This window comes from Aedes albopictus, chromosome 3 (genome assembly GCF_035046485.1).
Source record: "Aedes albopictus strain Foshan chromosome 3, AalbF5, whole genome shotgun sequence".
Classification (NCBI taxonomy): Eukaryota; Metazoa; Arthropoda; class Insecta; order Diptera; family Culicidae; genus Aedes; species Aedes albopictus.
In genome coordinates, this window is record NC_085138.1 from 326,450,708 (window position 1) to 326,522,796 (window position 72,089).

Genomic DNA, 72,089 nt, shown 5'->3' on the forward strand with positions numbered 1-72,089 from the left:
CAGTCGCTCTAGGTTGTACCGTGGCGGTCGCCGGTACCGTACATTGTTGATGACGGAGGGTTTTGGGCGCAGTTTGACCATCACCAGATAGTGGTCGGAGTCGATGTTGGCACCATGATAGGTCCTGACGTCGATAATGTCGGAGAAATGCCGTCCGTTAATTAGAACGTGGTCGATTTGAGATTCCGTCTGCTGTGGTGATCTCCAGGTGTATCGATAAGGGAGGCTGTGTTGGAAAAAAGTGCAACTTATGGCCATATTTTTGGAGGCGGCGAAATCGATGACTCGTAGGCCGTTTTCGTTCGTCTGCTGGTGGACGCTGAACTTACCAATCGTCGGTCTGAATTCCTCCTCCTGGCCTACCTGAGTGTTTAGATCTCCTATGATGATCTTGACGTCGTGGCCTGGGCAGCGATCGTACTCGCGTTCGAGCTGCGCGTAAAATGCGTCCTTGTCATCATCAATGCTTCACTCCGGGCTGTACACGTTTATTATGCTGAAGTTGAAGAATCGGCCCTTGATTCTCAACCTGCACATTATTTTGTAGATCGTCCATTAATCGACATCACGTCACTATAAAAGCTGTTCCTAGCTCACGTGTGTTGCCGCAACTGTGGTAGATGATATGATTACATCTAAACGTTCGCACCATGGATCCTGCCCAACACACCTCCTGCAGCGCTACGATGCCGAACCCGCGGTGCTTCAGTACGTCGGCGAGTATGCGGGTGCTCCCAATGAAGTTGAGAGATCGGCAGTTCCGCGTATCGAGTTTCCAATCGGAAGTCCTTTTTGTTCGCTGGAGTCGTTGCCGTTGGTCTCGGTTCGTATTATTCTGTTGCTGAATTTCCGTTACAATGGTTTTTTTTACGGCTGGCTCGTTGGACCTGACACCAACCCCCTACTTTCCGGAGGACCATAGTGCACAGTTGAGCTTAGAGTGCTTCCCTGGCACTCAGACGTAGATCAGCCGCCCCTAACATGGGGATCAGACGCTGTTGTGAGTCGCTTCCCTTCACGCTCAGAAAACCGTTCTGATAAACGTGAACAAACAAACGCGAATATGAGAACAAGCAAATATACACCATGAACTGGAACTAGTTCCAGCTGTCAATATGGGTGTTCTAGAAAACGTGAAATCTGGTTCATGGTGTACATTTCTTATTGTTGTTATCGTTGCTATGCATAGTTCCCGTTTGTTCTCGTTACCGTGATTGGGAGTGCACGTATATCGGAACGGATTTTTTTGCGTGTTGGAGAATACACGCTCGGGTTTGCCGAGCGTCTTCCCTGTTAGCCTACGTTTGCCCCTCCCCCTTCCCTGTCAGCCTACGACCAAGTTCCCACCGGGGTTGGTTACCCGATCTTTCCTAAGGTTGCTCATGGTTTCCGGTCGGTACCACGAGGAGGTAGGGATAGGAGTTGCTGGGCAGAGGCTAGTGAATCACAATGGGATCTGAATTGCGCAGCATACCCAGCCTTTACCGTGCCATATACTTTTTGAGAGTTACTCAACAATAATGTTGTATACACCTGATGTCGGTATAATCAAATAAACATGAATTAAAATAACCATGAAGATGGCCCACTTCTTTGGGCTCTCAAGGTATGCAACTCCTTAACCTGTAAGTTTTAGCCAACATGCGGTTTTTTTCCTTAAGGGCGCCTTTGATTCAGTTTCCATAGGCATATTGTCAGAAAAACTGCACAATAGTGGACTTCTAGGAATTTTGAATAATTTCTGGTATGTATAATTTGTTGTCAGAAAAACATATGAGCTTCAATCTCGGACAACTGACAACTTCCAGAATTAGCTACATGGGCCTACCCCAAGGCTCATGTTTAAGTCCCTTTAGAATTTTTACGTGAAAGACATTGATAGTTGCTTGGAAGGCCAATGCACGCTAAGACAACTTGCAGATGATGAGGTGGTTTCTCTAAAAGGCCCACATGCAGAAATGTTGCAAAGACCATTGCAAAATTCTCTAAATAATCTGTCAATCTGGGCAAGAGATTTTGGGATCGAGTTTGATCCGCAAAAAACTCAATTGTTTGTGTTTTCTAAAAAGCGGAACCCAGCCCAAACTCAATCTTTTGGGAATAGAAATCGACCAATCTTTGACTTCGAAATACCTTGGGGTCTGGTTTGATTCAAAAGGCACTTGGGGTACCCAAATCAAGTATTTGGTGCAAAAATGTCAACAAAGGATCAATTTTCTACGCACAATTACCGGAACATGGTGGGGTGCTCACCCGGAAGACCTCATAAAACTTCACAAAACGACTATTCTCTCTGTTCTCGAGTATGGCGCTTTCTGTTTCCTCTCAGCAGCAAACTGCCACCTAATAAAGTTGGAAAGAATTCAATATCATTGTTTGCGTATTGCCCTCGGCTGTATGCACTCAACACATAACGCGAGCCTAGAGGTCCTGGCAGGGGTGAAACCTCCCCAGAACCGCTTCTAGGAGCTCTCGCTAAGGTTACTTATCAGGTGTGTAGTGAGCAACACACTTGTTATTGAAAACTTCGAAGAAATGCTCAATCTGAACACTCAGTCAAAATTCATGAGAATCTATCTGTTCTACATGTCGTCTGACATAAGCGAGTAGTGTGCGGTAGTTCGGCAGCAGCAAAGTTTCGCGCGCTCGCTTTGCTGGATTTTTACGATTTTTTTTTCTCTTCTCTCTGCGGGGCTCCGACGACGGGACGAGTGTGCGCGCGCGCCGTGGTTGAGTCGGTTCTGAATTTTTCGCTTCCCTTCGGTGCTAGTTTCCAATACACTTTTAGTTGATAATAAATATTTTCTTTCATTTTTTGCATTTACACAGAGTGAAAATGTTAGTTCGGGTTCGCCGGTCGAGAAAAAATCCGGGCGCCGACAAGTGAGTCGCGTTCAGTGTATTTCTGTGAGGAATAGACTAAAGGTTTCTGCTCCCTAGTGGAGTGGAGACGCGCGATAGAATTTTCTTTTTGGCTAGTTCTTGCGTCGAAAAGTGGTCGGTTGTTAACGGCGGTTTGTGTATATTGATCCATTGTCAAATCATATCACCAACCATAGGTGACTCCCGGACTGACAATGTACCTTACCTTACTAACAAAAAATTCCTTCCTGAGACAAACGTGGAGATGCAGCGAGTCGCGGTCTTTATAACAACGTTTGTCTTACTAACATTCCCTTCCATCCTCGATGACCGTAAGGACGTGGCCGGCGCCGTTATTGACCTTATTAAAGTTGAGAGCTCTCGACCCAAGCAACACACATGTTATATTAGAGTTACGACAGCGCAAGTTTTGGTTGTATAGAAGTTTATTTTACGTAATTCTAACATTGTGTTGAAATAACGTAGAATAAACTTCTATACAACCAAAACTTGCGTGTCGTAACTTTAATATAACATGTGTGTTGCTTGGGGACCTGTGTACATTGAGAATAGTAAGCTAGTCCCAAGCCCTATTCATTGGTTCCTTGTGCAATTCCGATTGCTCTGGTCAATCACGGAGTAGCAACTACGAATTGTGCGGTCATCTATGCTCATGCTCATGCTCTACATGTCGTCTGACATAAGCCTACCAAGCTATAACCCTCCTCGTGTACACTTCACTAATGACAGTTCCTCTGTTAAATACGATCTGTCCATGAAACAAGCTATTCATGGAATACCAGATCAACTTCGATGTATATCTATTCCTCGCATTTTTAACGAAAAGTACCAAAACGTCAATTCCTGTAAGAGATTCTTCACTGATGGGTCTCGTATTAATGGATCCACTGGTTTCGGTGTCTTCAATGAAAATTTCACCGCCTTCCGCAAACTCCAGGAACTTTGTTCGGTTTATGTTGCTGAGCTGGCAGCAATCAACTTTGCTTTGAGGATGATTTCCAACATGCCCGTAGACCATTTCTTCATCTTCTCGGATAGCCTTAGTTCGATTGAGGCACTCCGGTCGATGAAACCTGTAAAACAAAAATAAGGGAGCAGATGGGTGCACTGGTTGAAAGATCCTACAAGATTACCTTTGTATGGGTCCCCTCATATTGCTCAATTTATGGCAATGAGAGAGTGGACTCTCTCGCAAGGGGCCATAATTACGTAAGGGTTAATGGAGGGAGGGGGGGTTTGAGAAATCTTACGTGCCATACAAAAATATTTGGACTGTCGAAAAATCGTAAAAATTGCATACGTAATAAATGGACAGTCCCCAAAGGTGGGCGCACAGGAAGGTGAGATCTATGATAGAAGAATTTCACATTATGAATTTTTCCATTTTGCTCGCCAGAGTTCTCTTCAAAGTTAGCAAAATGATTGGCGAGATGGCCAGCTGGGACGGTGGTTACCCAAGTAACAATTCCATCGCTGATTGGTTTTGTTTGATTTTTATTAATGTTTTATAACAGCAATAATTAAAACTCACAGTTTTATGACTGATTTTTTGAAAACCATTAATAAAATGTTTTATAGTATACTTGAAGATATCCATAAAGACAGATTTTAAGAGTAAACAAAACTTTCCGATATGTAAACCTTCTGGCAATCATTAATACCGCAATAAAACTGTTAAAACTCTCAACAGATGGCGATCCGTTCGATTAGTAACGACATCTGTTGGTGGAAAAGCAGAAACTTCGACACTGCTAGGTTTATTGCGGTCATCATAAAAGTAAACTTGATTTCGTTTTATTTTCGCTGATTATGGTCGTCGCCTTATTGAAGAATTAGCTTACGTGAATGAAAAATAGTCAATTTTGCTTAAATTAGCAATGAATTGGTAGTTTGCAACCATTTTCATAACATGCTCACATAAATAAACTCTCTCTTCTGAGTTTTCTTGTGATTCGGGATAGTTTTACTAAATTCACAAATTGATTTATTTCATTCCAACATGATAATATTCACTATTTTCGATGCGCATTAATTTTATGATTCTGCAACCCCAATATTCACGGTAAATTCGAATGCGCATAAGCCTACCAGCACAATAACTACTAAAATACTACTTTGAAATAATCGCTTTCTACTTACGAATGATGTATCCTCCTGAACTTTACGTGCCATCGGAGAAGCTTCTCTGCATCTTGAGCTGTCATAGTTTTTGTTAAAAAAAAACAACAACAATCGAGAATGGGAAATATTTCAACTAGGTTTTAAAACGGGTTTATTGCTACTCTTAATGCGGTTTGCAAAACCTCTCCGAGAGTGGTCCACTTAGCCGGAAGACGCTCTTAAAGAGGTTATCAAGAGGTTTTGATGTATGATTCAGTTTTATTGCAAGTTTTATAAAATTGGTCATGCAGATCTCTTGTAGAGCCGAACAAAACTTAAAATGTTACTTGGGTACATTCCATTATTCCTTATGTTTTTTTTTCTTTGCGAGTGTGGTGGTATGATGTGGATGTAAGTCGCAATTTCATTCGCGTGATGTCAAGACTTATGTCCAACCATTACTCGATAGATGCGCATTTACACAGGATTAACCTCGCGTTGAGCAATATTTGTACTAAGTACGGTTCCGGTTATAATGACATCGACCACGTAGTTTGGCAATGCCCGGATAATGACGCCTCCAGAGCGCTACTATTGGATACCCTTGAGGCCCGAGGTAGACAACCCTTTGTTCTTGTGAGAGATGTGTTGGGGACCCGCGATATCACATACATGGGATGTAAGTATTTTCGACTTTCTTCGCTCTGCTGGTATAAAAGTTTAATTCGCTTGTGTTTTCTTCTCAAGTTTTTTTTTCTCTGTGTTGTCCTCTTTGTGTTACCAAGCTGCTCCTGGCCATCCGGAAGACCAAGTCCCACAACAAGTTGGTACCAACACCACAAGGCACTGAATACGCTAGCAAGATTCGATTCACCCCTGGATGAGCTGCAGTGAAACCTTTGGCCCAATCCTTACCCTGTCCATCCCTCAAAATGTGACCTTCTAACCTCGAGTTGCCACGAGTACCCTGGCTTCCACCCATTACTAACAGATATCATTAAAAAGTTATTACTCTGTATAATGTATACTATTAAGTACAAAGAAAGATCCTCGGCTCCGTAAAGCGTTATACGCGATTGAGCCCCAAATAAATGAACTAGATAAAAAAGAGGGGTTTTCCGACCGTTTGGCCCGCCATTCTGCATCGGGATTTTATGTTCGATTTGATTCAGGATAAAAACAGCAGTTACTACCTTGAGGAAAAAATGTCTAGTAGTTCTCAAGTTTTTTATTTTTTTTTTTAAATTTTACTCAGAAAATATGAATTAGCTTCTGTGCCTTTGTTTTTGAAAGGTTGGCATACGTGGCTAGTATTCGTTTTGTTGATATTGCGCGCTTTCTAGGCCAACTGTGACATTTTCATTGATCATATATCTATCCACGTGAGTGAGCAATCATCGCCTTTTGATTGCGATAAAAGCGACGACATAGCCTCGGATGCCATACAATAATGTCTCGGGCCATTTTGTACCAGGCGAATGAGAGAAATGCATAACAACCTGAAGAAAACAAAGACGCATAAGTTCATACCTGTTTGCTTAAACTTGATACGACCTTTTAATTTTTCTTTCACTGCCGTAAATCTCCAACCTACTTAGTGCAACATCCTGTGGAAAACCACACAAGTCCAATTGCAATCGTATTTTTTTTGTCCCACACCCACGCCCCTAACGGATCGATAACTAGCATCGCATATCTGCACTCTATTTGACACGCCAAAGAGGCACTGTCAGGGTCAGTGAAACGATTTTCAATACGATGATAACGATCCACAATCCACACAAACCGTACGCCAATCATCTTTCGCTCTCGCCTCGAACGCTGGCGATAGCGTGGCGCGATTTTCCCACCGGTGTGTCTTGAGATGGCTCCATCGCCGCAACAGCTCACCTGGCCGGCCATCCGTGCTTAATCGGTCGTATCACGCTGCGTGTGCGGCTCCAAACTTTTCCCAAGGTGAAAAGAACAGCGCAGAGCAGCGACTTGGACGGACCACGCACGGATCACCTTCCAAATAAGCTAATGCCGAATTTAATTTCTTTCTGCGGCGGTCAAGCGTTAGGCAAGACACCCACCGAATCGAATGCTTCCGAGATGATGATACATATGTTAATTTTTGAAACATCTCTGTAACGGTGGTTGTGTTTTTATTTTTCACGGTCGCGAACATTTTTTGATGACAACCGGAAAGGTCATGGCATAGGTCGCGGCGTTAAAACGACGTCGAATATGTTGTATACGAGTGGCCGCGGTTGAAGGTCATGAGAGCCTATTTTTTTATTTTTTCTTAAATATTTTAGGTCCAGAAAAAAATGCAATTATAGTTATTTATGGAACAATTTGCAAAATAATGTTTTTTTTTGGAACGAGTCGTGCAGTCTCGTCAGATAATCTTTTCTAGGTGGCATAGTTCTTTAGAACGAACTACAAATGAACATCATGTCTGAAAAATTTAATCCCACATGCAGTTCTGTTATTGTTTATGTACACTTAAGAAAACAATATGTCGGAACAAGTGCCGAAAAGTGCAAAATACGGCAATACGGCTATTCAGGATCTTGGCTAAGCTTAATAAATACATATACTTCCTAATAGCGTAAGAAGCTTGTTCAGCTCCAAAGGAGTGATTCCTTCAAAAAGTTTGGGAAACACTGCTGAAACTATTACACTAGAACATACCAAAGCGAAATACTCCACTGCTGAGGCTTTCCACGAAGCAGCACGAAAAAAATCCACCTTTTTTAATTTTGCATTTTAATTTTGCACAGCTGTTTTAATCAATATAAATAACCATTTTTTCATATTAAAACTTTTTATAGAGTCTCGACTAACTTTCAAATAGTGCCTATGAAAAAATGGAACACATGCGAATGAAAAAACATATCTCTGAAACTGCTTGTTTGATCGGAAAATTGTCTTCGGCAAAGTTGTAGATTAATAAATGGTGGCTCTCTGAAAAATACACATTGAAAAATTTATTTAGTTTTTCTTCCGAAGAAACTGAATTTTGTTTCTAAAAATTAAATATCTAAAAAAGCTATTGTTTTGCCTTCGTGATATTTTGTGAGAATAAAGTTCATTCTGTTAGCTACCATCTGTGGAAATTTCATAATGGTAAAAAATGTACAAAAAAGTTATGGCACTTTGAACATTTTCGGTTGTGTTTTTTAGAGTGTATGACGAATTCACTCAAACTCGCCGTAGGGGTTTGGCAAAACTGTCTCAGAATTCGATGGAATTTGTTAGGTTTAAAGACTATGTATTTTTAAGCAAGATTGCATACGTTGTTTTTTTTTATTTATCTAGACTAATATTTGAAAAGGGCTAAAGTATTTGGCCGTTTTTTACTCAATATAACTTAAAAATGACATTATTTACCTACAATAAAGTTATGTATGGGTGACTTTGAGATATTCATGTGAACTTTTATAACATTGAAAAATGTCAATAAGCTTTAAAAGTAAAAAAAATGCAAATAAGAAAAATTATTTCAATTTGCAAAACATGACATTTTTGTTATTATTGTAAATTTTTGCCATATATCGCAAGATGGGCACTTTTGAAGAAAAGCATTTTTGAGGTACTGTGATTTCGGGTGAAATTGATCGACGTGAGGATCATTTTCATTTGTAAAAAATATTGCTTTAAACTTACAACAATTTGTATAAAATGACCATCATCTGGCTAAAGGATTATTGAATGATGAGTTACATGTTTTACAGTCAATTAGTCACATATTTCTGTATTAAATTAAATATTTTCCGTAATTGCGTGTTTGGCGAATCTCAAATACCCTTTCAAACTTTTGTTATCGTGGCTGTATCGCACATGTAATGAATATTCGAATGGATGCTTTTAGCTGCCAAGTATTTGCTAAACACGATTTCATCATAAAAATTTTTATAAATATTCAAATTTATACATAAAATTGCACTTTTTCGGAAGTAATCACTTTTTCAGTATGAAAAGTGCATACTTTAAGGCGTTTTCATAAAATTTACTAAATTTAAAACTTGAATAATTAAAAATTGAGAAAACTCGTAAAAGTTTTGCGTAGCATTTCGCATACTGGGGTGGTTAATTCAGGTGGAAAACACATATTTGGCACATGCAAAGGTATTTCATTTACTGATCAATTTCATCCCGAAAGCAAAATTATTGATTTTTAATTTTAAATGATATTTACCTATTGCAATAAAATGATTTGTAGTAAAAGTTTCAAACTCGTTGACTGATGAGAATCGTGGTCGTACTTGTTTTATTGCTTTGAGTTTGACTTTCTTTGGGTGATCGACTGTACGTTGGGTGATATCTTTAATTGGCATTTCAGTCTAATTTGGTCAATCAAAAACAACTATGTTTTCTTAACTCGACGTTTCGGTCCTTATTGGACCTTTTTCAAGGATTCTGTAATGTTTGAGTTTGACCATATCGCTGCATTCGAAATCACGGTAGCATAAGTGGAAAATTTTTGACAGCTCCTCTCCTCTTAAAGTATATTCTCCCATACCTAATAGAAGGCTCCTAGCAATATCATAAACTTCCCCTAAAATGCTACATCTTTAATGGACGGTTCCTAACAACAAATACTTCATGTCATCATTTTGCGTGTTTCTCTCCGGTAGAAAAAAAAAATGTTTTTATCCAGGGCGTTTTTTACAGATATTTTCATATATTAAATTAAACATAGCTCCATATGTTTGATTCACAAGTCTATCTAATGCAAAGTATTTATTTTGTTCTCCTATGAATAAGGAAACTTTTAAGTTGAAATTCGACTTCTGGTTGATATTCTGAATTTCTGTGTAACAGATCTGGTGTTCTGGTTCAAAAGAGAATCCTAAATTATATTTTTTGTATTGGATAGATTTATAATTGAAGCAAATAAAGCTATGTTCAATATTAATATGTGAAAATCCACGTATAAAAGTACCCAAAAATTGGTTTGACTCAAAAAAAAAACATTTTGTGTTGGGTTGAATTCATATAATAGCAATTTAATTACTTTGATCCATTTTGAATTCTATTCTTAACGGTTGGTGTGGGGTTTGGTTCTACAAAATAGGATTAATTTAATTTTGTAAATGGGCATGTATTCCAAATTGACTTCAATTTATTTTTAACTTTTTTAGCGTGATCGTTTTTTCAATATTTCAATTTTTTACTTGAAAGTTCACACAAATTCCTTAAAGTCACACATACCACACTTTTTTGTAGGTCATGTTATTTTAAAGTTACATTGGTATGAAAAAATGGTCAAAAACTTAAGCCCTTTTCAAATATTAGTGTTGTCGGAGAGCATCCGACCGCAGTAGTGTTCGACCTCCACACGACCTTCACCAGAACGTACCTTCAATTTCCTTCGTCAATCCAATCATGCAGCCTCCGTATTCCGACTCTTATCCTGGCCCGTATCCTTCCTTAGTTTCTTGTCATCGGTACACCTTCCTCTTCGCATGCAGTAAATTACACCACAGGTTCACACGAAAACACTTTATTACAAAAACTACACCTTTTTTATTCCAACTTAAACTACGAACATTTATTCTTAAACTAAACACATAACAAATTAAAATCGGGCAAGGGTTCGCCCCTTGCGACTGATCGCGACGACGTACTGAGGATCAACTAAACTTCTCTGCTACTCTCTGCTCCCGCTGACCGATGATGACCATCCACTCCGTAGTGGTAGTGGACCGTACCGTTATCCACGTAGATGTGAAGCGGTTCACTACAACGACCGCAACAGCAACAGTAGCGCAATTCGGCCCGTGGAGTACCTGAATGTAGCGAGCATATCCAGCCGTTGGCTGCATCCGTAGCAATATATGATGTTGTTCGCAGACATCCTCACCCACCCTGAAGTTGCCGGGAAACTTCTGAAAATAAAGAAACCTCCTCTCGATGCACTGGACGAAATTTACGAACTCAACCTTATTCATTCTGATCCTGCATTGGTAACAAACAGAGTTTGACCAACGGTCGTTTCAAACTGCCAGTAGATGTTCGCACTGTGACCACTCGAGTGACTCCATCTTCGCCCGGGTGCAACTCCTCAATCCGGCCCATCTTCCACTGTGTAGGTGGCTGATTCGACTCAACTACCACAACCAATCTTCCAACCTGAACATCAACTGCTGGTTGCCAATGTTTTGATCGGGCCTGAAGCTGGGACAAATATTCGCGTCGCCAGCGTCTCCAGAAATCCTGAAGCTGCCGCTGTACAAGTTGGAATCGTGTCAAACGATTAAGCTGGACGTCGCTGAGATCAGGATCAGGCATGGATAACAGAGATCCTCCAACCAGAAAGTGTGCCGGCGTCAACGGCTCCAAGTCTAGAGGATCATCTGAGAGTGACGTCATTGGCCTAGAATTCATACAGGCCTCCACTTGTGTCAGCAAGGTGACGAAATCCTCTTGATGCACAGGATTGCTACCGACCACTCGTAGTAGATGGAACTTCGCTGATCGAACTGCTGCCTCCCACAAACCCCCGAAATGTGGGGCACTTGGAGGGTTGAAGTGCCAGTATATGCCTTCGTTTGCACATTCCTTTGCGACAGTTTCACGATGTGTCTTCTCTTTCAGCAAATCGAACAGCTCTCGGATTTGATTTCTTGCTCCCACAAAATTCGTCCCGTTATCCGAGTAAACATCGGTGCAGCGCCCCCGGCGAGCAAAGAAACGTCTCAACGCCTGTAGAAACCGCTCCGTAGAAAGGTCTGAGACTAGTTCCATATGCACGGCCTTCGTGGCCATGCACACGAAGGTTGCGACGTATGCCTTTGTCGGTGTCCGTCCACGACCAGCTCGCAGATACACAGGCCCGAAGAAATCGACACCAGCTTTCGAGAAAGGACGCGAAACGGTGACTCTAGCTGCCGGTAATTCTCCCATTTGTTGCTGCATTGCGGACGGTTTTGCACGAAAGCATCGCTGACATTGGTGGACGACCTTTCTCGCCAGGTTTCTGCCACCTAGTGGCCAATACCGTTGCCGAACCGTACCTAGAAGCAATTGTGGCCCAGCGTGGAGGTACATTTGATGATGATGCTGGAGGATCAACTCAGTGAGAGCGTGTCTTGCCGGTAAAACAATCGGATGCTTCGTTCTCGGCGACTCTTCGGAATGAGCTAATCGACCCCCGACTCGTAGGATGCCGTTTTCGTCCATTTGTGGATTGTACCATCGCAGAGGAGAATTCCGAGCCACAGGTGTGCCAGCCAACAACTTGCTGATTTCGTCCGGAAACGACTCCTCCTGAACCTTCCGAATGATCACCTGCTCCGCAGCTTGTAGTTCAAAACTAGATAGAAATCCTGTCCGTTTCACATCCGCTGAGCACCGTAAGTTGTTCAGGAAGCGCAACCAGTATGCGGTCATCCGTATTAACCTCGTAAACGATGAAAATTTGGCTAAAAAATCCGAAATGAACCCAGATTCCTTCGACGAAGCACAAGCCACCACATTGCGTCGTTTCTCCAACTCTTCTTCTGGGGTGTTTTTCACGGGTTTGGGCCAACTTTCAGGGTTTTGCAGCAGCCAGGTAGGTCCATGCCACCACATATCGTTCCCAAGGATGTTGTTCGGCGAGATTCCACGCGAGATCAGATCAGCCGGGTTTGTAACTCCAGGAACGTGTCTCCATTGATCTGCTTCCGTCAAACCTTGAATTTTCGCAACTCTGTTCGCGACGAAAGTTGTCCATGTTCCTGGTGGTGACCTTATCCAATGGAGTACGCATGTCGAATCCGTCCAAAATTGAACTCGGCCATCTGTTTTCAGCGAGTCTGCTACCTTTTCCCAAAGCTGTGCTGCCAAAAGTGCGCCGCAGAGTTCCAATCGAGGTAGAGACTGCACCTTGAGCGGTGCCACCTTTGATTTCGAGGTCAAAAGGTGAACTGAAACTGTGCCATCGCCCCTTTGGCTCCGAACGTAGATTGTCGCACCGTAAGCGACAGTTGAGGCGTCCGAGCAACAGTGGTATTCTACGGATAGTGAGCCAGGACCTATGACGCATCGTGGAATCCGAATTTCGTTCAGTGAGTGAAGTTGCTCGTGAAATGTTCGCCATTCCTCACCCACCATTTCGGGTAGTGGGTCATCCCATTGAAGATTCTGACCTTCTTCGTTCTTCAGACACCAAAGCCGCTGCATGAAGATCTTCGCTGAAGTGATGGTCGCTCCAAGCAGACCTAGTGGGTCGAATAGTCTCGCTATGAAACACAGCACCTGTCGTTTCGTGAGGATCTGATGCTCGGTGATTGGAGAAATTTCGAACTTGAAACGGAATTGATCTACGTTGGGAAGCCATGTTAAGCCCAATGCTTTCACCTCTGCATCCTGGTCCCAATCAATGCCGTCCGAATCAGGTAACGCCAGATTTTCCCTTGGAATGCCTTGTAGTACTTCCGGGCGGTTGGAAGCCCACTTTCGCAGTTTGAATCCACCGCTGATCATCATTGCGTCGACTTGCCTTCTCAATTCGATCGCCGATTCGACGTCGTCTGCTCCAGAGATAACGTCGTCCATATACACGTCCTCTTCGATGGTTGGTGCTGCTAGAGGAAACCTGTCCCGCTCATCGGACGCCAGCTGTTTCAAGGTCCGAGTAGCGAGATATGGGGCAGATTTGGTGCCGTACGTCACAGTTAGAAGTTCGTATGTGGAAACCTTCCCATCTGGTGACGTCCACAAAACGCATTGTAGATGAGTGTCTTCCGAATTCGTCCAGATCTGCCGAAACATTTTTTCCACATCAGCTACAACCATCACCTGACGAATCCGACTGCGGAGAACGATCGACCTGAGATCTTGCTGAACGACTGGTCCAGCATACAGTGCATCATTGAGTGATACACCCGTAGACGTTTTACACGAAGCGTCGAAGACCACTCTCACCTTGGTCGTGGTGCTAGACTCCTTGATCACCGGGTGGTGGGGTAGAAAACAACGCTTGACTCTATTCTCCTCGCAGTCATTCACCATTCGCATGTGACCGAGCTCCAGATATTCAGTCATGAAGTCGCTGTACTGCTTCCGAAGCCGCTCATCCTTGGACAACCTTCGTTCTACCGCTCGCAGCCGTCTCAGAGCAATATCCTTCGATTCACCGATTTCCGCCAAAACTTCGGGGTTCTTGGGGAGGGTGACCGTGTATCGTCCGTCCGATTCCCGCTTGACTGTCCGTTCGTAGTTCTCCTCGCAGTGCGCTTCTTCTGGAGAGAATTTGCTGACGGCTCCCACTTCCTCGCAGGACCAAAACCGTGCCATTAGTTCCTCCAGATCGTCCGAGACTGCCATATTGCAAGTGTACTTGGTACCCTGACTTGCTGTAGTGACTTCGCCTGTCACTATCCACCCAAATACGGACTCGGTCAGCACAGGTAAACCTTTTCCAAGTTGGATTTCCCTTCCGGTTGGAAAGAAGCTGAAGAAAGCTTGGATCCCTAACACCAAGTCGACCTTTCTTGACCGGAAAAACTCCGGATCCGCTAATTCGATGTCTACCGGTATATCCCATTCATTTGCCTGAACTGTAGAGGTTGGTAGGCAGGCTGTGACCTTCGGTAGAACGAGAAATTCCATCGATCGGGCGTACGACGAGTTTCGAGACTTGACGACTGCCTTGATCTTGCGAGATGCCTTAGTGCTTGATTGACCGATGCCCATAATCGAAATGTCCGTCCTTTTAACCGCTACCTTCATCGTCTGGTAAAGATTCTCGGTGATGAAGTTGCATTCCGACCCTGAATCCAGTAGCGCTCGTGCTGGATAGCGAGAACCTTGGTCGTCTTCGATCACTACGACTGCTGTAGCTAGGAGAACCTGAGATGAGACGCACTGTGCCGCGTTGGAAGAAGTAGATTCAACCGCTGAGGCATTCGCTGCCATCGAATTCGCACCTGTGCCGTCCTGCTTAGCGCTATCTCCCAGATTCGCCTTCCCTGATGATCCTTGGCTACCGTTGGCGTCTCCTGCCTTGAAGCACAGCAAGGAGTGGTGTCGTGCCTTACAATACCGACAAGAGAACTTCGATGCACACTCTCGAGCAAGATGACCACGTTTGAGGCAATTGCGGCAGAGCGATTGAGCCCGCAGTAGGGACTCTCGACTGGACAACGACATCTTCAGAAAGGCTGGACAAATGTGGAGTCCATGAATCTCCGAACACGACGGACACTTAGCGTTGTTCGACTGTACGGCGTTGTTGTTGACCTTCGCTGAGAACGGTTTCCGTTTCGGTAGTAGGGATTGCTCGATCTTCGTTTCTACCTTCGCTGGTAGAGCTTCGAGAATTTGTATTCTCCGCTGTAGAAATTCCAGCAGATCCTTCACAGTGTCCTGCTGCTTCGTAGACGAATGTTCTTCCCACCCGCGTCGTGTGGTAGGATCGAGACGAGAACTTAGAAGTTCCACCAGCAACAGATCCTTATAATCCGCTGGCTGGATAATCTGGTCGAGCGTTTGAATCACACGGTCGAATCCATCAACCAATTTGTGGAGATCCGTGATTGATTCCTTGCAGAGAGAAGGCAATTTGATGAGCGCTTGTACCTGCTTCTTTTTTAGAAGCTTATTGTTGTTGTACCGTTTTAGCAACGTTTGCCAAGCAACCTGATAATTGTCCCTCGTGATCTTTAGCGGATCGATCAGTGCCCTTGCCTCACCTGCCAGGCAACCTTTCAGATAGTGAAATTTCTCCACTGCTGGTAGATCGGGTTTTTCGTGAATCAGGGAAGTGTAAAGATCCCTGAAACTCAACCAATCGTCGATATTGCCATCAAAACATTGAAGCTTGATTTGAGGCAGCCGAACGTGGTCCATCATGCCATGTAGAGTGGCGTCTCCAGGATGAAGCGTTTGGTGCTGATTGGCATCGCTCTGAAACGCTTGAGCCTTCTCCACTAGAAACGATTTCGCATCGTAGTAGCGGTTCTCCATTTCCACTTGGCTGGTCTGAAGGCTTTCTTGTTCCTCGAAATCTTCGTGCGCTTCGATTTCCCAAACAGTTTCACTAATCTGTACCCATAGCGTATCCAACTTCTCAAGGCGGACATTGATTTGAGCAGCGGTAGTATCATCTTTGAAGTTTTTAACGAATACGCAAATATTACTTAAAGATAATTTGAGTCCCTTCAGTTTTGTAGTCAACGACTTCAGGGAATCCGCACTCCTCGTGACGGGTTTCGACATGGTTGCTTGCCTTACGCAACCGGAGCTCAGACGAAACTCGGTGATCCGGCAGTATCCTCCACTCGCAGTATGGTTGAATCGATTGAGAATCCAAATTCGAGAGAAAACGCAGATGTAGTATGCAAATTTGTTTGCTTCGGCTAGACATATACTGTTCAGCTCACCTATGAGAAGAAACAGCGGCGCTACCGAAGCCAAAGCAGCAAACTCCGATTTGGTTCACCTCAATGTACGGTCAGTTGTCTCAGGTTTCGATTCAAGCCAGCAATGCGTAGGAGTGGAAAACCCAATAATGTAGTATGCAAATTTGAAACTTCGGCTAGACATATACTGTTCGCCTCACCTATGAAACTACAGCGTGCAATTGTAGCCGAGTCCAAATTGCATCCAAATGTCCAAATTCGTCACAAATTTCCAATGTCGTGGGTGGTACAGTGTGAAATCGCCTCAATTTAATTCCATTCCAGTGCAGCGGAGAAGAAACAACCAATGTAGATATACAAAATGCCTGCTTTGGCAGGACATATACTTAGTCTCACCTGGAGAACTAAAGATGGCGCTGAACGAATTAGCTTCAGTCCGAAAACCAACGAAAAACCTCAGGGATTGCGTCCATAAATGAGTTGACTCGCAACAGTCCAATTGGCATCGAAAGGGTTGAAATTTATTCAGGTGTGTAGAATCACAAAACCAGCTTCGGCTGGGCATATACTATAAAGTGTATTTACCTGACCGCAATGGCCGTTCCGCGATGCCCGAGCCTGGAAGCAACCTTGATATCGTGCTTCTCGATGTCACAATTGGTCGTCTGTCCGTGAATCGTCACTTCGGTGTCGTAATCAGTCGTCGTTACAGCATGCACAGATTGAAATCGTCCCGAATCAGTTCTACGCGAACCAATTCACCATCGGCGGTACTCGTTGAACGATGATCCTCACAGCGACCGTTCCATGCACAAGTCGCAGCACATCGACATCTCGTTCACAGTCCGGTTGATTCACGACGAGCCACAGTCACACAAGAGATCGAATGGTTGGCGTTAGTGGGGAATGTGGATCATGCTTCGGCTAAACATATACTAACTAGTGTGTTCTTACATACCTGACCGGTAGTAGAACAACGCTCCGGTTATTCTACAATCCTGCAGACGATCGAATACTGCTAGCCAAATCCAGATTCCCACTCGAGACTTCGTTTGGTGTGGCTGATTCGAGTTGATGGCGAATAGCTTGGCGCGAATCCTTTGGGCAGTGGTCGAGTTGGTTGGATGATCCTATTGGATTGGTGGCCGATGGCGGTTGGATCCTTTCATACGATCTTGAATGGCCGAAGGATCCTTTGAAGACGGCTTGAGATGGCGACTTCTTCCTTTGAAGCCCGTTTGGATGGCGCTTGACCTATTCAGGACAGTGTAGTATGGCGGGTGTCCTTTGTCCAACGAAGGGCCTTTGCTGGACGTTCTTGGCGCGAAGTGGTCGAAGTGTCGAATTTCGACCGATCCTTGGTCTGGCGGTTGTGGAAATCCGGCTCGAAGGACCAGTTTATGTCGGAGAGCATCCGACCGCAGTAGTGTTCGACCTCCACACGACCTTCACCAGAACGTACCTTCAATTTCCTTCGTCAATCCAATCATGCAGCCTCCGTATTCCGACTCTTATCCTGGCCCGTATCCTTCCTTAGTTTCTTGTCATCGGTACACCTTCCTCTTCGCATGCAGTAAATTACACCACAGGTTCACACGAAAACACTTTATTACAAAAACTACACCTTTTTTATTCCAACTTAAACTACGAACATTTATTCTTAAACTAAACACATAACAAATTAAAATCGGGCAAGGGTTCGCCCCTTGCGACTGATCGCGACGACGTACTGAGGATCAACTAAACTTCTCTGCTACTCTCTGCTCCCGCTGACCGATGATGACCATCCACTCCGTAGTGGTAGTGGACCGTACCGTTGTCCACGTAGATGTGAAGCGGTTCACTACAACGACCGCAACAGCAACAGTAGCGCAATTCGGCCCGTGGAGTACCTGAATGTAGCGAGCATATCCAGCCGTTGGCTGCATCCGTAGCAATATATGATGTTGTTCGCAGACAAGTGTAAATTAAAAAAAAAACAACAACAAAGTATGCAACGTTGTTTTAAAGTACATAGTCTTCATACCTACACAATTCCATTGAAATCTGAGAGGGTGCTGCCTACCCCAAAATCTAGTTTGCAGGAAATTCGTCATGCACTCTAAAAAAACACGCAACCAAAAATGATCAAAGTGCCATAACTTTTTTGTACATTTTTTTTACCACTATAAAAATTTTAGAGATGATAGCTAACAGAATGAACTTCATTCTCACAAAAAAACACGAAGGTAAAAAAATAGCTTTTCGAGATATTTGATTTTTAGTAACAAAATTCAGTTTTTTCAGAAGAAAAACTAAATAAATTTTTCAATGTGTATTTTTCTGAGAGCCGCAATATATTATTCTACAACTTTGCTGAAGACACCTTTCCGATCGAACAAGCCGTTTCCGTGTTATAATTTTTTATTTGCTTGTGTTCCATTTTTTCATAGGCCCTAATTGAAAGTGAGTCGACACAAAATATGAACTTTTGATATGAAAAAATGGTTTCTCACATAAAAAGGAATAGTATACAAAAATATCAAGTAGATTAAAAAACATCGATTAAAATGGATTCGTGCTGGTCCGTGGAAAGCCTCTGCTGTTTTCATTCAATCACATCACACATTATCAACTATTTCGCTGCTCCTTCTTCAAACTTCCCACGTCGAGATAAATTTCCAGCAAACTAACGAAAGTGTTTCTCTTCCTCCAGTCTCTGGCTCTAGTCGCACTACTGGCAGCGGTAGAAGCTCTGACGAATGATAACATTGACATCACAGTGGATGTTGATAAAGACTCGAAAACCTATCATCAATTCAAAACGCGGGAAGGCTCGTTCAACTATGGCTACAACGTCGCCAAGCAGAACTTTAACCAGTTCCAGCACAAAGTTCGCGGACCGGACGATGTAACCTACGGGTGCTACGGATTCGTGGATCCCAAAAATGGTACCCATCTGTACCATTACGTTTCCGATCTGAAAGGCTATCGAGTGGTACCGCCGAACAAGCCAACCAAAATCTATCGACAACGCGTGGCGGAGAGTGTGTAAGTGTAGAAATTCTCAAAAGATAAAAGACTTGTCTCGCATCGATAAAATCAATCGACACGTCAATACACGGAAGTTGACTTTGAACCTAAATTGAATTTTCTCTTTTCTCAGAAAGCAACTGCTGGAAGCTGTGGAGGAAAATCTGCCATGGGATCGGTTGTATTTCCCTGAAGTCTGTCGGTACTTGTATCTCAGTCATAAGCAATCGAACAAGTTCGTCCTTCCTCCGGACGTCGTCGTCAACGAGGATGGCAGCGTAACAAAGGAAACCCCAGCACCGACGCAAGCCCCCAGAGAAGTGCCACCACCCCGACCAGCCCCTGCCCGGCCAACAGCTGTTGAAACAGGAGCGAAAATTACACCCGATGCCAGCCAGCAACAGGCGACGACAGCCAGTCGGCCAGCACCCCCAAGGGCACCCATTCAATACAGCCCACCTGCTGCTCCGGTGACTGCTGCTCCCACAGTCAGACAAACAAGACCTACGACAACAACTCCCCGTCCAACCGTCGCCAGCAACAGGGCCCCCGCATTCATTAACCAACAACCGCAGGGTCAAAGTTTTACTCCGGTGCGTGTTGCTCCTGCTCCTGCTCCGGCCACCCCCAGACCGGTCGCTCCACCAACCACCGCGGCACCGAAGCGAATTAGTAACGGTAAGGTGCACAACGTGCCCCATCGCCGTAGACGGACCAAAGCTTGTTGCTAAAGGTAATCGATATATTTTGTTGCTCTCTTTGGAATAGATTTCACCGGAAGCCCATCGAAGATTGTCGCCAAGCCAATCGAAAGCAAACCGATTCAGAAGCCTAGCCTAGAAGTTCGAAGACCTAACGAACCACAAGCCACGACTTACAGAGAAACCGTTCTGCCCTCCGGTAAGTTGGGTATGGGTGATTGGGGGTGGTATTGCAATGTTTCGTATAAAATAACAGAGCGGAAGAAATCTAAAAAAAAATACGCATGGTTGACTTTGGCTAAGGGTGGTTGTTTTCAAAAGTTCTAGCGGCCTCTTTATAGGACAACTATGCTGCTCATGGCAGTAAACAAGTTCAAAGCATTGTCTCCTATCAAAGACTTTATACCAGATGACTCACAAAACTCCATTAGCCCTTCAGGATGCGCGCCGTTGCTTCAGAAGAGGTCTCACAAAAGGAAGTGAGGTGCGAACAGGTAGTCAAAGGAGCCCAATCACAAGAACGCTCGGTAAAGCGGAGCCGGAAAAGGTCACCCGGAAAGAGTTGGACGACGTTTGTGTGCCGTCAGGATGTGCCTTGTTTATTTGCACGGCATCAAGTACCAGAACTAGCGGGACGGCATGATTTTTAACCCTTATGTGGCCGACAGGCAGGGATACCAGATGATTTTTCCAAAAATCTGTATCAGGATTTTAGAAAATCTGTATTTGTCTGTATTTTATCACACCAAGTTTCCGTAGATCCAGTCAGACCCCGTTAGAAATCTGTATGTTGCACATGTAAATTTTTGTGTCCCGAATTTTGCACGAACATTTCTATTTGCAGTAAAATTTCACTGAATGGTGTAAATAGCAGAACTTTATGATTTTGCATGGTAAAGTAAATATGTATATTCTTAATTATTCTGAACTTTTACGTTACCTAATTTTTGTGCAAATTTCTCCAGGGATTCTTCCAGGAATTATCCCTGGGACTTTCCTGGGAGTTTCTCAAAAAATATCCTGAAACTGATTCACGGGTTTCCGCAGACATTCTTTTCGAAAATCTTTATGAGATTCTTTAAAGGATTAAAGCGAAAATTCCTTCTGGAATTGCTACATAAGTTATGCTTGTATCTCTTAATATTTTTTTCCAATATTTTTTGGGGAAATTCCTCCATATTTTTTTCAGGAGTTTTTCTATAGAATTTCTCCGAAAATTTATCAATGATTTCTTCTCACGTATCTTGAAAAGATGCAATTCCAGAAGATAGTTTTCTTTAACAAACATTCGGAGATTCCATCAGAAATTCAGAAACATCCAGTTTGTATGAAGAACTAGCATAATTTAAAATACACAAAAAAAGAAAGATATAAACAATAAACTTCAAGAATCATCCCAGAAATGATTGCCTACATTTCTACCTAAAAGATTACTCCATTTTTTCAGGGATTTTTTTTTTGGAAATTCCTCTAGAAATTCTCAAAAGATTTTTGTGGAAAGTTCCTACAGGAGTTTATCCAATGGTTCCTTGAGGTATTCCTCCAGGCATTGCTTTGGATTTGTTCAGACCTTTCTTCAGGATTTTTTTCTTTTTTTCCAAAAGATTCTCTCAACAATGGGGCACGTTCGATGTAGTACTAGATTTGTAGTAATGAGCTGAATTTTAGTATGGTGAGAAGGTCAATTCTCCGTTTCTGCAATAAAATGGTGCAAAAAGCGTGGGTATTATGATTCCTTGCCTAATTTGACGCTGTTTGAGCAAAACTCTGCAGCAAAAAAATCTGGGAGAACCCTGGGAAGAGTTTCCGAACAAATCCCTTTAGGATTTGTGAAAAATAAACTTTAAGAATTTCAGAATTTTTATTTTTTTCAGGAAAACTCCATGAAGTAACTTCTTAATTTTGAAATTTTGAAGAAACCTCTGGAAATAAATATATCTTCACATACGAATTTCTGAAGAAATCTAAACAGGAAATTCTGAAAGAAAGACTTAGAGGAAGTATAGTTAGTGGTAAGAAAAAAGAAAATCTGGTTAAGTACTGTTCCTTTTAATTCCACTAAGAATTGGCATCCTTTGACAAATACGTATTCCGACCTCAACTGTAAGGTCGTCTTCAGTCTCTCGTACTTGACTTGACTCCAGTCAAGTAAAGTCGAGTCAAGTACGAGGGACTGAAGGCGACCTTACAGTTGAGGTCGAAATACGTATCTGTCAAGGGATGCAAATTCTTAGTGGAATTGAAAGGAACAGTACTTAACCCGAATTTCTTTTTTTTACATCCTAGAAGAAGTTTCCAAAGAACTTCTTGGGGAAACACCTGGAGAAACATTTCGGGAAATTCTTTATGGAACGCATAACAAAACATTTGCAAAAACCCCAGAAATAAATTCTTCAGGTATTTCTTAAGGAATTTCCGTAGAAATTCTTTGGAAATATTTCTGAATGAATTTCTCAAAGAATCTGTGGAGATATTAATAAAGTTATCCGTCGACAAGAAATTTTCGAAATTTTTAAAACAAATCTCAAAAAAGCGTGTGAAAGTTTTTCTTGCTGGAGTTCAAGAAGGAACCCTTCGAAATCTATTCAAAAGAATTCCTGAAGAAATTAATCAAGGAATATCTTAAGAATGCCTTTAGAAATATCTCAAGGAATCTCTGCAACAATTTCTTAAAAAAAAATCTTCCCATTACCGGTTTTCCATATACGAGTAAAAAATACTCACTAACCTTTCTCTTTTGTAAGTAATGCTCACGCTGTGAGTTACTCATTTGTGAGTAAGACCTCGTTTCTCACTTGCGAGTATTACTCACTAGGTTTTTTTTTTCATGTGGCTAGTTTCTATTACTGTGCAAAAAGATAGGACAAGTAATGGCCAAGTAGTGGTTTCGCTTCAAAATCCTTGAGCAGGCCTTCTCTGTGCTTCAACTAGCTAAGATGGCCAAAATTGCTAGGGCGTGATATTCACACCCAAAGCACCTGAGTACAATTCACGTTCGCAATTCTTTTCTTTTCATCTGCAAGGTAACGTTGAGAATGTTCAAAAATTTCCATGACATATGACGTGTTCTTTTTGCTACATTCGATGTATCTTATTTTCGTAAGTTGTTTTCGTACTCTGTAGTTTACAAAAGGTCTATCGATTTTTAATCTTTAATACAATTTTATAGTAAGTAACTCAGTTGTATTAAAGAGTGTGTACTGGCTATTTCTTCTCAGGTTCGATTCGATATTATTATTTAACCCTAAAAGGGATACCTGGGGTCCATTGGACCCCAGGCACCTTTCAGAACTCGTCTTTGATGGAACACACTCAGCGGGGTGACGAAACTGAGGCCATGAAGGTATCCCTTTTAGGGTTAAAAAAATACTATCATTATTTTGAGTTTTCAACGCAAACATTATTCGTATGTTTTCTCATTATTTTTATTTTACATATAAGAATGGAAAGCATAAAGAAAACCAGCTTAGTAAAGTTTCCAACTTTTATTTCATTTTTCATGTTCAGTACTTCAAACTTAAATTTTCCTTACAACTTATTATTTCACTGGAAATTCGCGACTCTTGCAAATTGCCAAGCAAACAGCAATACACATAAAAAAACAGCAAATATATAGTTTATTCGATTTTTTTTTCATATAACAACATTATCTTTATAAACTTGCTGAAAAACTTAAATTTGGGCGAAGGTGTAAATGTTATATTTTACAAGATTAACATTTCAACGTATTGAAAACGTAAAGAAGCCCGTTCTCAACGTATGCTTATTGCATATCTAGGACGTTTTATGTTTCGTAATATTTTTTTTATTGAATCCAATTCGAAAGAAAAATTTTCCTTTAATGGAATGATTGAAAATTGAGTTCAAATGTGAAAAATATGGATAATCAAATGGGTTTGTACTCTCAATAATTTTTATCACTTTATTTTCCACCTTGTGTGAATGTATGAGGAAACAAATATGTGGAGGAAAAATCTGTATCATGATCATAAAATCTGTATTTTTTCTGTACTCTGTATCCTGTCTGTATCAACCTCTAAAAATCTGTATAATACAGAAAAATCTGTATATCTGGCATCTCTGCCGACAGGGTACCCGGGTACCCAGCGCCCATTTAAAAAGCACGGTGTAGAAAAAAGCAAAAAGTTTGAAGGACACATAACGGTTAAACCCGTTGGCTCCAGACATGATGGCAGCATGAGTTAAATTATATTCGGTGACCCCTCCGTAACACTCTATCTCGTGACTAGGAAGATAAGTTCTGTACTCGAGCGAATAAAGCTCAAAGGCAACAACCCTGTTCACTTCGTCGCGATCACTAACAGTGACACGCAATTTATCGCGGCTGGGTGAGTCTATCTCAAGGATACTTCGAAACGATTTTGCCAGATCTTTTTCGATTTATAGTTTATTTAACTTTTTTCCATTCGGTTAGGGCCGGAGGAAAACCAGAAAGGGACCCTTAGATCCGAGTGGGTAAACTTTCGGGCGGGGGCTCGCCGAGTTAGTAGAAGATCCAGGGATAGAGGAGAGTACAGGGGGTTGAGATGAATTGCCAGGCGGACAAAAATTTGTAGTCAAGAGATTTTTCACCATGGGCTGCGACCGTGTTCCATTCACCAAAGAACTAATTGGAACAATTCCGGAAGAAACATCACAACGGAGTACATGAGAAACCCCTGGATCATTTTGATTATCGCCAGTCTCAATGGCATTAGAGTTCTGAGTTTGCAGTATTGAATTAGTGGACAAACAAGATGCTGTCTCGTCATAGGATGAAATAACGAGATCCGACGAACCCTTACCGGTGTCATTCGTTTCCATGCGGGCCTTTTTTATTCAACCGCAGGGAAACAAGTAGTGATATCAACTAAGCTGAGAATGGACTACAACTTATACAATAAGACCAATACAGGAGCCAAATTATCCGAAACCAGATGCACTAATACAATATAAAGTTGACAAGGGAAAAGCGAAAAAAAAGATGGGAAAAGATAGCAACCCGGATAAAAAATACAATAGAAAAACATAGGATTCTTATGTAACAGTACCATTGAAAACCATACTCTCACAATAGAATTCAATGTTAAAATAACAGTAGAAAAACAATAGAATCAAATGTTTCTAACAATAGGATCAAATGTGAATGAGCATTTCACATTGAATTGTATAGGTTGTTAAGTATCGTAACAATACAAAAAAGGACTTTTTGCCATACAAGTTTTTTCGCAAAACAGAAGATTCTAATGTAAATGAAATGTTGTTAATACATATACGGGGAATCAAATATACCGTAGATTTTTATGTATTTGTATTGTTTTGAACTGTTAAATATGCCAAGAACTGTCTATTTTGAACTGTGATCTTACATTAGATTCAATGGTTTGGGGATGGTTTTCTATTGTGAAACAGAAGATTCTTATGTTTTCGAATTGTTCCAAAAAGTGAATTACATGGTAAACGTATTGTTTTGGGTAGTGATTTTATTTATGGTTCCACATTTGATTCAATTGTTTTGGAATTGTTTTCTATTGTGTAACAGAACATACTGTTTGTACTGTATTTACATTGAATTCAATGGTTTGAGTATCGTTTTCTATTGTGATACCTTGTGTGATACAGAAGATTCTTATGTTTTCGAATTGTTTCAAACAGTGAATTCCACGGTAAACGTATTGTTGTGAGTAGTAATTTTATTACTGATTCCACATTTGATTCAATGGTTTGGGAATTGTTTACTATTGTAATACACAAGATTCTTATGTTTTCATATTGTTCTTTGAGCACTGACTTAATTACACATTAGATTCTAATGTTTTGGAATTGCTTTCAATTGTGATTACGGAACACACTGTTTTGCCCTATCCAAAGGTTTGACAATTGTTTTCTATTGTGAAACAGAAAATTCTAATGTTTTGGAATAGTTTTATTTTACAAGCGATTATGAACATTTTGGCATGATTTGATCTATTTCTGCTTTTTACTTTTGTAACTGATTGCTTGGGAAAATTCTGAAAAACAGTGAATCTGAACTATCTTTATGCATTTGGACTAGAAGCTTGTATATTTTATGCTACATTCAGGGCTACATTTTAAGAACACAGATCGAACAATTATCTAATATTTGGATCAATCATGTCGTAAATCGAGTAATGTTTAATTGCATTAATGATTGAAGCTTGGGCTCCCATGCCCCACTGGCCAGATAACTGGGTTTAGCAGACTAAGCATTATATGTGGCAACACTATAAGCGGCATGATGGAACTGTGCCTAAGCGCGCTAAGTGTTATTAGACCACTAATGTAGTTGCATTTAGTGGGTCATGAGGTACAAAAGTAACATTACAGCGTGCTTAACCATTATTGTAGCACTAAAAAAACTCGATATACTACAACTTGAACCTATACTTGAACATCGTTCGAAGCCGTAAAATGCAAAATATTGCATAGATTAAGTTCGTTGAATGTTAACTATACACAAGCTTCTATATAGTTTGAATAGTTCTTCAAATATTCGAATCACTCATGTCTGAAGTAACGTCTAATTGCATTAATGGTCGAAGCTTAGGCTCCCATGCCCCACCAACCAGATAACTGGGTTTAGCAAACTAAACACTATATGTGGCAACACTATAAGCGGCATGATGGAACCGTGCCTAAGCGCGCTAAGTGTTATTAGTCCACTAATGTAGTTGCATTTCGTGGGTGATGAGGTACAAAAGTAACATTACAGCGTGCCTAACCATTATTTTTATAGCAATTAAAAACATCAGTTGAACTAAGTTCTCGAACACAGTACATACGCCTGTTTAATTCATCGAAAGATTTAAACAAGAATGTTATGTGTTCCAGGCTTAAAGAGTGAAACTATATTAGAAGACCTTTTAAACTATATTCTGTTATTCTGTTCTGTTATAATCAACGCACCCCCGGGCCGTGGCCAATCTGCGTTGAATCGCTGGGCGATACGTCTACCAGTAGACTTGTATCTGCCCTATGCTAAACCGATTAGCATAGCAAGTCCTTTCCACTGATGAGTAGGCTCGAATGTCCCGCCCCTCCCTATAACCCTTAGGGGGAAATAAGGAGTTTTCAGTTTCAAGTTTTGCATAGATCATGACACCAACTCTTTCTACCATAATGCTTTGAAAATTCTGAAATATCAGAAAACTAATATGATGGAAATAATTGAGATACGAGTTTTTATACAAAATTTAAAGATCAGTTATTTAAAGGTGAATTGAAGAAATGTAAAGTACGGCAGGAAAATATTCCGCGCCGACACGAAAGTCATGAACAAGCAAACACATGAATATTATATTTGCATAGTAGTAGAAAGAGTTGCGTGCCTGTTTATAAAAGTTTGTACTTAACTTGATTGCTCCGGATAATTCCCGTTTGTATTGGGGAACTTCGATAGGTTGTCTTCAAAACAAAGGCGTTTTCTGGAATAAAGACAAAAATAAAGGAAATGCTGGACCGCACAGCTCCGCGGCCCACATATATTAGTATAGTGTTTTCAACAATGCAATTTGCAGAATGCAATGCTTAATCGGTATAAATAATAATTACTAGGTTCTACTTTATATGCTACAAGATAGATGCATTTTTTTCCTTTCCACCGTTTTTTAGAAATTAAAGTGTACGAACTTAATCAACTGTTGTTAAGTCATGCGGCAGTGCCTAAATTCATGCTGGAGGCATGGCAACATCAAGCGTGTGAATAGACAACAGTGTGATTATTTGGAGACGGATAGGGTCACGTTGAATAGGATGAAGCCAGAGGAGAAAAGGAAATATTTGAGACGAATGAATTGAGGGGCCCAGAATCAAAGGGGTGTAAAGTGACCATTTTGTCGATTTTGAGCTGAACATATCAAAAAATTCTTCAGGTTTCAACCTGTCAGGAACTTTTTTAAGACTATTTTTACGTATATTAGAAGACCTTTTAAACTATAGCGTCCAAATACAAAACATTACTATTCCTATGAAAAGTTTTAAATAAGCTTAATACAATTCAGTTACATGAATTCAGTTACAAAGCAAAAAAATATGTTCATCTGAATATTGTTCGCCGCGCATATTATGATTCTCCATGAAAAAAGATTGTATTTTTGCAAAGAAACGTCTTTTCTACGCTCGTGAGCGGCTATTGGAACACGAGGGGCTACTAACACTAACACTAACACACTCATAATCTATCTCTTTGCATCTCTATAAAAAAAATGGAATAGTGTTTCTATATGACAATTTGGCTCGAGAACAGGTCAAAGAATCTACATAATTCTTTGACTGCTGCATATTCTTAAGCCCGGGTTTGTGTTCAAAAGGAATCGCTCAAGAAAATCCCTGACCGATTCCTGGCCTTGTTCCTGGCAGAAAATTTCTACAGTGTCTGTCATTTGAAATGTCATTTCTTAACAACTGCGTACTGCGATCGAAGGAAAACGACTTCTTGACCGATTCAGATCATCCTCAAGGCCAGCATACATTCGTGCATGAGTCCATTGTAAACATAGTAAAGGGCTATTTACAGTTCAGAAGGAAGTTTTCAACCTATTTTTATGCATTGGAAATTCTATGCCTGTATCGCTCAATAAGACGTTTTTCTTCGATCGCAGTACGCGGTACGAAGAAATAACATTTCAAATGGCAGTGTACTGTACAAAAGTTTCTGCCAGGAATAGGTCGAGAAATTCCTCGAGCGATTCCTTTTTATCACGAAACTGGGCCCATACGCATACAGAAGGAGAATAACATTTAAGGAAGAAACTTACCGGGTCATCATGTTTACCTTATTTTCTATGTTCGCACTGCAAACTAGGATATTGCAACAAAATGCCCTTCAAACTATTCGAATGTTCACTCGTTTACAGCACTGATAAGTTAAAAGTCGCAGATGGCCTAGTGCTAGTACTGTTTGTCCTTCAGCTTGTATAGATTGCACTCCTTGATTATGGTACCGTGGGGTGCCCTAATTTCGCGCGGGTCCAAATTTCGCTCACTGATAATATTTAGAGATCATAATCATCAGTGGGGTGACATGGCTGTCAAACTCGGTACATCGCCGGTCCACCCAACATCATTTTTGGTACGGCGCGTTTTGGTACCCAATTTCTGGTCGGTTTACCCTAACTTGCTCCTGATTTTCCGGTGTGTGGCTCGTGTGTTGCTAGTGCTTATTCCAGAAATTAAACATTTCAAACGAAATCGTTGTTTTTGATGATTGTTTCTCTTTCCTTATCACTTTGCACGACATTATATGTAGCAGCGAAGCAGTGTCGATGTTTTCAGCGCGTTTTTTCATGAATCAAGCAATTAAAACAAAAACATTGGACGCCATGTTGAATTGAATGCTGGGTAGATGATTCTGGCTCTTCGTCATCCCCCTGATAATCATACTAATTGTGCAAATCAGGCCAAACATTTCAATAGGTCCTATCTGCATTTGAGAGACTCTCTTTGTTCGTTTTCTCTTTCAATTATTGCAATGTAATGGTACACTTTTCAATTATTTCTGCAGTACAAATCAAAAGATGATTGTTTTAACCATCGTTCAATGCAAGGAGACAATCATAATACAAATAAACAGCTGAGATATTAACGAAAGAGAGGGAAACCAAAGAGAGCCTCTCTTCTGCAGATAGGACCTTTAGACATGTTTTGCCTGAAATGTCCAAATTACACTTTTGCTACGCTATCTAAAGTGAAATTAGGACAATTCAACAATTACTACTATGATTATTATCTCTAAAAATTATCAGTGGGCGAAATTTGGACCCGCGCGAAATTAGGGCACCCCACGGTACCATCTTTCTTGAGCAACTTGTGTCACACGGCCGAGTGAAAAACGTTCCTATGCTTTTCTTTGCTCCTGGTTTTTTGTTTGTTCTTGTCCGGTTCCGATCGCTTTAAGTTGTCATCCAAACCATTCTTTTTGCGATCGCCCTTCTTGGCTCCATCCTTCCGGTCCTCGTTCGGCTTGTAGGTGGGGGAATGTTGGGCTTCCTTCACTTCTTCCTCGTTGGCGTACTCCCACCGACGAAGTTCTCCACCCATCATCGCGTACCTTCCTGGCAGCGGTTTTCTCTAGATTGGCATGAACACAGCGGTATTTTCCTGCCGGAATTCGTTCTTGGTCGACGCTGCCAGCGTTTTTTTTAACCTGAAAAAAAAAGACGGTGAGAAGTTCAGAAGAAAATTGAACTTCTTTCATACCATTCCGAAAAAAAAACCATCTCACCTTCAAGATTTCGTTTCCGTGAAGCGTGGAACTGCGCTTTTCTGTAGAAAATAGGAATCTCACCAGGAATAATCACCGGTGGAACCCGGTTTATCCTGGTTTACCAACTTGCGATGTGCGGCTGCGATGGTGACTGTTTTGTTTACGCGAGCAAAACTCGCCTAACTTTTAATGAGGGCCTACGTGCAAAATGTACTCGATTTTTTTTTTACTCAAATTCATACACACTAAGATCAGCTCGGTATTTTCCCCATCTTTTTACTGAGTTCTCAACAGCAGATTTAACTCGGTACGCTCGGTTATTTATTTTGCGGATATTCTGTAAATGAGTTACCGAGCTCAGCTCACAAACTGTCAAAAGTTACTGAAGCACGGTAAATATCGTTACTGGTGAACGGTAAATACGATTACCGAGTGTACCGAAATAAATCTGCTGTTGAAAACTCAGTAAAAAGATGGAAAAAATACTGAACTCAGTGAAAAAATTACTGAGCTGGAACATCTGAATCTTAGTGTGTAAGATTTATAAATTATTATTGCGCATTCAATATTATTTATTGCTGCTCGTGCACAAGACTGAAACTAGGCGGTAAAATGTCAATGTTAGGGTTCATTCAAATATTACGTAACGCAAAATTTGGCAATTTTATACCCCCTCCCTCCCCCACGTAACAAATCTTGTATGAGAGATTTCGATATTTTGTATGAAGCGTAACACAGCGCTAGACCCCCTCCCTCCCCCCTTAGCGTTACGTAATATTTGAATGAACCCTTAAGGTAAAATTCCAAAAACAGAAAAAAATATGTTGTCTTGGAATAACAATGAAATCTAATGTTAATCTATTGCACGCCTATTGTAACAATGAAATCAATTGTTAATCTATTTTTTTGCCTATAGAAAATACTGTAACATTTAGATCTAATGTTTATTTATTGTTATCGTTACAACGAATCGAAATACAGTTTACAATACATAAACAATAGAATTCATGGTTAACATAAGAATCTTTTGTTATTCTACTGTTTTTCCCATAGATTCAATGGTTCATTTTTATACGGGAACTACTTAAAAAAACGCCAATTTAAATACGTATACCTACTTACAGGGGATACTCAAAATAACTGGGACAGGTAAAATTTTCATTTTTCAAAAAATGTTAAACTTGCTGTAACTTTTCGAAAAGGACATCAAATATTCTCAAATTTTTACTGTAAGTTCACCAAACTAGTTGTGTATCAGTGGTCAAAATTCGGAAAAGATCAGGCTATAAAACACGAAGTCATAAAGGTTCTAGAAAAAGGTATAATTATTCGCTAGCCAACTTTGAGCTGTTATATCTCCGGATTCAATAAACCGAATGCAATGAAATTTTGATCATTGATGACTTATATAATGAGCTGTTTGGCACAAATTTCCCGAATGGAGGAGAACGTGCCTCTAGAGCCGACCTACTGATATATAATGAGCGTCTAAAAACTTTTGACTAAACTTTAAATTCTTTACACGAAAGAAAATTATAACGACTAGATTATTTTTCAAATATAACATCAATTTATCCAAAACCTCATCATCGTTTAAAATTCGAGATAGTAGTTATAGTTCATTTAAATTCCCTCCAATTGACTTGAATATTTTTATATTTCAAAAGAGGGCAACCAAATAGCCGGCATTAAATTGAAAAAGTAATGGGGTGCATATGAAAAATAGATAAATTTACTAAAAAACATAGAAGAAATGAAATCGCTATAACTTTTTTTTCTTATAAATAATTTTTAATAAAGTCAACTGTTTTTCAAAGCTCATTATATTAGTCATAAATGATCAGAATTTTGTTGCATTCGGTTCATTGAATCCGGAGATATAATAGCTCAAAGTTGGCTATCGGATAATTATACCTTTTTCTAAAATCATCATAACTTTTCAAAAAGTTACAGCGAATTGAACATTTTTTGAAAAGTGAAAATTTTACCTGTCCCAGTTATTTTGAGTATCCCCTGTAACTACTGTAGTACAAGAAAATATAACAAAAAACAAAAATAAAGAAAGAGAAGGATAGCAACTAAAAAAAAACATTAATTCGAAGACGTGATTCTACCTTGAATGCAATCAATAGACCTACGTCGAGTAAAGCAACCAAGCCAAAAAAAAAACGCAAAGCAAGTCAAATAAAAAAAATGCCCATAATAACTGCAGTAATATCGGGGGAAACAGCAAGAAAAAGAAAAAAAACAAAGAAAGGATAGCAACTAAAAACACCAATTCAAATATGTGCACATACTTAAACACTGATATCATATGAAAAATGGGAAAAAAATCAAAGAAAGAGAAGGGTAGCGACTCAAAATAATAATAATAATATTTTTTTATCAATTTGATTTTTTCAAATCAATATTAGCTTTTAATTTTTTTTAGTAACTCACCTCAATTGTTGAAGATTCAACGATATTGTTATAGTTGAAGTTTAAATTTGTTTTGATTTTTCCTCTATTTTTTTCTCTATAGATTAACGGCTACGCAGTCTTAGGCATAAAAAAACGAGTTTTATTATTCACCCGATGTTTTGACACGGGGAAAAAACCGTTAAACTGTTTAAGTGATTCCGAAGTCATGTACCAAAAACGACACAAAACGAGACAGTTTTAGTTAGACAAAACATTTGACCAAAAACGTTAATGTTTATTTTCCCCCTTTAGAAGACACTATCCCCGTGTCGAAACGTCGGGTGAATAATAAAACTCGTTTTTTTAAGTCTATCACAGTCGATCTCCAACAGCTCTATTTTTTAATGTATCTGAATAATCATCAACAAGCTGCACAAGAGATGATTTCTATTTTTTAGTTTTTTTTTTTGTGTTCAAGATGTTGTTAGAGATTAGATACTCAAGATATCTTTCCAAGTATTTCTTTTCAAACTCCATTAATATTTTAACTTCGAAGTCACAAAAGATTCAACTTAGATTTCACTATCAATGTGCTCAAAATCTTAAATACTTAAAACACAGAGAACGGACATCCAAGTCCAATCTGAATTTTGTGTAAGGAATATTTCATCGGCAACACAAGTGGCAATAGCGTGGCGCTGCAGTCGGTTGATTTCCCATACTAATTCAATTCATTACTTGAAATGTTTCAATTCACCACTGACTGTGGTAATACCTTACTCAAGTGAAGATTCATATTTTTACACAACTTTCTGAATGAAATTTGTTCTCGTCTGGATGTCTGTGGTTTGGTTTATAATTAGAACTATTATTTTTGTATCTCTTGTTATTTTTTTTTGGAAAATTAGTAAAAAAAAGTCCAGTTTTTTGGCTTGTAGAATCACCAGCGTAATGTATGTCATATTCTTTTTTCTGATCTACGATTGCGTAGAATATTTTTGCGAAAAATCATTTTTTTATGTTAAAAAGCGGAATTTCTGAAAATTACAATTGATTGCGGAAATCCGGCAAATTTGGTGAGGTGAATTTTGTCATATCTTTAGAATATTTTTTTGAAGAATACTAGGGCAAACAAGTGATTTATATATGCTGAATTCTATCTTTTTTCCAATGGAATCCTCCTGTTTCTTTTGTCCTTGGAAATCATTTGAGAAATATCTATTTATAGTTTTGTGAATTTGTTATTTCAATAGAAATCTCCGGGAAAGTTTATGTGCTTACTTTTGAAAAAATGCCCTTATGAGATTCCAAAGAAATTACACATTTTGCAGATTTGAATTATTTATAAATGTATAATTTTTGGAAAAACTGTGCAGTTGAAATGAGATTAAACCTTTGTTGTGTGTGTGTGTGTGTGTACAATCCATCTCCCACTGACCGGCAGTGCTTTTATGGAAGAAATTTGTTTACATTTGTTTTTTTTTTTAATTTTCTGTAATAAACATGTGTAAACAACTTTAATCCGGGAAATGGAAGGTGATAGCTCTACTGCAAATCCAACAACCCATTTCGAGAATGCCTGTTCCTACACGTGCATTCTGAGGTCATTTTCATGTACAATAAGCCCCGCATGATATCATCCACATATCAAATAGATATCTGAGATGAGATCACACTTCCTGAATCAAAAATCAGTTTCTGATTCTGGCGCGTATTTAGTTGGTTTAAAAGGTTACTGCATATGAAACGATCTTACCAGTTCTCGTGATTTCCTTTTTTGTCAGTTTCGATTTAATTATTTTTCCAGAAAAGCAACTGTGCACACCTGACACAGGGGTAGAGGACCATCCAGTAATACACAGATATGTGTGAATTGTACACAAGCCTGTGTTGCTTTGTTTTAGAGTGTAGACGATACCTTTTTTCTACCATCCACCCTCAGCTGAAAATGAATATTACCCCTCGTGACCCATTCACTAATACAGAAATTAAGATAAGCCCCTTCTTAAACCACTACTTCAACACAATTTTATAATGCTTCTCTTGTTTTTTTTTCTTCAAACCCACTTCGTTAGAACCCACTCTCACAATGCTCGACACTCACTTTCATTGACAAATTGCTCGAATTGTGGAAATAAAACTTCTAATTCGACCACCTCTTTTTTTTCTCATCCGCACCCGGTCATTCTGTTTGCTCCCTAATTCACACTGCCGTCGCACAATTAGAAAAAGGTCCCCTCTCTCCCTACATTTTCAAACATTATCCTTCCCAACACCACACCAACCGACTGCTCTCAAACTTCCAAGAGAGAAGCTCTTCACAACGTTCTTCGTACTTTTAAATGAGATTAAACCTTTGTTTACCTTAAAATCTGGAATAAATCATGTCATTTTTCTTTACAAAACTTAAGCAAAGGTTTCAAAAATGTGTGGTCTATTCCACAAGAAATCATCTCATTTGTTGACCACACAGTACACTAAAAACTTATCAACGAATTTGAACAGAATGTTGTAATGGAATTCCATCAGAAATTCCCTAGTTTTTCGTAAGTAGCTCTTCCTGAATTTTAAAGATTCTCATAGAAACTTCTTGTTACCTGCAAAAACTATCATAGACGTCATTCAGGTAGTCAATATAAGAAACTTGAACTGTTTATCTTACTCATGCCTATTCTTAGTTGGACACGAGCGTCAACTTATGTGGTAAAGTAAAGACAATAAAATTTTTTTTTTTTTTTTTTATCTAGTTCATTTATTTGGGGCTCAATCGCGTATAACGCTTTACGGAGCCGAAGATCTTTCTTTGTACTTAATAGTATACACTATACATAGTAATAACTTTTTAATGATATCTGTTAGTAATGGGTGGAAGCCAGGGTACTCGTGGCAGCTCGAGGTTAGAAGGTCACATTTTGAGGGATGGACAGGGTAAGGATTGGGCCAAAGGTTTCACTGCTGCTCATCCGGGGGTAAATCGCATCTTGCTAGCGAATTCGGTGCCTTGTGGTGTTGGTACCAACTTGTTGTGGAACTTGGGTCTTCCGGATGGCCAGGAGTAGCTTGGTAACACAAAGAGGACAAAACAGAGAAAAAAAAAACTGGAGAAGAAAACACAAGCGAATTAAACTTTTATACCAGCAGAGCGAAGAAAGTCGAAAATACATCCCATATATGTGACATCGCGGGTCCCCAACACATCTCTCACAAGAACAAAGGGTTGTCTACCTCGGGCCTCAAGGGTATCCAAAAGTAGTGCTCTGGAGGCGTCATTATCCGGGCATTGCCAAACTACGTGGTCGATGTCATCATAACCGGAACCGCACTTAGTACAAACATTGCTCAACGCGAGGTTAATCCTGTGTAAATGCGCGTCTAGCGAGTAATGGTTGGACATAAGTCTTGACATCACGCGAATGAAATTGCGACTTACATCCAAACCATACCACCACACTCGCAAAGAAACATTAGGAATAATGGAATGTAACCACCGTCCCAGCTGGCCATCTCGCCAATCATTTTGCCAACTTTGAAGAGAACTCTGGCGAACAAAATGGAAAAATTCATCATGTGAAATTCTTCTATCATAGATCTCACCTTCCTGTGCGCCCACCTTTGCGAGAGAGTCCGCCTTCTCATTGCCATAAATTGAGCAATGTGAGGGGACCCATACAAAGGTAATCTTGTAGGATCTTTCGACCAGTGCACCCATCTGCTCCCTTATTTTTGTAAGAAAGTAAGATGGATGTTTTACAGGTTTCATCGACCGGAGTGCCTCAATCGAACTAAGGCTATCCGAGAAGATGAAGAAATGGTCTACGGGCATGTTGGAAATCATCCCCAAAGCGAAATTGATTGCTGCCAGCTCAGCAACATAAACCGAACAAGGTTCCTGAAGTTTGCGGAAGGCGGTGAAATATTCATTGAAGACACCGAAACCAGTGGATCCATTTATGCGAGACCCATCAGTGAAGAATCTCTTACAGGAATTGACATTTTGGTACTTTTCGTTAAAAATGCGAGGAATAGATAGACATCGAAGTTGATCTGGTATTCCATGAATAGCTTGTTTCATGGACAGATCGTATTTAACAGAGGAACTGTCATTAGTGAAGTGTACACGGGGAGGATTATAACTTGGTAGGCTTATGTCAGATGACATGTAGAGCAGATAGATTCTCATGAATTTTGATTGAGTGTTCAGACTGAGCATTTCTTCGAAGTTTTCAATGACAAGTGTGTTGCTCACTCCACACTTGATAAGTAACCTTAGCGAGAGCTCCCAGAATCGGTTCTGGAGAGGTTTCACCCCTGCCAGGACCTCTAGGCTCGCATTATGCGTTGAGTGCATACAACCGAGAGCAATACGCAAACAACGGTATTGAATTCGTTCCAACTTTATTAGGTGGCAGTTTGCTGCTGAGTGGAAGCAGAAAGAGCCATACTCGAGAACAGAGAGAATAGTCGTTTTGTAAAGTTTTATGAGGTCTTCCGGGTGAGCACCCCACCATGTTCCGGTAATTGTGCGCAGAAAATTGATCCTTTGTTGACATTTTTGCACCAAATACTTGATTTGGGTACCCCAAGTGCCTTTTGAATCAAACCAGACCCCAAGGTATTTCGAAGTCAAAGACTGGTCGATTTCTATTCCCAAAAGATTGAGATTCAGTTGGGCTGGGTTCCGCTTTCTAGAAAACACAACCAATTGAGTTTTTTGCGGAGCAAACTCGATCCCCAAATCTCTTGCCCAGATTGACAGATTATTTAGAGAATTTTGCAATGGTCTTTGCAACATTTCTGCATGTGGGCCTTTTAGAGAAACCACAGCATCATCTGCAAGTTGTCTTAGCGTGCATTGTCCTTCCAAGCAACTATCAATGTCTTTCACGTAAAAATTATAAAGCAAGGGACTTAAACATGATCCTTGGGGTAGGCCCATGTAACTAATTCTGGAAGTTGTCAGTTGTCCGAGATTGAAGCTCATATGTTTTTCTGACAACAAATTATACAAGAAATTATTTAAAATTCCTGGAAGTCCACTATTGTGCAGTTTTTCTGACAATATTCTTATGGAAACTGAATCAAAGGCGCCCTTAATATCCAAGAAAACTGAAGCCAGTTGCTCCTTTTCCGCAAAGGCCAGTTGAATATCTGTTGAAAGCAACGCTAGACAATCGTTTGTTCCTTTGCCCTTGCGAAACCCGAACTGTGTATTTGAAAGCAAATCATTCGATTCAACCCAATGGTCGAGTCGTGATAGGATCATTTTTTCTAACAATTTCCTTAAACATGATAACATAGCAATTGGGCGGTATGAATTATGATCAGACGCTGGTTTACCAGGCTTTTGAATAGCTATTACTTTGACCTGTCTCCATTCTGGCGGAACAATGTTATTCTCCATCAATGAGTTGAACAGGTCCAGTAATCGTCTTTTCGCGATATCTGGGAGATTTTTGAGAAGATTGAACTTGATCATATCGCGTCCCGGAGCGGAATTGTTTGATGAAAGAAGAGCCATAGAAAATTCCAGCATAGTGAATGGTCTGTCCAGAGAACCGTCTCCTGAGGATGTTTCCCAAGAAATCGGTTGTGCTGGGACTGAGTCTGGGCAGACCTTTTTCGCGAAGCTAAATATCCAACGGTTGGAGTATTCGTCACTCTCATTAGAAGAAGAGCGGTTTCGCATGTTGCGAGCCACTCTCCAAAGCGTTGTCATTGAAGTTTCTCTAGAGAGGCCCTCAATGAAGTGTCGCCAATAACTACGCTTCTTCGCTTTCAGCAGGTTCTTCAGCTGTCTTTCGAGCTTAGCATACTCTTGAAAAAGATCTGAAGTACCATGCCTACGAAAAGCTTTGAAAGCATCAGATTTTTTAAGATACAACTGGGTGCAATCATCATCCCAGCCTAGTGTGGCGGGTCTTCTTTTGAAAGTTGCACTTGGAACTCGTCGTTTTTGTGATTCTAATGCACTCTTGTATATCAGTTCTGATAGGAATCGATATTCATCCAAAGGTGGGAGGGGGTTGAATGATTCGATGCCAAAAGATACCGCTTCTGCATATTTTTGCCAATCGATATTCCTTGTGAGGTCAAAAGGAACCTGAATTGGTTGGTCTGACCTTTCACTATTATGCTTTATGGTGGTTATAATAGGCAAGTGATCACTACCATGAGGATCCTCGATTACCTTCCACAAGCAATCGAATGATAGTGAACTTGACCCCAGTGATAGGTCGAGACGACTTTCTTTGCCGTCAGATGCAATACGTGTCACTTCACCTGTATTTAAAATGTTCAAATTGAAATCGTCGCACAAATCATAGAAAATGGCCGCTCTATTATCGTCACATGGTTCGCCCCACCCTGTACCATGTGCGTTCATATCACCCAGAATTAAAACTGGATGTGATAGTGCAGCAACCGCATTCCAAAGATGACGGCGGTTAATTGAAATTCTTGGAGGAATGTAAACGGAAGCTACGCAAAGTTCTTTACCCTTTACGTTTATTTGGCAAGTGACGATTTCTACGCCAGGATGAGTCGCGATTGGAATTCTATAAAATGAGTAAGTCTTTTTGATCCCCAAAAGAACCCCTCCATAATGGTCATCTCGATCCTGGCGTATAATGTTAAAATCGTGGAAGTTGAGTTCATCTTCAGAAGAAAGCCATGTTTCACAAAGGGCAAATATATCACAGTCAGAGTTGTGAATCAAAAACTTAAACAGGTCTAATTTAGGTTTTAGACTATGACAGTTCCACTGTAGCACAGTGATCATATCTTGTACCTCACTTGATGAATTATCCATCGAAAGATATGATCGCAGCAAGGAGGGGCCATGATTGTGTCAGATTCCGAAGATATTCTTCTACTGTAGGTATAAACATATCAATAATGCCTCTAAATGTTTCTGGAAGGCTGAGGGCATTATATAAGCGATCCACGAGAACCCTAAAAGTAAACAGTCCTCGCTTGGGTCTAGGAGGCTTGCTTGAAGTGCGAGGAACTTTGGTAGCTTTTTTCTTGCTACCTTGTCGAATATTTGTCTTTGAAGTGTATTTAACAGGCGGAGACGGGGATGACAGATTCTTGCTACAACATGGATCTGAAGCTAAAGGAACCTGATTATTCGGAGTTTTTAAATTTACCCCGCCTCCTTTGACATTAGGCAAACTTTTGAGGGAAGACTTCAAAAAGACCTTTCGGCGCAATCCCGGGGAAGATGATGACTTCCTTTTTCCAGGTGCGTGTACCTCCGATAGAGATCCACCCTCATCAGTTTCGCCATCGTCCTGATCATCGGAAGACAACTCCTGATAGGGATTTTCAACTGGGACAGCTGATTCAGACACGGAATCTGGTGTTTTAAAAGATTTCACCATCTCCGCATATGTCTGTTTGGAGCGCCTTATGATAGAGCGACTCTCATTTCGAATGCGTCTTTTGTAAGCCGGGCAAACTTGCAAGTCATGTGGATCTCCACCACAGTAGCTACATTTTTCCGCTTCCTGTGTGCAAGAGTCCTCCAAATGAGCTTGGTTGCATTTGCCACAACGGGGCTTGTTGTCGCAAAAGCTATCACTGTGACCAAACTGCTTGCATTTGGTACAATTAAAAACCTTCGGCCTAAAAAGATGCACTGGGTAAAAACCACCATCGATTACAACAAATTCCGGGAGGACGGAACCTGGAAAAGTCACTCGAAAAAACGCTGAAGGCGAGTACACCTTTTTATTTCCTTCCATGGAAGCCTTAGATAAGCGTTTACAGTCTAGGATAGCCACATCAGGAATTGACCTATTTTTGAATCGACCAAAGCCGGTCTTGATGTCCTCACATGTCAGCATTTCGTCGAGGATCTTCCCCTCCACCTCCACTTCTCGTGCTGGCACATAGACCACGTATTCAACAGTAAACGCTTCGTGTTGAGCAATTTCATTTGCTGCTTTGTAGCTAGGTGCGGTAACACGCAGCTTGGATGCTTTCACTTGGTGAACAACGGTCCCAGGATACTTACGCGTCAGCTCTCGAGAAATCGAAAGCATATTCAATGGTTTGCATTTGCGCCGGAAATAGACAACCCAAGGCCCAGGCGAAGATGGCTGATAAAACCGCGTACGAGCAATGATATCATTGGGAGGCGTTTCGCCTCCATTGGATTCATCCATGCACAGGAGAAGAATTAATACAAAATTGGTTTATATTTTAACACACTCTGTGTGGAACGTTAGCTAATAAGAAGAAAAAAAAAACCGGCAAAAAAAAAAAAAATCACAAGAAAAAATATATATATAAAGAGAAAAAAATTTTACAATTGCTCACTCTGGCCTCAGCCCACTGTTGAGCCTCAGCCCACTGTAGAGCCTCAGCCTACTGTTATTGCAAAGTGGACAAACAACTAACACGTGATGACGTGATGAGCGGAGGAATGGGACAACACAAAACGAGATCGAATATCGATTATACTTATCGAGTGTATAGATAGCTGTTTGTTGGTGATGCCTCGGATGCACAGACAAAACGCTGCTGCTGCTTTTGTATCACCCGTCACACTCGTCACCGCCGCCGCCGCGCGCCGCCGTTGATGTCGGGCCCGCTATTGATGGCGTGGGTAATTAAATTTCTGTTGCACAGTGCACTATTCCAATGCCTGCTTCCTTCCCGCGATCGCGGATCGCCCAAGACAATCGTCTTCGTCCTCGGTAGGATAAATAACTCGCGATATAAAAAACCACTAGGTGGGCAAAAAAACTCCACCGGCTACAAAGCGATTGACTGCGATTCAGACACGGTACACACGACCGGCTGCTTCAAACGATCGGTAAGGAATGGGGACAATAAAATATAATAATAAAAACCATATTAATCCACCTAGTGGTGATAGTGCCTTTCTCGTCGAATATATACTCAAGATTTTTACGTCGAACGTAAGCCAAAGTGTTTCTGAATTCTGAGAATACTCTAGAGAACGAAACAAACTTCACTTTCTTCTTTTGTCACAGTGCTCGTTGACTCGTCAATTGGGAGGTAATAAATAATAAATGTGTTTGATGACAAAATACCCAAACAATTAAGTAACATTGCTGAACTCATCGGATTATTCAAGGAATTTTCCGGGAAACTCTTATTTCTTAAAAATTTAATGATTTATTTATTTGTGCTCTTCCTCAAAATGTTGACCAAAATTTTTCTAGGGAAAGAGGGGGGTTGACATAGGAGAAAATCGAAATTTGTGTCAGGCTAACCAGTTGCATCAAAAAGTGCGCAGTATTTTAAACGCAAACGGAGATTGATGCGATCAAATTAAAATTTTCCCATTCAACGTTGATCCATCCTACTGTATGATTAAGCCTCAGGAATCTAAAATAGTGTGTTTTGACAGGATCCCTATAGTTTTGTCAAGATTTTGTTCTTTTACGCATAGATTTTGTTCACCTTCGGAATTTCAACAATGCATCCAATCCTGATTCTGTAACGCTGCCGGTAATCTGGTCAGAGACTATTTTTTTGCTGACCGTTTATCTGGTTATCGAACATTTTTGATGATTTGATGTTTCGCATACATGGGTTTGGTTTACTTTTTTAGTTGGCCACTTCCAGTGGGTCACCTATCGGTGCCAAATAACTAAAACAGCGTGTTTAGCGTGACGCGTTTCGACCTACTATTCTGCGGTCAACATCAAACGCTTTCAGGTGGATTCAGCCCTTCAACTTCGTCAGTTTTATATATACGTGGTTCACTATGGTGTGAAACTATTTTCCTGTTTTTTTTTTGTTCTTTCGTCAGGCTAAGACCATGGGTTGGTCCATCTTGCCTTATTTTCCTGTTTACCGTTCATCAGGTTATCGAAAAAGCCGCTGTTTGTTGTGTCACATGCTAGGGTTTGGTTCAGCTTTTTAATTGGCCACTTCCGGCAGGACACCAGGAACTGGTTCCGGAACACTACCGGTTCAGATATGGTCTGATACTATTTTCCTGCCGACTATTCTACTGATTATCGAGAAAGCTGCTCTTTGATGTGTCGCATGCATGAGTTTGGTTCAATGTTTTAATTGGCCACTTCCGGCAGGACACCAGGAACCGGTTCTGGAACACTTCCGGTTTATATATGGTCTGATACTATTTTCCTGCTTACCATTCAACTGGATATCGAAAAAGCCGCTATTTGATGTGTTGCATGTATGAGTTTAGTTCACTTTTATATTTGACCACTTCCGGTGGGACACCAGGAACCGGTTCTGGAACAATACCGATACAGAAATGGTATGAAACTATTTTGGTGCTTACCGTCCATCAGGTTATCGAAAATGCCGCGGTTTGATGGGTCGCATGCATGGATTTGTAACGATTTCATATCTGGCCACATCCTGGGGTACCGGCCCGGAACACCTAAATGGCCATAACTCCGGAACGGCTGGACCGATCCGAACCATTTTCAATAGGAAACAATGGGACCAGATTCCTCGTCGAATCAATCGTCGGTCATAACAATCGGTTGAGGTTTACTGCCCAAAAGTGAGTTTATTTTTGTACACACACATACACACATACGCACACAGACATCACCTCCATTCATCGAGCTGAGTTGATTGGTATATGTGACTTGAACCTCCGGGCCTTCTATCAAAAAGTCATTTTTGGAGTGAACATATAGCCTTTCCAGTACACTTGGTGTACGAGAAAGGCAAAAATAGGTGTTCGAAAATGTTTGAATTAAAAATTGAATTGTTTGTAATGATTTTTTTGTTTAGTTTAAGTGTAGTTTAAAGATTTGTACATAGTATTTAATATGCTTGCTTACTAGAATTCATTCACTATTCAAGTGGCTAGCCACAGTTAGGTTGAGTAACTTCTACAGCTGCATTGTTATATAAAGACTGGACTCGAAAAAATAATACACTCAAAATAATGCATAACTTTTGATTGCATTTACAAAAATAGCTGATTTTTTAACCAGGAATAGCATGTTATGTGTAGTTAATGCCCCAAAAAATTCATCAAAATCGGTTTAGTATTGGCGCAAATAAAGCCTGTATCCGCAATAATCGGGACACAGAAGTATGGCAGTAACTCTGTACTGAATCAATAAAAATTGATCAAAAATTAACTGAGAACTCTTTGATGTATGTTTATTATTTGTGCAAAATTTCATTAAAATCGATGCATTACTTTTAACTGTGGATGAGAATCAAACAGACGTGGTTTTTAAGATTTTGTACAATCATCACCAATTTTCATTCGCATACTAGATGGTTCTTTTCCGCTACAATTCAAAGTTCAGTGAGGATTATTATGAAATTTCGTGAGCAGTTATGATACTAATAGAGACACTTTCTTGCAAAATTTCATCAACTTTTATCGATTGGATTGAAAGACACTGGTGTTGATAGGGGATAGTGTTAGTGAAAATGTTTCATGTTTTTCATGAGCGATGTTTGTCCATTCATAACTTTTGAATGTCTCTGCCAATTTTAATGAAACTTTCACAGAAGGTAGTTGATTATGTGTATATTATTTCTGCAAAATTTGGTGATTATTGGTGTAGTACTTTCAACAATACAATCGAAACAATAAGGGGTGCTCACTAATTGTTGTCTGAGGGGCTAAAATCACGGTTAGCCCCATTATATGTTTCGGTTATAAAATTGTTGATAGTGCATCGATTTTTTTGAAATTTTGCCTATGCAAGGGATGTACATTTAGAAGTTTGTGTTCAAAATTTTTGCCATTTCTTTTGTCAAATTCAAAAGTTCAGCGCTGACAAGCTAAACCAGGGACTGTACAAAATTCAATTGCTCGCGTTCTACTGTTTCATTGCTACAACAAAAGGTAGTTCACCGATTCAGTTGAAATTTTGCAGGTGAAATAAACACGTCTTGAGATATTATCAGGCAAAATTTGAGCAATTTTAATGTATATATTGCAGAGTCGCAGCCATATTTCTGTGTCCCGATTATTGCGGATACAGGCTTTATTGTGGATACAATAAAATGTGAATTTGGAAATTTTGGGCTTAAATTTTAAAAATTGTTTAGGCTGTAACTTGGTTGTTAGCTCATCAAAACGTCTGAAAATTTGACTGTAAGCTCTTCAAGTAAGTCGTAATAAGTGGTGGAAATTCCATTATAATCGGTTCAGTACTTTTTTTAACAATTCAAACAAAAAAACGGGGTTTTCAAATTTTGGGCACTTTTTAACATTTTAAAATGTGCATTATTTTGACTGTAGTATTGGCAACACTGCCCCGATTTTTTTGAAACTTTCACAATGTAAAATCGTTGTGTTAATCTGTTCTCAGTGAAAATTTCAGCCATTTCGATTGAACATTTTAAAAATTAGAGCAGTTTGAATGTCACTATACCAACAACCACATCTGCTTATTGTAGCATAGTGCTACATATATGGCTATAACTTTTTAGACGTCAAATCAAATTGAATGAAATTTTGACACAATACATCTACATACTTTTTGTACAGAAAAATTTTCATTGAAATCGGTTCAGTATTTTTGACTCTACAGTTTTAGGTAAAAAATGTAATATTTTTTAAAGTGTTTGTTTGGCCCAAGATTCTCAAATGGTAAGTCTCTTGTTTCGACGATATCTCCGCCAACACTTGATCGATTTTGATGAAATTTTTATGGTATTAGCTACACATAATTTTCTTTTCCTGGTCAAAAAATCAGCTATTTTTGTGCACACAATCAAAAGTTATACATTATTCTTTGTGTCTCATTTTTTTCGAGTCCAGTCTTAACAGCACACCATCGCCAGTTTTCTGCTTTTTTTGTTTGTAGTAGCGCGCTAAAGAAGATTCCTATAACAAGGAACACCATTTCACCCACGAATTTTGTCAATAGTGTCACAAAATCTTTTCGACTAATTCACTGCTTCACAATTTTTTTTTGCAAATCTTCATCACTGTTTAAACAATTTCACGGAAAACTAGACCACGGGCCCGTCTTGGTAAAAACTTATCATTGAAAAGTGCTTCTAGTTAGCAGCAGGGATGCCATATATACAGATTTATCTGTATTATACAGATTTTTCAGCAACCGTACAGATTTAATTTTATATGAAATACAGATTTTTGAGCTAAAGGGGCTATTTTATTTTTGCATGGGATATAGATTTTTGAGAAGAGTGATACAGATTTTTCAAAAAATCATCTGGCATCCGTGGTTAGCAGGCACTAACCTGTATTAAGGCAAAACTGAAAGCATTTCCTCACTTTTTGGTTTTTGATTTTTTATTAAATAACGAAGCAATATCTTAAAAATTGGTTTTCGTATACAGTTAGAGGAAGGATCAATGTAACTTCTGAATTTTTTCAGGTGGAAAATGTTTTTCAGTGCCAAGGAAACCATTTTGGAAGTAAATTTCACTCAAATATGGTTTTGAAAAATTTGTAAAAGTTTTACACCTGAAACAATTCCAGGAGATAGATCCTTCCTCTAAGGGGCCGTTCATAAACCACGTAGACTTTATTGGGGGGAGGGGGGGGGGGGGGTCTGATCAAAGTCTACGCTCCATACAAATTTCAAAATTTTTGTATGGACAAAAGTCTACGAGGGGGGAGGGGGGTCTGAGATTGCCAAAATTTGGTCTACGTGGTTTATGAACAGCCCCTAACTGTGTATGAAAACCGATTTGGAATATATTGCTTCGTTATTTAATAAAAAATCAAAAACAAAAAAATGAGGAAATGCGTCCAGTTTCGCCTAAACCCAATGCAACACGTTGGGAGCATCTCGTTGGCGTAGTGCACGGATTGGGTGAAAAATGACCCTAACGTACAAGGAATGTTAAAGTACGATACAAACTTGTTGCAATATTTGCTCATCATGCAATTCAAATATACATCAAATGCAGTTGTCTTATCTAGTGTGTGCCTGCATCCCACACATATAACGTGATCCACATCCGATGCCAAAATCAATTAAATCGGTTTGGTTTCAGATTCCAAGAAAATCAAACAACATTGTAGGGGATCAGCATTATTCAATGTGCTGTCCATCGGTCTTCTTGTGGATTGAAAGCAGGATTGGAAGATTACTATCACAAACCAGATTAATAGATGCATTGCTGCTGTGCAATAACATGCTAAGCATTTGTCTTATCTCATGTCACTGAACGTCTCCTCCCCGCTCTTTCACACACAGGTAAGCCCCAGGATCTGGATGCCATCCATCAAGACGTTCGAGAAGTGAAAGCCTCCCTGAAGAAGCTTCTGGATCACATCTTCTCACGTAAAGCTGACTGTGATACGCCACATTCGAGAGCTCCGAACGGAGTGCACCCAGGAGCAGCTGTCACCCCCACCGGACATGTCACTGCCTACCTGCCACTGGTTTTGGCAGACTTCCCAGCCGGAGCTTCAGCAGTAGCAGCACCAGCAGTCCATTCGTCCCCCGTTGCTACGGTTCCACTGACAGGAGCTCATCCTAGCGGAACCGTTAAGCTGGCACTGCCGGCACTTCCCGCCTACCAGCCGCCACAGTGTCCGGTGTGTCGAAGTGATAGCTTCAAGAAGTGAATGCTCAGTTGTATTTAATATGTGTAATAAATTAATTTTAAATAAATAGTATGCAGAGGGGTTTGAAATGCATCTAATATGATGACTCACATGCTTAGGCAAGGCCCGATTTTGGTATTGTCAGAGTAGGGAAGTGGAACCATCTTGGCAGGGCTTATACTAGACAGCAGTTGAGTCATGTTGGACATTCCATTAATGAGTGTGTACCGATCATACTGCTAAAAGGTGCGAACAAGTCATTACATAGTTTTGCAACAACCGAGAGATATCATCCACCATTATTTTCCCAAGCCCTTTCCGGTGTGGGTTTTTTTTTGTGACACGAATCATGAATGAACAGCCTTCTGGTGAAACTATCATCTGCCGCTACAGTGTGTTGATGAGTTTATTAGTAGGGTGGAATGGCAATTAGTCAATGAGCTAACCTAGAATGTAATGAGTGAATCATACATAACAAAGCCTTACATTATGACAAAAGATCGCTTTTTTGTGAATCATCGGAAACCTTGAGTTTAATAATGGCTTGGAGGTGTGTATTTTCGTTATCTTGCACTGATAACTATCGGACACTGCTATAAGCTCATTTGAATTAATGGTCGTCAGTTTGAAGCAAATCAAACAATGCTTCGAGTTAAGATAGGAATAATCGTTTCACCAGTATCATCGCTACTTTCGATGATTGTTCAAAAGTGAATGAAATGTGTAGAGTTCTGAGAAGACTTCAGTATGAGTTCCCATTTATGAGCATTTGAAAGCATCGCAAATGCATCAATGATACCTTTCAAAACACAAAATTGTTTGATAACGAATTAGATATACTTAGAAGCTCCTTTCAGATAGAAAGCTTCCAAGATAAACAATCGGCACGTGTATGCAATTTCCTTTCCGTATCGCTTTTCATCTCACCACACCACACAAAATAGATGGATGTATGCACATAATACAAATGTGTCATTTTGTGGCCGGTGTCTCTCTCGTCGTAGACAAGATGTCCTTCTTCTTCTCCTTGTGATCTGTGTCCGTAGAAATAATGTTGCCCACAATGCCAAGAAGCACGTGCGCCCTAGTGATGGTAGTAGTTGAATAGTTCTCTGCATGCCAACCGAGCTAGCTGCTAATGCAAACACAGTGATCCCACAAAAACGAATCACTTGAATATTTACCACTAAGGAAATTAATCACCATTGAATAAGAATTTGTCTAGCGAACCCGATTAATGCAAATGTCTTTATCGCTGAGACTCTCGAATATGGGACTACCTACTTTCTTTGAAAGGTAAATAGAGCCACGTCTATACTGAAAATCACGTTGATACTGTCGGTAGAATAAAATGGTGATTCATAATCGTGGTCATTGTACCTGATTTATAAATTATGGGATCGCTGTTCTCCAGAGGGCAGTCAACGAGATAATTCCTGACTCCCTCTTTCTTTGTACAAAGCATCGTGCAACCCACACTGCCCATTAAATGCCCATTTTCCTTACTTCACGTAATAAAGCTTTTACGGCACCACCATAAGTTGAACCAAGACGATACGATGGTCGATGGGATGTTTTTCTCAAGGATGGCTGGAAACGTGTTGTGTACCTACCTTTTATGTATGCCATAAGGATGTCTATTACCATGTCACCATGTCACGTTTGCTTGACCGTTTGATGACCTTACATTAAGCTGTTCCGGTGTGCTGAGCTCATGTCAATCTCAACCCATTTGTCAAGCTCTATTCATAATTTCAGATATCAACACCTGAGCACCCATTGTAAACAGTGAAGAGAATTGTCAGACAAAAGAGGCACAAAACAAGCAACAAAGAAGACGCGGCGATTATTCTTTATCCCAACCGGTAACAGATAATGACATGATCTCGAAAATTTTTGTTGCAGACAAAACGGAACCTGAATTTGTTGCGTATTTTTCAACTCGTGAATAATCAATTATTACCAACCCAAAATCAAAACATTTTGATGATACATCTTCAGCAGCGTTGGAGTGTTTACCGACTCGAAGTTACCGCTCGAAAATCACAATCCAAGGCTTAAAAATCTCTAAACTCGTGGTGCACGATCTTTGTCCTATTCTGCTCAAGTTGGGACAAACCTATGTCGCATTGGGTACAATGTCGCAACAAATTCAGGTTGCGACATTGTCGTTGTTGTTGCGCGATGGTTGAATTTTGATTCACTGATTGTAAACTACAACACATGGACAGATAACTATTCACAGTGAATCTAAGGCTTGTTGAATTTCCTATTTCAATTCGAATAAAATTTCATGCCAAAAAGAGGTGATTTTGTGCATAAAGTCAGGGCTTGCTCCTTGGCGTTTGAGATAGGGCCATGGCGGTTTCCGGGAAGTTCCCAGATCGAACAAAAAACAGGGAGTTCTGAGGAGTTCCAGGGCGTTTTAGAGGGTTATTTCAGGAGATTTAAGGAGCATTTTGAAGGGCATTCCGTCAGAATTTGCTGACATTTTAAGCCTTAACCTCCCTTAACTCGCGCGGTCGGTCACCACCGTCAGCACCACGCTAATGCTGAGTACAAAAAGCGAGATTTTTTAAACGTGCTGTATAAAATACAACAGCGCAATCACTCGGATGTGGACAACTTTTTTGCATACTTTTACTCATTTCTTTTGGCCTAGCGGTTGGATATTCAAAATCAGTTTTATCTTGGGGAATAGTTGTCCTATCATATTCATTGTAAGAATCGACTAGCTCAGGGTGAATCTATGACAAAAGGTCGAAAGACATAAAGTCGAATGGGGCAAAAAGTTAAATAGACTAAAGTCAAATTGGAAGACATGAAAAAGTGATCAGAATTCGACGGCGAATCAGAACGGTGATTGAAATTGCGGTAAAAAATAGAACCAGTGCTATCAAAATTATTCAACAATTTCAGTTAGGAAAGTATTTACTAGAACTTGCATTACCTATACTGCCGTTATACGCCCGATTGTCCCATGTTATATGGGAATCCCATATAACATGGAACAACTATGCGTAGAACGGCAGTATACCTATGCAGCAATTTATTACCGTATTGCAATAGATGCTCAAAAATGATAGAAAGTAATGTTATTCATCAAGTTAAATGTAGAAAACAATATTTCTTAAAAGAACAGTAAATGGGTAGAAAAAGGATCAATCATAGATTGAAATATTGTCATTTGCAACTCCAATCATTACATACAGCGATTTTGTAAAGCCAAACAGTCTTTGAATTAGCGAAGGACGAATCTCTGGGTATTATATGAGCAAATAAAACGAAATTATTCACTTATGCAGTATAATTAATAGAAACCACCTATCAATCCAAGAGGTGATGATCACTAAGCCTATTCCGTCAATGAATATTTCTGCGGTATAGTTAGAAAGAACAGCTATTAACCCTCGAGCAATCGCGCTGTTGTATTTTGTACAACACGTTTAAAAAAACTCGCTTTTTGTATTCAGCATTAGTGTGGTGCTGGCGGTGGTGCCTAACCGCGCGAGCTACGGAAGATTAAAAATAAGAAGGCAAAATTTCTGATTGAAAAATAAGTACCTAAGAGTCAACAATGATTTCAATAACAAAAGTTAAAAGAACAGCCTATAGATTTAAGGAGAAATAATTTCTGATCAAAAAATCAAACTAAATTGCCAATAAATAGTACATTAACATAACTTAAAAGAGCAGTCTATGAATAAAAGAAGGACAAATTTCCTATAGAAACGTTAGTGGCTGAAATACATATAATTTACAGCGATAACAAAGGTTTTTTTGCGACCCACCACTAACCCCCACACCAAAAAGCTCCGTTGAACCGTAGTGGACGCAACTAAATTAACAAAATTGACAAAAAAACGAACAGTGTCAAGGTGTAGTGCAAATTCAAATGAATTACTGAAGATCCAGTGAAAATAAGCTTTCCTTTTAAGGATCCATTTAACTAAACGATAATTACAATTAATACATTAATATTAACAATGGAAGCTGATTGAATATTTAGACTGAATATAACTAGAATTAGATAGATAGTTGATTATGTTTCAAAGTAAAAATGTGTTTATGTTACCTTTGTTATGTTGTTTCAATTTTATTTTGAATGTATCGCGTTTAGGTGTTTTAGGTGCTCCGGAAGGGAGTTGTATTTGAGAGGACCAAAATAGGATAGCTTTGTTTGTCCAAAATTTGTTCGCGCTCTTGATTGTATTAAATTATTGGCTTGTCGTGTACCATGACCGTGATTCGCTGTTGTAAAACTAAAATTATGATGCATGCTCTGGTTACGTAGGACATCATGCATAAATAGAGACGATTGCAGTTCAAGTGGAGCACGTATTGGTAGAACACTGTGCATTGTGCTAGTGTAGAGATGAAGCGTAGGATAAAGGATTGGCAATTGAAATATAAGTTTCAAACATCGATTTTGGAGCACTTGGAGTTTTACCAAGTTAGATTTACTAGTATGACCGCAACCGCAAGCAATTATAAGATACTGGAAAAGAGAATATATGCAGCCATAATAAAACTTCATTAACGCTTGCCGCGGAACGAACGGACTCACACGGTATATTATTCCGCATAAAGAAGAGACTTTATTTTCTATACACTTGACATGATATTTCCAGGATAATGTTGAATCCATATTAAGACCAAGGTATTTCATTGTAGACACTCTCTCAATAACATCTATGCCAATGCATGGATGATTATGATTTTCCAGTTTTTTTCGTGGACTGTGGAACAGCATGTATTTGGTTTTTGAAAGGTTTATTGACAGTAAATCAGCGTTAAAATATTTATTTAAGATTTTCAAGTACCGTGTAACGAATTCGGGTGAAGCTCTCTACTAAAAATAAGCTAAGGCAAGAACTGCGTTTAATCATTTTTATTTCATCTTCTAATTACACTTTTATAGTCTCTAGGAGCGCATCCAGATCCCTCCATTCAACTTTCTTGGCTCTTCTAACATTCTTCTCCGTGTTTTCGCCAAATTCCCTACTTCCTGTCCTCCAGCTTTCCTCGGGCAGCGACTGTCCGTTTGGCGAACGGGTTCTCGACGTCCCATTCCATCCTTCGGGGACTACGGTAAATCGCTTCAGCACACAATCTTCGATATTCGTAGCAACTATCGTGCGAGTGTAGTAGGGTATGTGTTCCATCATTAATCTCACGCTTCCATATTCATCCTATTCGAAAACAAGCGATTGCGACACCGATTGATTCCGTTCTTTTTGTTTTCGGGGGTGCTCACTTCTAACAAAAAATACAAAAATAAGAAACAAAACAAACAGCGCTTCAATCCTTTGTTTTTCGTACGATGAAATTGGGAGCCACATGCTTAAGAAGGGAACCAATACCCTATATCACGGGATTTTTCAAGTTAACTCTTGCCTTGTCCAGCTTGAACTGAACTCCCCAACGACATGCTCACTCGTTGGAGGCTCCGAGCTACCTCCAAGTGACGATCGCGATCGCCGAGACCGGCTAGCACGTCGATGGTGCTCATGCTCTTTCTCACTACTCCCAATTTAACGCATTGCAACGTATAATTGCTATTACCGATGTTGTATCCGCCACACTAGGTGTTCAGGTAGCAGGAGTCACCCATCTCTTGATCAATACAGGCTAATCTCGATCGGTGTTTGATCGTAGACGTCGTACCGCTGTGAGTGTGGTTGTATCCAGACCACGCGGCCGATCGGGCTGATGATAGAATGATTACAGGGGTTTTCCAATGGCGGCGCGCGGAACAATTACAAAACTTTTTTTTTTTAGAATTACGAGTACAATACTAGTTTTCATTACAATTGATGAGTTGTTCAACTGACACATAAATTAAAACGTAACACCCGTTCAATGTTAAGAATTACGGTTCTGGTATCACTGTGAGGGTAAAAAATGGCCGTATCGTCCGCAAATAGCCTTGGAACTCCAATCAATGGTAGTTTGCCAATATCATTGATACAAGTCTAAAACAAAAGAGGTCCAATATTACTCCCCTGTGGTACGCCGACATTAACCGTGCGCAAGGAGCTTTTACTATCACCAATAACTACATACTGCTGTCTGTCTTGCAAATAGCTTCGTATTAGATCATTTGCAATGCCTCTTATTCCATTGAATTCCAGCTTTTTTTTAACAATATATTGTGGTCCAGCGAAAGCTTTTTTTAAATCAATAAAAAGTCCTCCTACAACACATTTACAATCAATTTTATCAATAAGAAAATCTACCAATTCTACTATTGCTGTTGATGTACTGCAGCCTTTTCGGAAACCGTACTGATCTTTATAAAGTACATCATATCTATCTATATATATAAAAATCAGTTTGAAATCCCTTTGAGGCAACAAAACTCACAAACGGCTGAACCGATTAGGATGGCTCTTGCACGGTTCTATTTGTTTTCATTGTGGCTGTGTTTATATGTACAAAAAGTTACAAAAATCAACTAGAAAAGTAACAAAATTGAAAAAGAACTGATTTTCTATGAGCTGGGAAGGAAATCAACACAACCGAAATGAAATCAATCTAGAGTGCGGTGCTATTTTGAGCTCAACAGTTGTCAAACCACCACAAGACGGCAAGACAAAGTTTGCCGGGACAGCTAGTCTATCTTATCTTATCTATCTATATACATAAAAATGAGTTTGAAGTTCCTTTGAGGCAACAAAACTCAAGAACGGATGAACCGATCAGCATGACTCTTGCACGGTTCGGTTCGTATTCGCGGTGGCTGTGTTTATATGTACAAAAAGTTACGAAAATCATCTAGAAAAGTAAGAAAATTGATAAAGAACTGGATTTCCATGAGCTGGGAAGGAAATCAACGCGACCGAAATTAAATCAATCTAGAGTGCGGTGCTGCAATGACCTTGACAGTTGCCAAACCACCGCAACTTGGCAAGACAAAGTTTGCCGGGCCAGCTAGTCTTATATAAAAATGAGTTTGAAGTTCCTTTGAGGCAACAAAACTCAAGAACGGATGAACCGATCAGCATGACTCTTGCACGGTTCAGTTCGTATTCGTGGTGGCTGTGTTTATATGCATAAAAAGTTACGAAAATCATTTAAAAAAGTATGAAAAATGAGAAAATACTGATTTTTTATGAGCCGGGAAGAATTTCAGCCTGATTGAAACGAAATCAATCTAGAGTGCGTTGCTGCGATGACCTCAATAGTTGTCAAACCACCACAACTTGGCAAGACAAAGTTTGCCGGGACAGCTAGTATATATATAAAAATGAGTTTGAATTTCCTTTGAGGCAACAAAACTGAAGTATGGATGAACCGATCAGCATCAGACTCTTGCGCAGTTCGGTTCGTATTCGTGGTGGCTGTGTTTATATGTACAAAAAGTAATCAAAATCAGCTAGAAAAGTAATAAAATTGATAAAGTACTGCTTTCCATGAGCTGGGAAGGAAATCAACACGACCGAAATGAAATCAATCTAGAGTGCGGTGCTGTTTTGAGCTCAACAGTTGTCAAACCACCACAAGACGGCAAGACAAAATTTGCCGGGACAGCTAGTTGATTATAAAAATCTGTTATTCTTTTAACGAGTAACTTTTAAATATTTTGTTGAATACATACAGTGTGGAGGCTGAGTTGCGTCATCAGACTTGAAAATTGGTACAACTTTGGCCACTTTCAAGCAATTTGGGTAGGTACCAGAAGGAATAATTTGGTTGAACATATGTGAAAAAATATGCGAAAACTTTTGGATGTTATCCTTTAACAAACTGGCTGGAAAATTATCCGGGCCATTGCTTTTATTTGTATTAGTTTCTTTTATTATAAAAAATACTTCATTGACATTGAAGGCTGGAGAAAAATTGATGGTTCAAATGATGTATATTGTTTAGAGCAGTGATTCCCAAAGTGGGCGAAATCAGGCCCAGGGTGGCGAAAACTTGAGTAATCAAAATTGGGGGGCGAAAATACTAAAAAGGGGGGCGATTTTTTCAATGATTAGAAAACATCAAAAGTATTGAATTATAAGTCGAGAATGTGAACTGAAACTCCTTGACATTCAAGCTTACAGTTCAAGTTTTGTCTAAGATAATAAAAATGCTGTGACTATTAAACATAAGCACCGACTTAATCCTACAGAATTATTGGTATTTATGTGGGCTCTTTGGCAAAATTGCTAGACGTATTTCTGAAGGGTTTGTGTGATTCTGGAAATCTAAATAAAAATATATTTGGATATTCCTATAATGGACATTCATGAATCGTGATTAACTTTTTGTCAAAATTATGAAAAGAACATATTTTTGCTAATTGATGAGAAAAATTGCGTTTCAACTCGTAGGCGGACTTATTCATGGAATTTCCAAGCAAAAACATGAATAGGGTCAGGCACCATTTGGGCAGCAGCACATATTTTGGGCACTTGATGCTATAACTCAGTCAATTTCAAACCGATTGACTTGAATTTTTGCACATGGCTAGATACTGTGCGTAAATATCTGATCGTTTCTCATAAATCAAGTCAACCGGTTCAAAATTGACTGAGTTATAGCAGCAAGTGCCCAAATAAGTGCTCCTGCCAAAATGGTTCCAGACCCTATCAGTCGAATTTCAGAACACTTTTCTTATGAAATTTGTATCACAGTGTTTTTCAGACAAGCTTCTCGGAGGAATTCCAAATTTTACTGCAGTTAATTTGAAAACATACCAGAAATCCTGCGTAAAATTCCTGCGGCGAAAATATTTTTTTGAAGCTCTAAGGGGGCAATACCTCCTAAAAGTTTGGGAAACATTGGTTTAGAGGATCAACTATGGAAGTTTTCGGTATTTTTTCAGCGAGTTTGATTCCAACAGTTGCGAAATATCCCATGCAGGCATGGGAATGAGACTTTTTGCCTTTCTCGTACACCAAGGTGTACCGAAAGGCTATATGTTCACTCCAAAAATGAAATTCTGATAGAGCCCCCGGAGGGGCAAGTTTCATATACCAATCGACTCAGCTCGACGAGTTGAGATGATGTCTGTGTGTGTGTGTGTGTGTGTGTATGTATGTGTGTGTATGTGTACAAAAAAAGGTCACCTCACTTTTAGACAGTTAATATCAACCGATTTTAACGATCAACGGCTTATTCGACGCAGAATCCGGTCCCATTGTTTCCTATTGAAAATGGTTCGGATCGGTCCAGCCGTTTCGGAGTTATGGCCATTTAGGTGTTCCGGATCGGTACCCCTGGAAGGGAACAAACATGAACATGCACCAAACCCATGCATGCGACCCATCAAACCACGGCATTTACGATTATCTGAAGAACGGTGAGCAGGAAAATAGTCTTAGACCATATCTGAACCGGTAATGTTCCGGAACCGCTTGCAGATGTCCCACCGGAAGTGGCCGAATATAAAAGAGTACCAAACCCATGCATGCGACACATCAAACAGCGGCATTTTCGATAACCTGATGAACGGTTAGCAGGAAAACAATATTAGTCCATATCTAAACCAGTAGTGTTCCGGAACCGGTTCCGGGGGTCCCGGCGGATGTGGCCAAATAAAAAAGTGTACCCAACCCATGCATGCGATACAACAAATAACGGCTTTTCTGATAACCTGATGACTGGTTATCAAAGAAATAGGTTAGGAACACATTAGAGACAGCCGGTTGTATTCCGGAACCAGTTCTGGGTATCGCGCCGGAAATGGCCAAATATAAAAGTGAACCAAACCCATGCATTCGACACATCAAACAGCGGCTTTTTCGATAACCTGAGAAACGGTAAGCAGGAAAACAGTATCAGACCATATCTGAACCGGAAATGTTCCGGATGTCCCACCGGAAGTGGCCAAATATAAAAGAGTACCAAACCCATGCATGCGACACATTAAACAGCGGCATTTTCGATAACCTGATGAACGGTTAGCAGGAAAACAATATTAGTCCATATCTCAACCAGTAGTGTTCCGGAACCGGTTCCGGGGGTCCCGGCGGATGTGGCCAAATATAAAAGAGTACCAAACCCATGCATACGATACAACAAATAACGGTTTTTCTGATTACCTGATGACTGGTTATCAAAGAAATAGGTTAAGACCACATTAGGGACAGCCGGTAGTTCCGTAACCAGTTCCGGGTGCCCCTCCGAAAGCGGCTAAATATATGCGACAGAGCAAAGCTAGGATTTCTTGATAACCTCATGAACGTTAGCAAGCAGGTTCAGACCGGTGAAAAAAATGTTTTACGCATATGGTCAAATCTCAACCGTTACGTAGTAATTGAACTTTACATGTTTTTGACTTTGCTTGTCTCAAACTGCCTATAACTTGAAAATGGTCAAACTTATCGCATTTGAAAGATTATTAAAGTAGCTACCAAAAAAGATCTTGGAATCTATTTGTTTAGTTAGATAACTAAAGCTAAAAAGCTCGAAAGTAATGTTTTGCCTTTCTCGTACACTTAGTGTACTACAAAACTATATGTCCACTCAAAAACCGATTTTTCGAAAAAAGGCTCGGAGGATCAGTTCAACGAATTAAGATTATTTTTATTTATTTATTTATTCAAATAATTCAACTGACTTTGCTAGTCTTATTGAATATCTTAAAACTAATACAACAATCAACTGATACAATATACAAAAAAAACATTACACTACATTTTCAACACAGATTCCACAAGCATCAACATATTAGAAATAAGAAACTAGCATACCTCAACTCACATTAACGCGGACATTAAAAAACAATTTTAGCATATTACAGGTCTCCAAGTATCGTTATGTCTATTGATGAATTCTCTAATTTTAACATTGATTGGCCAAGTACAAGGATCTAACGCACGAGATTTCCATTTGTTGTCCAGTACTATCCTAAACGATGCGAAATCCACAGTCCTACGATTATACCATTTAGGAGCTAACTTTGTTACATCGATGCGATCGGGTCTATGTACACAAAGAGAATGAGAAACCAATTCATGGATGTCTTGCTCTGTGACGGTAACGTCAATATTGGTGAGGAATAATGAGAAACTCTCGCCTTCCGCATCACACGATGATGACTGTAAATCCACACTGCTACCTGCGTTAGTCTCATCAGCAACACTTGTATTCGTCCTTCTGTGCGCACGCGTTGAGTTCGGAGTCGAATGACGTACATGATGAACATTCGCATTTGTTGGAGAGGCTTCAGGTATGGCTTTGGAGAGAGTCTGCAGAATATCCGCAACCGTACTCTTCAGGTCCATCACTTCTTCCTCGATCGATTTAGCAGTAGCAATTTGCTGACTTGAGTGAGGTAGAATGCTATCTCGCATATTGTGGAACTTTTGAATGCACGGGTCACACATCCAGACCACATTAACCGTGAGTACGTTTATTACAGACTCGGCTAAATTGGCACAATGTGCGTGAAAAAAACCGGCACAATTACCTTCGCAGATGGTGAAGATATCGATATTTGTGTCGATACTTGCAGAGCACTTTTTGCAATCTCTAATGTTCGCCATTGTTTAGCAGGTTGTCACCACGGCTTGCAGAAACAAAATACGCTGAATGGCACTATCGGCGGCCCTTCGTAATAAATTGAGTTATTGCAAATGCGCTAACGGTGGATCTTAATGAACGTAGAAAACTTTGTTCGATTTTCACTGCATGTGAACTGCGAAAACTGCCAATCAAATACGAGGCGAAAACAGAACGTTGTACATCACACGATACACAATACAGAATACAGAATACAGAATACACAATACCGAAATTATGTCTGTATGTGTGTATGTATGTATGTATGTATGTGCGCAAAATAAGTTCACTCACTTTAAAGGCACTTCCCATTGGCCGATTTTTCGGATTATAGCTTGAATCTAACTGGAATTGTTTGCTATTAAAAATGGTCCAGATCGGCCAAAAGGCGTTCCGAAGTTATGGCCATTTCAGTGATCCGGACCAGCACCGGTAGAACTGGCCGTATATAAAACTGAACTAGCCCCATCATGCGATACATCATGGTTGGCGAGTTTTGTGCGGAAATCAACACTGGAGACCAGAAGCTCCACTAAAACTTAAGATGGCGGCTCCGAATTCAAAATCGCGGCTCTTCAATGGAGTTTTAGGGCCTGAAACAATTTTTGGTATATTTGGTATGGGGATGATTTCTGGATTCCAAAAATGGCGACTTGAATACCCAAGATGTTGGTCCAAAATCAAGATGGCGGCTGTTTAATGAAGTATATTTTTCGTAGGGAAGATGTCTGGACGCCAAAACTGGCGACCAAAACATGGCAAAAGTTGGCAATCTTAAATTCTAAATGGCAGCTTCAAATTCAAGATAGCGTCTTTTTCTTAAGAGTTTGAGGCTCAAACATTAAAAGTTTAGATAAACGATATGATTTCTGCTATCATGAAATGGATTACTGTTAATTGTATGAAAGTGCGATATACATCGACATTTCGCTTGATTTTTATTGTAATGGGGTTTCAAAGGCACGAGAAAGGCGCCATCACCGCTAGGTGGATTAATTAGGGTTTTTTTTCCTGTTTACCGTTCATCGATACTGGCAGTAAAGTAAAAACAAAACAACGGCAGCACCAATACCATCAGACGCCGCGCCGACGGTAGTCGAGCAGACGCTTGACGGTTTTCACTTCCCCACAAAAATTTTTATGAGCAGTCATGTTGAGGCGGGTGATTGCGAAAAATGTCAAATATTTTCAACTGCTAATAACTCACTTGTTTTAATAAATAACTTAATTCGATTTGCACAAATAGCTAGAGCACACTCCTAGCCTTGTGATGCATGTAAAGAAGTTTGTGTAGAAGCGGTTTGAAACGCAGAAAAATGCGAAAATGGGAAAGACAGAAATTTCTGTCGTCGTTGTGCTCGAGTACTGTTGCTCTCGCACTTGGAAACCGTTTCGAGGAAGAAGGCTGCAGGAAAAAAAATGTTATGACATTTATTTTTCGAACAGTTTGAGTTTGACTGGGCCTGTGATGTTCGTGTGGAAAAATGTCAAATGTACAGCCGGTAACCGTTTTTTCCAGTACATTTCTCATCTCTGATCCCAAGTAACCACAAGCATTATATCATAACATTAAATCAACCGTATTATAGTTTAGCTAATGCTAGATCACTTTTATTTTACATCTGTCAAGTAATGAACCGTTTAATCTACATCATAAAAGCATTGATGCATTACCGGATTTTGACAGTTCTGTATAGTTCGTAATCGTATGGAATGCATACTTAATGCATCATGTCAAAAGAAAAAAGTACGTTTTTCATTTTTCTATCTATTTTTATCTTCTCCTACCTGTTCCGATGCTCTCACTTTGACGTTTTTTATTGTATTTCGGGAATTGAACCTAGACTGCTGAAACTGGACCACGATGACACTCGGACGCGCTAACGCTTTGTGCTACGATACCATGTATTTTGCACTTGGAAAAATGTGCAACATAAGATAACGTATACTTAGCTCCTGCCTCACTGAGTTGTGTTTTCAGTAACTCTAAAAAAGTGCTTGGATCTGAATGCCATCAGTTATCTTACTCTCGAATATGAATTCGTCTGTGTTGATTCTGTTTTTGTTTTTTTGCTTTCATACGTGTTCACTTCTACCAAAAAATGCAATTAATAAGAAACAATACAAACAGCGCTCTAATCCTTCCTTTTATGAAATCGAGGCGATATGTTTAATAAGGAAACCAATACCCCACATAATTTTTGTTCCCTCAAAATCTGATTGTTTTCATGCCCCAACCAGAAACCCAAAAACCATAAATAATATTAATTTTCAACCAGCAGCATCTGAGCATGATAATCTAAGTGCTACGCAGCAATCCATGAAAATTTTGGTTCGTTTTTCTTTTGTATTGAATGGTTCTGTTTCTAAAAATGTTTTACAGTTTTTTTTTGAACTGAGGGGTATTTTTCCGTTTACAACGATGAAACCATTAGTAAAGGCATATATAAAGTAATAAATGCTTGCATTATTGATTGCTATAAAGCTTTTAACATGGTAATGCAATGAAGCATTAAACAACTGCCCTATAGAACTATACAGAACTGTCAAAATCCGGTAATGAATCAATGATTTTATGATGTAGATTAAACGCTTCATTACTTGACAGATGTAAAATAAAAGTTATTTTGCATTAGCTAAACTATAATACGGTTGAATTAATGTTATGATATATTGCTTGTGGTTACTTGGGTATTCGAAATGTATATATCAAGTGCCAAAACTTTAAAAAAGTGTGATTCAGGTATTGGGAATCCTAATTGCACTCCATACAGTAAACTGAAAGGCTTATCGGCATCAGTTATTGTAAAAATAAACTCGCTGCGATATACGCACCAGCTAAATGAATGAATGCGTATTTGTAATTCCTGTCGACTAGTGATAGTATATAAAAGGAGCCCAAGCAGCGAAAATGAGGATCCACGATCTTCCACAAGTGTCCTCACAAGTGGTCAGCAATTTGCCGAATCTCAGCATTCAGCGAATATATAAGAATCCAAAGAATGGCTGAAGTTTTATAGAAGAACTTCCGAAGAGGTCGGAAGGGGAAACAATTTTTCCAGCTTGTTGAAAAATTTAAGTTTGTTAAACTTTGTAGATAAAGCAACTAATTCAGTCACACATATTCAAAAAACCCAAATTAATCCACCTAGTGGTGATAGTGCCTTTCTCGTCGAACATGTTCTCACAATCTTTCCGGTAACGTAAGTCAAAGTGTTTCTGAATCCGAATATTTTTATAGAAAAGCAAGCATTTTTTTCAGACATCTTTGAATTGACTTAAAACTCATTGATTGCACATAGTCCGACATTATGTTCAACGTATAAGCAGGGCTGAAAAATATCAGACTTCTCAGTTGACTGCTTGAGCACTTTGTTGAGCACCTTCACTAACACTGGAGGCTGATCAATATCAAGACGATACTAACAAGCTAAGCTATAACTCTTTACACAATCACAGAACACAATTTTTTTTGTGAACATTTGGGCTGTATCTTATTGACCGTTGAAAACAAGAGCGATAGGTATTGAGTATAGTGCGACGTCTGTTTGTATGTGGGTTTAATTTGTAAGATTTTGTTCTCTTACACATATTTATCGCTTGCATTGGTTTTATTTACTTTCGTAGTTCCGGCGAAGCGCTGGTTGTGCAACCCTACCGGTAGTCTGTAATGTGGTGTGAGCCTATTTTCTAGTTAACAGTTCCTCGGGTTATTCAAAAAACCGTGATATTGCATGATACATTTGGTTACTTTCGATGCGGTACCGGAACAGGTTCCGGAGCACACCGGGTCTCCCAAATATAGTCTGAGACTATTTCATTGCTAACGTTCATTACGTTACCCAAAAAACACGATTTGATTTATCTCATGCATGGGTGGGTATAGATCACTTTTACATTTGACCACTTCCAGTGGGACACCCAGAACTGGTTTCGGGACACTACCGGTTGTCTAAAATATGGTCTGAGGCTATGTTCTTACGAATCGATCATCGTGTATTCAATAAAGCTGCTATTTGATGTACTGTCAAACACTTATTTGTGCATTTCGCCAGTTCCGGCGAGATACTCGAAAGTGGTTCCGGTACACTACGGGAGTCTTAAAGTGGCCTGAGACTTTTCTTGCTGACCGTTCTGCGCGTCATCTAAAAAGCCGATATTTAATGCGTTTGGTTCCGTTCTACATTTGACCACTTCCGGCGGAGCACCTGGAACCGGTTTCGGCACACTATTGGTTTCCCAAAGTGTGGTCTATGATTGTTTCTCTTGTTAACCGTTCATCAGGTTACCAAAACAGCTATTTATGGTATTGGTTCTCCTTTACATTTGACCACTTCCGATGGGACACCCTTAATCGGTGAGGAATACTACCGGTTGTTCCAAATATGGCCGAAAACTTTTTTGCCAAATCAATACCTAAAAATCCGCGATTTGATTTGTCGCATGGGTTTGGTTCACTTTTTTATTTGGCCATTTGCGGCGGGACACCCGGAACCGGTTCCGGATCACTACCGGTTCAGATACCCCAACTAACAATCGCCAGCCGCAAACAAGCATGCATGCTGAATTGTTGCTTTATAATAGTAATTATAGCTGAACTAAAATTATGCTGTACACATTACTGTACAAATGCTATTTCAAATGAAAAAGTAGCCAGTGTTCAACTTTTCGTATTGGTATTAACAATGATAATTTAAAACACTTTTCAAGCGTTTAATAAGATTTTTATTCGACTCGCAGTAATTCCTTTACAACATAGTTTAACAAGACTTTTTCCTGCTTCTTGTTAAGTTCATGTACAAATTAGGACATGTATCTGTATAGTGGGTTTTGCACAAGTCACATAAGCGCTTTCATTTCATAATACTTCGACTCAGAGTACATGATGAAAAACACGTGTTTTTTTACTGAACAACAGCTGAAGTAATCTGTTGTTCAGTCGTTAACCATAATGTTGTACTAATTCACCACTGCTGAATAGGAGTCGAAGTCTGATCGTTATTAAACCACAGGAAGTTTATGTTTCGATTTGAGCGCTGGAATTCATCATATCTAGGATGGCGCAGATAGGAAGGCATGCGGCTGGCAATCGATGGGTCTCGAGTTCGAATCTGGATTTAGGTAAATTTATGTGTAGTTATTATTTCACAATATTTGTTCACAGCGTTAAGTTCCAATCATAAAATCTCGTGGAAATTGACAAATTTTGCATTTTATTTATTTTTAATCATTTTTGCTATGCTGAATAACAGCTTTACTATATAGTTGTAAAATCATTTAACAATAAACAGTTCAGTTGGTACACAACACTATGCTTTATAGTTTCCCCAAATTTGTGTGAACAAAACCCGAACAAAGGTTGTGCCTAAAAATTATCCAAATGTTATTCAGCATCATGCTGAATCAATTCGTCGTAAAGGTGCTTTTAAAATGAGTGATTGTTAGTTAGGACATATGGTCTGAGAATATTTTCCTGCTGACTGTTCATCAGGATATCAAAAAAGCCACTATTTGATATGTCGCATGTATGGGTTTGGTTAACTTTGAAACTTGGCCACTTCTGGCGGGACATCTGGAACCGGTTTCGGAACACTACTGGTTCCGATATGTTCTGAAAATGCTTTCCTGCATACTGTTCATCAGGTTATCGAAAAAGCCGCGGTTTGATATGTCTCATGCATGGTTTTAGTTCAATTTTATATTTGGCCACTTCCGGCGGGACACCCGGAACCGGTTCCGGAACACAACCGGTTCAAATATGGTCTGAGAAAATTTTCCTGCTTAGCTTTCATCAGGATGTCAAAAAAGCCACTATTTGATATGTCGCATGCATGGGTTTGGTTAACTTTCATACTTGGCCACCTCCAGTGGAATATCTGGAACCGGTTCCGGAATACTACCGGTTCCGATATGGTCTGAGAATGTATTCCTTCTTACTGTTCATCAGGGTATCGAAAAAGCTGCGGTTTGATATGCTGCATGCATGGGTTTAGTGCACATTTATGTTTGGCCACTTCCGGTGGGACACCCGGAACCGGCTCCGGGACACTACCGGTTCAGATATGGTCTGAGACCATTTTTCTGCTTACCGTTCATCAAGTTATCGAAAATGCCGTAGTTTGATGTGTCGCATGGATGGGTTGGTAGCGTTTTCATTTCTGGCCCCTTCCTGGGGTACCGGTCCGGAACACCTAAATGGCCATAACTCCGGAACGGCTGGACCGATCCGAACCATTTTCAATAGGAAACAATGGGACCACATTCCGCGTCGAATGAACCATCGGTCATTCAAATCGGTTGAGGTTTAGTTCAAAAAAGTGATGTGACCTTTTTTGTACACAGACATACATACACACATACACACACACATACACACATACACATACATACACACATACAGACATTTGCTCAATTCGTCGAACTGAGTTGATTGGTATATGTGACTCGTCCCTCCGAGCTTTCTATCAAAAAGTCGTTTTTGGAGTGAACATATAGTCTTTCCAGTACACTTAGTGTACGAGAAAGGCAAAAATGATAAAGAATGACATCTAAAGTTGTGATAAATATCAATTCAACTATGTAAGAATCAAACACAATCAACCAAATATGACGAATGGATGAGACTTTTTATTAGAGTGATGAGTGCATAGGACTGAAATTGGAAAAATTTAAATAAAATGTCTACTCAAGAACATCTACTTTCATGAGCTCTGCGAGAAATTTCGGCATACACCTGATAAAAGTTATGGTTGACCCTTGTTATTAAAGCATTAAACTGGATTAATGACCTATGAGGGACCACTGTGCATACTCTGACTCATTCATTCGAAATCATGAAGATTGATATGTCGCACGGTGTGTCTAGGTTGAAACCCAGAAGCAGGGTTCCTGATTTCCACTTTTAATCTTCTTCCACATTCGAAGACAGTCAGCAGCGAACGGTTGTCGCTTTAGTTCGTTTGTATGCTTGTCAGTGACGACAACAAACTCCGGCGAATGGTGGGAAGCCACATTTGGAAATGACTCATTCATCCGCATTCGCATCGCAAGCGAATACGATTCGTGAGTGATGCGATTGATATTGTGCAGACGAATCTTTGATGTTTTCGAATTATTTTCTTTGTTAATCTAGCATTTCAGTAAATAACAATACAGTAAAAATGTATGCATTACATGCAGAAATTCTCTTCTACTTATGATAATAGCCGCTTCGATCGCTCACCAGCATTCTTCACCATTCGCCATTCATTCATTCGCTTGCGATCTAAACTGCGACGAATGGCAACGAATATTCATGTCAAGCAGCTGGCTCATCGGTTCCCACTGGTGATGGGGTTGCGTGTTTGATCACGACGATCCGCTTGCTGCATCTTTCTCGATTCGCTTCACCAAAGAGGAGTGAATATGAATGGAGTGAGGCGAATATACCGATCCTTGCCCAGAAGTGTCCCGAATGAGGCTCCGCGGCACCTGTCACGGTGATCCGGATGGGTCAACTTATTCAAATCTAGTTATCGCAGTTGTATTTCATTTTTCTAAATAAGATAAATGTTGAGAATCGATGGTTCAAATACGATAACACACGAAATAATCACTTTTCGTCATTTTGGCAACCCTCCTCACACCAGTGCAATCCGGAATACATCCGAACTGATTCCGGATATCGCATATGGTCACTTGAGTATGATGAACTTGCATCAATTTATAATCGATTGAGGGTGAAAAAAAATCCAAAAAAATCGGATGAAAATATACGAAATGCAAGAATTTTGAAAATGGGTTGTCGGGGGTCGGGTACGCCGTATGGTTGAATTAGACCATACCATTCTGCTTCCTCCTCCTTCATAGACATTTGCCGATAGAAAATTTTGGAAAATTGTGTTGAGCGTGCATTTTGGTCATGCTACGAAATTGAGAAACCTCCTCTTACCCAGATCTGCTAATGCGTCCGAATGGATTTGTTCACAAGCTCCTTCAAAAGTCCTAGCATACTGTTGCAATTTCGTTTATCATCTTGTGGGAGTCAGTGATAGACGTAATACAATCTTGCTTACATTGCGAACCATGCAATTCAATTCAGTTTCCAACATTTCACGCAATTATGCGTAAATCTGCAAGAATCCGATTGAACTTGGTAGAGCAAGTTACATCCCAGTTTCAGCCGCCTGTTCGTTGAGGGAGGTTGCTACTCAGGCAAGGTATTTGCTTTGAACTCTGGGCCGAGCATTATAATGCACTTCCGTTGGTCATGAACTCCGCGATGGGAACAATGTGAAGATATAAATACCATAAACTATGTCGCGGCCACAAACGGTTGCCCTGAACATCATCAGCCTGCTAACCAACCAGCGGGCTGGTGATGTATCAGTTACTTTGTCGCCGAGACCGACTGACATCGGACAGCTAGCAGTACAAACTAGAAGACAGCTCAACTGTCGTGCAGTTGAGTTTACCCAGCAGATGCAGCGCGGTGGTGGCGCTATCCTCCGTTAGCATCGCCACCGATGCGTCGACGACTACGATGGTTGAGAATTTACGGGCCGACGCAATTGTATTCCAATTCAAACACATTGCGGTGCGGTATGTTTGCAACCTCTGACATCATCGGGCTTGGTCGGCCACAATGTCAAGGGTAAGTGAATTGGCCGGTTGGTCATTTGATCTGAATTTCAATTATTACTTTAGAGGAAAACTATTGAAGATTTCTAAACCGATTGTAAATTTTTCATTGTTTAAAAAAATAGTGCCGTCGAAATCACCAAAAAGGGAATTTTTTATTGCCGTACATATTTGGGCCGAAGGGTCTTAAATTTTAATGATTTTTTTCCACAAACAGGACTCATGGGTATATGAACAAAAAAATTGAGAAAAATTCAGAGTCGCCTATTTTCCCGGAAAACTCAGGTGGATTTCTTTTTTGTTTTCCCCTAACACTACTTACTTTGAAAAATCATACTCAAGAACAAATCATCGTAGAAACAAAGTTTTTTTTTAATGAAAATGAAAGCAAATTTTCTCAGGAATTAAAAAAAATTGAAGTGGAAAAAGTTTTCCACAAAATTTTCACTGTTGAGAAAATTTATAATGAAAAGCCGGAAAAACTATGCCCGAACTCGTGGAAAATTTTCTAAAAAATATGTTTGAGAAGGTAATTTTATAAGCTTGGATCGCTGACATTTTTGGAATGCACTTAATTTTCATTCTTGAGTTGTGGCAAATTTTGTGAAAAATGTTCATATACATGGCTTACATGGTCATTTTCAAAAAATTGGCCACTACTCAGAAACGAAAAAAAAAGTACATTCTAAAAATTTCAGCGCAAAGCTTATCAATATACCTCCCCAAAAATATTTTTTTGAAAATTTTCCGCGAATAGTTTTTAACGCTTTTCTTCGTGAATTTTCTCAACGGTGAAATATTTTGTGGAAGATTCCATTTCATATTTTTTCTGAATTTGTGAGAAAATTTGCTTTCGTTTTCATTCAACAACTTTGTTTCTACGATGCTTCGTTCTTGAGTTATGATTTTTCAAATAAAAGGCTTTTATGGCACATTTGGATATTTTTCAACAAAATTGGTCATAACTCGAAAACGAAAAAAAAAGGATCTCAAAAGTTTCAGCGATTAAAGCTTTTAAAACAACCTTTTCAAAAATACTTTTCTGAAAATTTTACACGAGTTTGGGCATAGTTTTTCCGGATTTTCTTTACGAATTTTCTCAACTGTGAAAAATTTAGTGGAAAACTTTTTCCAGTTCATATTTTTATTGGATTCCTGAAAAAAAAAATGATTTCATTTTCTAAAAAAACTTTGTTTTTACGATGCTTCGTTCTTGAGTTATGATTTTTCAAAATAAGTAGTGTCAGGGGAGAACAAAAAAATCCACCTGAGTTTTCCGGGAAAATAGGCGACCCTGATTTTTTCTCAATTTTATTTTTGTTCATATATCCATGAGCCCTGGCTGTGAAAAAAGTTTCATGAAAATCTGAGACCCTCCGGCCCAATTTGTACGATAATAAAAAAAAAACCAAAATACACTAGATCTATTCAGACATTTTACAATTCAAGAATAAGACATGAAATGAAATCCACCAATTGCTTCATATTTTTGCCTCTCTCGTTCACCTAAGTGATCTGAAAGGCTATATATTTACTCATAAATTGAATTTTCTATAGAAGACTCGGCGGGGTCACTTCACTGGCCGATTTCTCGGATGATAGCTCGAATCGAATCGGAATTTTACCGCATTGTTTGCTATTAAAATGGTTCGCATCGGTCAAGGCGTTCCGGAGTTATGGCCATTTGAGTGATCCGGACCAGCACCGGTAGAAGTGACCGTTTATAAAACTGAACCAAGCCCCATCATGCGACACACCAAACTGCGGCGATTTTTGTAACCTTTAGCATGGTTGACGAGTTATATGCGGAAATCAACACTGCAGATCGGAAATTTCACGATGTCGACCAAAAATTCAAGATGGCTTTCTAAACTCCAAGATGGCGGCTCCAAATTCCAAAAATTCAGTGGTTTAATGGTGTTTTAAGCTCTAAAACCATGCAATGCGGGTATGTTTTGTATGGGGAAGGTGCCCGGAGTTCAAAAATGGCGACTTGAATATCCAAGATGGCGGCTCTAAATTGTAGATGGCGGTTGTATAATATTGTTTTAGGCTCCAATACCATGCAATATGGGTATATGTATTTGGTATGAGGAAGATGTCTGGAGTCCAAAAATGACAACCAGAACATCCAATTAATTGTCTAAAATCCAAAATGGCGGCTCCAAAGTCAAGATGGTGGCTGTTTAATGAAGTTTTAGCACCGACGAACCGACGTGACAGTGGTGTTTCAAAACTGTCCCTCCTAAATTTAACGGTCGACCAGCGAAGCGAGCGAACGCTTCTGTCAAATCAGCGCAGACGCGAACCTCTTCCTATATGAATACACGGGGATTAGGAGTCAAGTTATCAAAATAACGCGAACCGTTATGGAGGAGGTGGTAGTGTTCAACTATTTTTCATCATAGCATCGGGAACAACAAATTTTAATTTATTTGTTCTAGCTGTCACGTCGATTCGTCGGTGGTTTTAGGCTGCAAAACAATGCAATATGGGTGTACTTGGGAAGGGGAGATGTCCGGAGTTCAAAAATGTTTACCAGAATATCCTAGATGGCGGCTTAAAATCCAAGATGGCGGCTGTTTAATGCAGTTTTTTACCCTAAAACCATGCAATATGGGTATATTTAGTATGGGGCAGGTGTCCAGAGTCCAAAAATGGCGACCACACTATCCAAGATGGTGGCCTAAAATTCACAGTGGCGGCTCCAAATTCAAGAAGGTGACTGTTTAATTGGGTTTTAGGCTTCAAAACCATGCAATATCTGTTTATTTGGTATAGGGAAGAAGTCTTGACTCCAAAAGTGATGACCAGACTATTAAACATGGCGATTTAAATCCAAGGTGGCGTCTCCAAATTCAAGATGGTGGCTGTCTAATGGAGGTTTACGCTGTAAAGTCATGGAATGTTGATATATTTCATATGTTGAAGTTGTTCGGAGACCGGAATATCCAAGATGGTGGTCCAAAATCCAAGATGGCGGCTCCAATTTCAAGATGGCGGTTGTTTAATGGAATTTCAGGGCCTAAAACCACGCAATATGAGTATATCTGGTATGAAGAAGAAGGCTGGAGTCCATAAATAACAACCAGAATATCCAAGGTGGCGACTTAAATCCAAAATGACGGCTTAAAATTCAAGATAGCAGCTGTTTCCTAAAAGTTAGAGGCACCGCTCAAACGTCAAATTATCTGTGAGAGTAAGCAGGCCAGCATAAATTCGTACAGTGGACAGAGTGGGTCATGCGTTTTATGGAAAAATGGAAAATTTGGTGGCATCTCATCAGATCAAAGCTTTTTAGGACCCAAATAACTGTGCAAAATTTGGGCATGATCTGCTATATCCACATTTTGCGCAACGCACTTGAAGTTTTTATGGGATTTTACACGAGAAAACATACTTTTTGTATTTCTCTCATGAGAAGTTTTTTTTTCTGAATCGAAGTAACCGATAATGTGAAATCATAGCCTAAAGAGTTCATTAGATGGACAAATATATTTGTCATTGTAGTCCAACGTTTATCCATGGCCAAATATTTGTCATGTTTAAGAGGTTGTCCATAAATGATGTAGCTTTTTGGGGGGAGGGAGGTGTTTGTGATTTTGTGACGAAGTGTGACGATAGGGGGTAGGGGTTTATGATATGCTACGTAGCTTTCTACTAAGCTCATTGAAAAAAAGTATTTCGTTATTAATAAATTTTTTACTTGCATTAACTATCATAATCCAGTAAATAAAAAAAAAAATATGTATTGGGTCTCCAGTTAGCCTAGTGGTAAAGGCTATGGATCACCAATCCGGAGACGGCGGGTTTGATTCCCGTTCCGGTCGGGAAAATTTTCTCGACTCCCTGGGCATAGTGTATCATTGTGCTTGCCTCACAATATACAAATTCATGCTATGCAGGCAAAGAATGCCCTTCAATTAATAACTGTGGAAGTGCTCAAAGAACACTAAGTTGGAGAGAGGCAGGCCAAGTTTCAGTGAGAACGTCGAGCCATAAAGAAGAAAGAAGAAGAAAATATGTATTGCATGATCTATTTTTTCCATCATATAAATGTTAATAACAAATATTCGGCATAAATGCTGGCTTCCTTTCATAAGACATGTAGCTATCGGACGCAACAACTGTATCTGAGAAAATGATGTATAATGAAGGAATAATGTGTATGAAAACCAATTTCACGCAAATGCTTCTCACTACCAATAGTTTGCTGCTTGTGCTGAACTGCACTGTATTGCACGCCGCTAAGATTGCAAGGGAGAATGTTTCTAAGTTTTTGGCATTAGGCATTATTCAAGAGTTCCTTATATAGTTTCTACAGGACTTCCTCGAAGAATTCCTCCAACAATTTCTGAAGAAGCTCCTATAGCAGCATTGAAAGGAATTTCTCATGGTGTTCTTTATAGGTTTCCCCAATAGGAGAAGGATAACATTTTCACAGGAATTCCTACTGGGAATCTCAGAAAAAGCTTCTGAAATCATCCCAAAAGAATTTGGAGGAATCTCAAAAATAATCTCTCATGAAACTTCCAGAAGAATTTCAGAAGAAAGTCCTGGAGGAATCTTGTAAGGAAATCTTAGAGAAATTCCAAAATAAATATCGTGAGGAGTTCCTGGAGCAACGCTAGATTGAACTTTTGGAGAAATCTTGAATAAATTCTTAAAGAATCTCAGAAGGAGCTATTTGAAGAGTCTCAGAAGAAACTCCTGGTTCAATTTCTGAAGTAAATACGGAATTGAAGGAAACCCGGAAGGAATTTCTGAAGGAACGCCGAAAATAACTTTTGGGGAATCCC

At 39.8% G+C, this 72,089-nt stretch overlaps 2 protein-coding genes across 2 annotated transcripts; one reads left to right on the top strand and one right to left on the bottom strand.

Annotated features, from left to right (window-relative positions):
- Window positions 1-10,917: 10,917 nt before the first annotated feature.
- Window positions 10,918-18,247, bottom strand: LOC134290829 (uncharacterized). Its single transcript, XM_062858034.1, has 2 exons — window positions 16,344-18,247; window positions 10,918-16,235 (listed from the first exon to the last, which is right to left on the bottom strand). Exon 2 carries the CDS (start codon window positions 16,177-16,179, stop codon window positions 10,918-10,920), a length of 5,262 nt encoding a protein of 1,753 aa, XP_062714018.1. The 5' UTR covers window positions 16,180-16,235; window positions 16,344-18,247.
- On the top strand, window positions 17,596-47,242 carry LOC115263539 (uncharacterized). Its single transcript, XM_062858035.1, has 5 exons — window positions 17,596-17,780; window positions 18,987-19,352; window positions 19,468-20,012; window positions 20,103-20,234; window positions 46,823-47,242. Exons 1-5 carry the CDS (start codon window positions 17,596-17,598, stop codon window positions 47,194-47,196), a joined length of 1,602 nt encoding a protein of 533 aa, XP_062714019.1. The 3' UTR covers window positions 47,197-47,242.
- Window positions 47,243-72,089: the final 24,847 nt, after the last annotated feature.

What these genes read in the sequence shown, in the direction of transcription:
- LOC134290829 (XM_062858034.1), bottom strand. Translation starts at nt 16,179, where the DNA reads ATGTCGAAACCCGTCACGAGGAGTGCGGATTCCCTGAAGTCGTTGACT.
- LOC115263539 (XM_062858035.1), top strand. Translation starts at nt 17,596, where the DNA reads ATGGCGGGTGTCCTTTGTCCAACGAAGGGCCTTTGCTGGACGTTCTTG. An exon ending in CACACGACCTTCACCAGAAC is followed by an intron (nt 17,781 to 18,986) that starts GTACCTTCAATT and finishes ATAAATTTCCAG; the next exon opens with CAAACTAACGAAAGTGTTTC. An exon ending in ACCGAAGCGAATTAGTAACG is followed by an intron (nt 20,013 to 20,102) that starts GTAAGGTGCACA and finishes TCTTTGGAATAG; the next exon opens with ATTTCACCGGAAGCCCATCG.